This window comes from Sus scrofa, chromosome 2 (assembly GCF_054392235.1).
Source record: "Sus scrofa isolate SSC_HxYL_T2T_F1_AM1 chromosome 2, Sscrofa_HxYL_maternal_Yorkshire_Landrace_v2.0, whole genome shotgun sequence".
Lineage (NCBI taxonomy): Eukaryota > Metazoa > Chordata > Mammalia > Artiodactyla > Suidae > Sus > Sus scrofa.
In genome coordinates this window covers 67,081,935-67,154,023 of record NC_139384.1, presented here as the reverse complement: position 1 = coordinate 67,154,023, position 72,089 = coordinate 67,081,935, and positions in this window count along the sequence as shown.

Genomic DNA, 72,089 nt, shown 5'->3' with positions numbered 1-72,089 from the left:
TGGTTTACAGTATTCTGTCAATTTCTACTGTACAGCAAAGTGGCAGATATATATATATATATATATGTGTGTGTGTGTGTGTGTGTATACACATATTATCCTATTTTTCTCACATTATTCTTCATTATGTTCCATCACAAGTGACTAGATATAGTTCCCAGTGCTATACAGCAGGATCTCATTGCTTATCCATTTCAAAGGCAATAGTCTGCATCTATTAACCCCAGACTCTCAGACCATCCCACTCCCTCCCCCTCTGCCTTGGCAACCACAAGTCTGTTCTCCAAGTCCATGTGTTTCTTTTCTGTGGAGAAGTTTATTTGTGTTGTATATTAGATTGAAGATATAAGTGACAGCGTGTAGTATATGTCTTTCTCTTTATGACTTACTTCACTTAGTATGACAGTCTCTTGTTCCATCCATGTTGCTGCAAATGGCATTATTTTGTTCTTTTCTATGGTAGTTTTTCATTGCATATATATACATCACATCTTCTTAATCCATTCATTTGTTGATGGACATTTAGGTTGTCTCCATGTCTTGGCTATTGTGAATAGTGCTGCAATGAACATGCAGGTGCATGTGTTTTTTTTTAAGGAAAGTTTTGTCTGGATATATGCCTAAGAGTGGGATTCCTGGGTAACATAGTAGTTCTATGTGTAGTTTCCTAAGGTACCTCTGTACTGTTCTCCATAGTGGTTGTACCAGCTTACATTCCCAGCAACAGTGCAGGAGGGTTCCCTTTTCTCCACACCCTCTCCAACATTAGTTATTTGTGGACTTATTAATGATGGCTGTTCTGACGTGTGTGAGGTGGTATATCATTGTAGTTTTGATTTGCATTTCTCTAATAATCAGTGATGTTGAGCATTGTATCAAGTGCTTGTTGGCCATCTGTTTATCTTTCTTGTGGAAATGTCTATTCAGGTGTTTTGCCCATTTTTCAATTGTTTTTTTTTTTTTTTGCTGTTGAATTGTATAAGTTGTTTGTATATTTTAGAGATTAATCCCTGTCAGTTGCATTGTTTGAAACTATTTTCTCCCATTCCATAGGTTGTCTTTTTTTTAATGGTTTCCTTTGCTGTGCAAAAGCTTGTCAGTTGTAAATACTTACCTTAAGAAGAAAGATCTGAAATCACAACCTAACTCTACATGTTCAGGAAATATATAGATAACACCTAAACCCACATCCAGTCAAAAGCAGGAAATAATAAATATTGGAAGAGAAATAAATATAATAGAGAATAGAAAAAGAGTAGGATGACAATTAACAAAGGATTTGTTTTTTGAAATTCAAACTCTTAGCTAGATTAACAAATTAAAAAAAGAGGGGATACCCAAACAACTAAAATCAGAAATAGAAGAAGAGTGGAGAGTGATAAAATGGCAGAGGAGTGAGTAAGTGAAGCTCACTGTCCCCCATGAGCACATTAAACATACTTCTATAAATTCCAGTTAGTTTTCAGTGTAAAATTCTCACTGAAAACTAACTGGAAACTTACCCCCTGTAAAATGAAGGCTATAAGAAAGAGTCCCTTGTAATCAGGTAGAAAGATAAAAAACTGTAGTTCATGACCTATGTCTCTGTGAGGGGACTGAGAGGAAGAGGGAGATAACACAGGAAAAGGGAGATTGCACATGCACCAGGGATTGAATGCCTCTCTGAGAATGTCTGTCTACCACAGACAAAGCACCCAACTCATGAGGTTCTATGTGGGGGATACGTCTCAATAGTTCAGAGGATGCTACAAAATCCCCAGAGCACGGTTGTCTTCATGTCAATGAGATAATGTACTCTAGCAGACCAGACTTAATGGACACATCCATGGCTGAGCCAGTTAATGAACTGTTCACCAATGGAAACAGCTTCATTGTCCAAGATAGGTGAAGTCTTGGATATGTGGTGGTAACTCTAAAAAATGACTGATGATGCAAAATCCCTGCCTCCAGGGATCTTAGCTGAGATGGCAGAAATTACTGCTCTGACAAGGTCTCTACTACTCACTTAAGGGAGTGAGTAAATATATACACACTCTTGGTATGTATTCACCATAGTGGTTGCTCACATTTTAATTTGAAAAGAAAGGGACATCCTCCCTTCAAACAATAAAGATGTAAAGCATGATTCTGAAACCATATAATTTTAGGAGCAGTCCATAAGCCACGAGTGGCCATAATGCATTGTGCAGGCCACCAAAAGTGGAACTCATATAATAAATACAATCTGTGAGGCTAACCAAGCTGAAAAGAAGGCAGCAAAGGAGGGTGATTATCAAGTCGTGATAGGCTCACTTCTCCCACAGATTGACTTGTAAAAATACTATTCAGTATATTCAGAAATGGACAAAAATAGGGCCTCTTGATCATACCTTGCTAGTCTGGAAAAGTAGTACACAAAGAATTGTTTTGATTCCCGAGGAACTCTTGGACACTTTGCTGAAGTTCATTCATAATAGTACTTATTATAGGAGAGAAGACACCTTATAATGGATTCAAAAATATATAATGGGGCCTAACATTCAAAATACCATCCAAGGAGTCAATCAGAATTGCATGATTTCTGGTAAAAATATCACAAAGTTTGCTGTAAGATCTCCCCAGATAAGAACTCAATAGAGAGGAACCTGCACCACTGAGGACTGACAACGATACTCAATGAAATGTCTCAGGTGCAGGAAATTTCAGATACTTGTTAATGTTTGTGTTCCAATACTAGAGTCTCCATACTGTTGGGTAGGGCCAGGTGTTGGTTCTAATTACCCAAGTAAGATGTTTGCCTCCAGAAAGAGTTCAAGTAAATGAACACTCTGATATTTATGCCACCATCTTTCATGACTCCAGAGAGAGCCATAAGCTCCTGGCTTCCCTGGAGACCCTGCAAGATAAGAATATAGGTCTGGGCCAGGTTTCCATGGAGTCACTGTGTATTCCTGGATCCTGGTCTGCCCAGGATCTTGTGTGTGCCTTCCAAGATTGGTGTCTCTTTCCCTCAGTCCTGTGGAGATTCCCAATCAAGTCCCACTGGTCCTCAAAGTCAAATCTTTGGGAGCTCTTCCTCCTGATGCTCACAACTCACACTCCTGTGGGAGAATTCTACCATATTCTCCAACTTGTGGATCACTCATATGGGGGGGTATGGGATTTGATTATGTCACAGTGTACCTCACCTACCATTTTTTGTGATTTCTTCTTTGTTTTTGGACATAGAATTTTTTTGGTAGGTTCTAGACTTTTTTATGGATGGTTGTTCATCAGTTAGCTGTGATTATGGTGTTCTCATTAGAGGAGGTGAGCTTAAGCTCCTTCAATTCTGCCATCTTGTTTCTCTCTCTGTCTCTAGGTATTTTTTGATTTCCTCTGATTTCTTCAGTGATCCATTAGCTATTTGGTAGTGTATCGTTTACCTCCAAGTAAAAAATTTGTTTTTTTTTTTTTTGCAGTTTTTTTTCTTGTAGTTGATTTTTAGTCTCCTAGTACTGTGGTTGGGAAATATGGTTGATATGACTTCAATTTTCTAAAATTTACTGAGATGTTTCATGGCCTAGGATGTGATCTATCCATGTGAACTTGCAAAGAATGTCTATCTGTATCTATGGGATGGAATGATCTATGTTTATATCTTAATCCTATTTGATCTAATGTGTTGTTTAAGGCCAGTGTTTCCTCTATATGAATGACCTGTTCATGAATTAAGTGGGATGTTTAAGTGCCCCACTATTATAGTGTTACTCTCAATTTCTGCAATTATGTCTAAATATTTAGTTTATGTATTTAGCTGATCCCATTTTGTTTTGCATGTACATTTACAATTGTTATATCTTCTTGGGATTCATCCTTTGTTTCTCATATAATGCCTTAATGCCTTTCTTTGTGTCTTGTTAAAGCTCTTGTTTTAAAGTCTATGTTTGCTTGATCTGAGCATTGCCATATAGGTTTCTTTTAATTTCTATTTGCATGGAATATCTTTTTCCATTCCCTCTCTCTCAGTTTGTGTGTGTCTTTAGATATGAAGTGAGTCTCTTCTAGGCAGCACATATATGGATCTTGTTTTTGTATCCATTCAGCCACTCTATGTCTTTTTCTTGGAACACTTAGTCTATTTACATTTAAAGTAGTAATTGATAGGAATGTACTTATTGCCATTTTATTAATTGTTTGGGGATGTTTTTGTACTTCTTTTCTGTTCCTATTTCCTTTTGCTCTTTTCCTTTGTGATTTGATGACTGTGCTTTTTTTGGTCTTTTGTCCTTCTAGGGACACACCTGTGGCATATGAAGGTTCCCAGGCTAGGGGTCTAATTGGAGCTGTAGCTGCTGGGCTACAGCAGAGACACAGCAACGTGGGATCTGAGCCATGTCTGTGACCTACACCACAGCTCATGGCAATGCCAGATCCTCAACCCATGAGCAAGGCCAGAGATCAAACCCACAACCTCATGGGTCCTAGTCAGATTCTTTAAGCACTGAGCCACGATGGGAACTCCTGATGACTATCTTTAGTGTTATGTTTGAATGCCTTTTTCTTTTCATGTGTGTATATATTATAGAATTATATTTTGTGGTTACCATGAAGTTTATATATAATAACATATTTAAATAAATGATTATTTTAAATTATGGATATCTTAAGTTCAAATGAATTTTAATAACCCTGTATTTTTACTTCCTCTCCCCATGTTTATTTTTTGACATGATATTTTACATCTATTTGTTTCATGTATCCCTTAACTACTTATTCCAGATATAGATGATTTTACTAATTTTGCCTTTTAACATTCCTACTAGCTTTATAAGTGGTCAATTTACTACTTTTTTTTTGTCTTTTTTCTATTTCTTGGGCTGCTCCCATGGCATATGGAGGTTCCCAGGCTAGGGGTCAAATCGGAGCCTAGCCACCGGCCTACGCCAGAGCCACAGCAATGCGGGATCCAAGCCGTGTCTGCAACCTACACCACAGCTCATGGCAATGCCGGATTGTTAATCCACTGAGCAAGGGCAAGGACTGAACCCACAACCTCACGGTTCCTAGTTGGATTCGTTAACCACTGTGCCACGATGGGAACTCCCAATTTACTACCTTTAATGTTTGGCTTTGCCTATTAGGTTTTTCCTTTCATAAGTTTCATGTCCTGAGTTGTGGTCTTTTCTTTTTGACTTAGAGAAATTCATTTAACATATCTTATAAAGCTTGTTTGGTAGTGCTGAACTCTCAGTTTTTGCTTGCCTGTAAAACTTTTGATCTCACTGTCAAATCTGAATAAAAGCCTGCCAGGTACTCTTCTGCTACCTCATTTGTTTATTTTTTTACTTCTATTTCTATGCATTTTTAGGTTGGTTATATTCCCCACCCTTGAAGAAGTGGCCTTTTGGAAATGCCTTATGTATCTCAGCAGTGCACACCCCTCTAGCCGTCAAATCTATAAGCTCTAGGGATGCCTCCTATGGGTTATGTGGGACTATCTATTGTATGGATAGTCTTTTAGATGTGGTTGTCCCCCAGTTCAGTTGGTTGCCAGGCCCTAATTTGTGTGTAATCTCTTAGCCACTGGTTGATGGGTCCAGGTCACAAAGTGGCTGGATGCACAACACCAGAGATCCCCATGGCTAGTGCTAGACATTGATGGGCAGAGCTAGCTTCTGGGGTGAGTGATTACAAATCCAGTGGTCCTTGATCTAGAGTCAGCCTACTGATGGGCAGGGTTTGTCCCTGATATGGTCAGCTCTGGTGTTCATGGTGTCCCAAAGCTGTTGTGGTTCTTCTAGTGAGGGGGACTGTGTCCTAGAGCAACTGCCTGAGGGGTCCAATATGTATTGTTGCTGCCATTATCTTGCTCCAATGGTGAGTAGAGCTACTTCCCAACATGGATACCTACTGAGTTTGGGATTCCACAAAGACTGTTTAGTCAACTATATACCATGCTTTATTTACCCATCCATCTCTCCATGGACACTTCGGATGTATTCCAGAAGTGAAATTACTGGATCATGATATTGTGAGGGCATTATTGCTAGGAAGAAGTAGGCATAGAGAGAAAAACAAATACTATATGATCTCACATATAGGTGGAATCTTAAAAAAAACTCATAGAAAATGAGATCATATTTGTGATTAATAGAGGCAGGGGAAGGGTCATAGGAAAATTGAATGAACATGGTCTAAAGGTACAACTGTCCAGTTATAAGAAAAATAAATTCAGGAAAGGGGATTAAGATGGCAGAATAGAAGGACCAGAGCTCACTTTCTTTCATAAAAACAACAAAATTACAACCAAATGATGAACAACCTTCAACCAAATGGACTGTAAACTTCCAAAAAGATATCCTACCCCAGAAGACAAAGAGGAGGCCACATCAAGAGGACAGGAAGGGCGGTTACATGATATAAACAACATCATACCTGCTGGGTGGGCAGCCCACAGACGGGAAAGTAACTGTATCACAGAGATTCACCTACAGGAGTGAGAGTTCTGAGCCCCAAATCAGGTTCCCCATTCCTGGAGATCTGGCATTGGAGAAAGAGCCCCCAGAGAATCTAGCATTGAAGACCAGTGGGGCTTATGTGACAGAGCTCTATGGGAATGGGGAAGATTGGAGACCCCATTCTCGAAAGGCACACACAGGCTTTCATGTGCACTGGGTCCCAGAGCAAAGCAGAGACTCCATAGGAATCTGCATTGGACCTGACTGAAGTTCTTGGAGGATCTCCTGAGAAAACAGGAGGTGACCATGGCTCATTGTAGGGAGAGGACATCAGAGGCAAATGTCTTGGGAATATTCATCAGCATGTGCTCCTCTAGAGGGAGCCATTTTGGGAAAATCTGGCCCTACCCATCAGTACTGAGAAGCCCCAGGAGAAAAAATAATCCAGGTGGATCACAGCCCAAACCATCAGTAAACAGGCTGCCTAAAGACCCCCCAGGTACACAGCCACCTCTAATTTCACACAGAGACAAATCCCCACACACAAGAGGGATAGAAATCAGCCCCACCTACCAGTGGGCAGGCACTAGACCCTCCCATGAGGAAGCCAATAGCAAGTCCCCATACCAACTTCATCCACAAGGGGATCAGACGTCAGAAGTAAGAGGGGCTACAACTCTATTGTCTGCAAAAAGAGACCACACGAAAAAACCTATAAAAGTGAAAAGGCAGAGAACTATAACTTGGATAAAGGAGCAAGAAAAACCCCAGAAAAATAGCTAAGTAATCTGGAATTTATCAGCCTCCAGGAAAGACTTTAGACTGATCGTGCTGAAGACGATGCTGGACTTTGGAAAAAAAAAACTGGAGGCAAAGACTGATAAGTTAAAGGAAACACTGAGAAAACAAATACAAGATTTAAAACTTAAGCAAGCATAGATGCAAAATACAATAACTGAAGTAAAAAATTTATTAGAAGCAACCAACAGCAGAACACAGGAGGTGGAAGAATGAGTAAGCGAGGTGGAGGACAGACTAGTGCAAATCACTCATGAAGAAGAGAAAAGAGAAGAAAGATTAAAAAGAAATGAAGAATATCTCAGAGAACTCTGAGACAATGTTAAAATCACCAACATTTGTATTATAGGAGTGGAAAGAAAAAATATTTGAAGAGATAAGAGCCAAAAACTTCCCTAACATGGGAAAAGAGTCACCCACTCAAATCCAGGAAGCACAATGGGTACCATATAAAATAAACCCAAGCAGGAACACCCCAAGAAACATATTAATCAAATTGACCAAAATTAAAGACAAAGAGAACATATTGAAAGCAGCTAGGGAAAAGAAACAAATAACACACAAGGGAATCCTAATAAGTTTATTGGCAATTTTTTTCAGCAGAAACTCTGAAGGCCAATAGGGAGAGGCACGATATACCCAAAGTGATGAAAGGGAAAAAACTCCAACCATGATTACTCTACCCAGCAAGGCTTTCATTCAGATTTGAAGGAGAAATCAAAAGCTTTTCAGGCAAGCAAAATCTAAGAGAATTCAGCAACACTAAACCAGCTTTACAACAAATACTAAAGAAACTTCTCTATGCAGAAAATAAAAGGCCACAACTAGAAACAAAAATACTAAAAATGTCAAGGCTCATCAGTAAACACACATATATAGTAAAGATAGGAAATCATCCATGCACAACTGTTCTACCAAAACCAGATTGTTATAAGAGAAGTGTACAAATGCAGGACAATGGAGATTCACTTGCAATTAAAAGACCAACAATTTAAAGCAATCCTGTATATATATATAGACTCCTATTTCAAAACTTCAGGGCAATTGCAAACCAAAAATCTACAATAGATCCACATACAAATAAGAAAAAGCAACTCAAATCCAACACTAAAGATTTTCATCCAACCAAAAGAGGAGAGAACAAGAGAAGAAGGGGAGAAAAAAGACCAACAAAAACGAATCTAAAACAATTAATAAAATGGAAATAAGAATGTACACATCAATAATTAAACGTAAATGGACTAAATGCCACAACCAAAAGACATAGACTGGCTAAATGGATACAAAAACAAGATCCATATATATTCTATCTTCAAGATACCCGATTCACTTCTAGGGACACAAACAAACTGAACATGAGAGGATGGCAGAACATAGTACACTTAAACAGGAATCAAAAGGAAGCTGGAATAGCAATACTCATATCAGACAAAATGACCTTAAAATAAAGAATATTATAAGAGACAAAGGAGGACACTACATAATGATCAAAGGATCAATCCAAGAAGAAGATATAACAATTGTAAATATCTATGCACCCAACATAGTATCACCTCAATAAATAAGTAAATTGCTAACAACCTTAAAAGGAGAAATTGACAATAATGCAATAATAGCAAGGGACTTTAACATACAGCAATGGGTGGATCACCCAGACAGAAAATCAACAAGGAAACACAGGCTTTCAATGAAACATTAGACCAGATGGACTTAATAGATATTTATAGGGCATTCCATCCAAAAGCAGCAGAATATACATTCTTCTCAAGTACACACGGAACATTCTCCAGGATTGATCACATTCTGGGTCATAAATAAAGCCTTGGTAACTAAGAAAATTGAAATCATATCAAGCATCTTTTCTGACCATAACACTATATGACTGGAAATCAGCAAGAAAGAAACTTCAAAAAACACAAACACGTGGAGACTAAACAATACACCACTAAACAACCAATGGATCACTGAAGAAATCAAAGAGGAAATTAAAAAATACCTAGAAGCAAATGACAACAAAGATACAAAACCCCAAAACCTATGGGATGCAGCAAAAGCAGTTATAACAGGGAAATTTACAGCTATACAAGCCTAACTCAGGAAACAAGAAAAAGCTCAAATAAACAACCTAACCTTACATCTAGAGAAGCTAGAGAGAGAACAGACAAGACCTAAAGGTAGCAGAAGGAAAGAAATCATAAATATCAAAGCAGAAATCAATGAAATATAAATAAAGAAAACCATAGAAAAGATCAGTTAAACAAAAACTGGTTCTTTGAAAAGATCAACAATTTTTTTATTTTTTAAATTATTTTTATTTTTTCCATTATAGCTGGTTTACAGTATTCTGTCAATTTTCTACAATACAGCAAAGAGGCCCAGTAACACATAACATATATACATTCTTTTTCTCACATTATCCTCCATCATGCACCATTATAAGTGACTAGATGTAGTTCCCAGTGCTATACAGCAGGATCTCATTGCTTATCAACTCCAAAGGCAATGGTTTGCATCTATTAACTCATTGCTTATCAACTCCAAAGGCAATGGTTTGCATCTATTAACCCCAGTTTCCCAGTCCATCCCTATCCCTCCCCCTTGGCAACCATAAGTCACTTTTCCAAGTCCATTCGTTTCTTTTCTGTGGAAAGGTTCATTTGAGCCATATATTAGATTCCAGATCTGTGATATCATATGATATTTGAATTTTCTCTTTCTGACTTACTTCACTTAGTATGAGAGTTTCTAGATCCATCCAGGTTGCTGCAAATGGCATTAATTTGCTCTTTTTTTATGGCTGAGTGTATATATATACCATTCCATTGTGTATATATACCACATCTTCCTAATCCAGTCATCTGTCGATGGACATTTAGGTTTTTTCCATGTCTTGGCTATTGTGAATACTGCTGCAATGAACATAGGGGTGCATGTGTCTTTTGATAAACCCTTAGCTAGACTTATCAAGAAAAAAAGAGAGAGGACTCAAATCAAGAAAATTAGAAGTGAAAATGGAGAAGTAATAATGGACATCACAGAAATAAAAAGAATAATAAGAGACTACTCTGCATCTATATGCCAATAAATCGGAAAACCTAGAAGAAATGGATGAATTCTATTTTTTTGTCTTTTTGCTATTTCTTGGGCCGCTCCTGCAGCATATGGAGGTTCCCAGGTTAGGGGTCGAATTGGAGCTGTAGCCACCAGCCTACACCAGAGCCACAGCAACGTGGGATCCGAGCTATGTCTGCAACCCACACCACAGCTCACTGCAATGCCAGATCGTTAACCCACTGAGCAAGTGCAGGGACTGAACCTGCAACCTCATGGTTCCTAGCTGGATTCGTTAACCACTGCACCACAATGGGAACTCCTGGAAAAATTCTTAGAAAAGTATAATCTTTCAAGACTAAACCAAGATGGAATAGAAAAGTTGAATGGACCAAACACAAGTACTGAAATTGAGACTGTGATTTAAAAACTTCCAATAAAAAAGCCCAGGACCAGATGGCTTCACAAGTGAATTTATCAAACCCTTAGAGAAGAACAAAAACCTATCCTTCTGAAACTATTTCAAAAAATTGCAGAGGAAGGAACACTCCCAAACACGTTCTATGAGGCCACCATCACCCTGATACCAAAACCAGACAAACTATAGGCCAATTTCACTAATGAACATTGATGAAAAAATCCTCAACAAAATACTAGCAAGCTGAATCAACAATATATTAAATGGATTGTACATCATGATCAAGTGGGATTTATCCCAGGGATGCAAGTGTTCTTCAATATCCACAAATCAATCAGTGTGATATACCACATTAGCAAACTAATAAAAACCATAAGATTCTCTTGATAGATGCATAAAAAGCCTTTGACAAAATCCAACACCCATTTCTGATAAAAAACCTTCTGAAAGTTGGCATAGAGGGAACCTATTTCAACATAATAAAGGCCATATATAACGAACGCAAAACTAACATCATTCTCAATGATGAAAAGATGAAAGAATTCCCACTGAGATCAGGAACAAGACAAGGATGCCCACTCTCACTGCTACAATCCAACATAGTTTTGGAAGTCATAGCCACAGCAATCATAAATAAAAGAGATAAAAGGAATCCAAATTGGCAAGGAAGAAGTAAAACTATCTCTATTTGCAGATGACATGGTACTATACCTAGAAAATCCTAAAGATGCTACCAGAAAACTATTAGTGTTCATCAATGAATTTGGTAAAGTTGCAGGATGCAAAATTAATATACAGAAATTAACTGCATTTCTATATACTAAAGAATAAAATTTCAAAAAGAAAAATCAGTGAAATAATCCCATTTACCATCACATCCAAAGGAATAAAATACCTAGGAGTAAACCTATCTAAAGAAACAAAAGACTTGTACTCTAAAAACTATAAAACACTGATGAAAGAAATCAAAGATGACACAAACAGATGGAAAGACATACCCATAATCTTGTATTGAAAGGATCAGTATTATCAAAATGACTACACTATCCAAGGCAGTCTATAGATTCAAAGCAACCCCTATCAAATTACCAGGGACATTTTTCACAGAACTAGACTAATTATTTTAAAGTTTGTTTGGAGGCACAAAAGACCCAGAGTATCAAAAGCCATCCTGAGAAAGAAAAATGGAGCTGAAGGAATCAGGCTCCCTGACTTCAGACTATACTACAAAGCTACAGCCATCAAAACCATATTGTACTGGCACAAAGATAGAATATAGATCAGGGGAACAGGATAGAAAGCCCAGAATTAAACCCATGCACCTACAGCCAACTAATCTATGACAAAGGAGGCAAAACTATACCATGGAGAAAAGACAGCCCATTCATTAAGTGGTGCTGGGAAAACTAGACAGCCACATGTAAAAGAGTGAAATTTGAAGACTCCCTAACACCACACACAAAAATAAACTCAAAATGGATTAAAGACCTAGATATAGGACCATATACTATAAAACTCTTAGAGTAAAACATAGGCCAAAAACTCTTTGATGTAAGCCACAGTAATATCTTCTCAGATCCACCTCCTAGAGTAATGACAATAAAAACAAAAATAAACAAATGGGACCTAATCAAACTTCAAAGTTTCTGCACAGCAAAGGAAGCCCTAAACAAAACAAAAAGACAACCCACAGAATGGGGGAAAATCTTTGCAAATGAATCAACTGACAAGGGATTAATCTCCAAAATTTATAAACACCACCTGCAGCTCAATACCAAAAACAAACAAACGACCCCAACAAAAAAATTGGTAGAAAATCTAAACAGACAATTCTCCAAAGAAGACATACATATGGCCAAAAAACACATGAAAGGATGTTCAATATCACTCATTATTAGAGAAATGCAAATCAAAACCACTATGAGGTACCACCTTACACCAGCCAGAAAGCCCATCATCAAGAAGTCTACAAAGAGTAAATGCCAGAGAGGGTGTGGAGAAAAGGGAACTCTACTACACTGTTGGTAAGAATGTAAATTGGTGCAACCACTGTGGAAAGCAGTATGCAGGTACCTCAGAAAACTAAACATAGAACTACCATTTGATCCAGCAATCCCACTCCTGGGCATCTATCCAGAGAAAACCATGACTCAAAAAGACACAGGTACTCCAATGTTCATTGCAGCATTATATGCAATAGCCAAGAAATGGAAACAACCTAAGTGTCCATCAATAGAAGTGTGGATAAGAGGTGGTACATATGCACAGTGGAATATAATAAAATTCATTGAGTAATTTATAAAAATACATAAAATAAAATAAAATGGGAAAATTTTTTAAGGAGAGCTGGAGAGTAATGGAAAAAATAAGAAGAAAAGATAAATTCCGGGGATATGCAATATAACATGGTGACTATATTTAACACTTCTGTGTGGTATATTCTAAAGTTTCTAAGTAAAACCTAAAAGTTCTCATCACAAGGAAAATAATTCTTTTTCTTTATTATCTATATGATATAATGAATATTAACAATTATATGGTGGTAATTATTTTGCAATATATGTAAGTTATGTCATGCTCTACACCTTAAATTTATGCAGAGCTGTATGTCAATTATAGCTCAATGAAGCTGAAAAAAGTAAACATGAAAACTACCCCTCAACTAGACCCAGCACTCATGTTAAAGTATAAATAAGAAGAGGCAGTACGTTTGATTTAATAAAGAAAGAATCATAGCTCAGATCTTTCACATTAAACCAGAAGGATCCAGAAAAAAACCTCATAAAAACCTTAAAAAATCAGAGGAGTGTTTGACATGGGCAGAGACTCCATGCATGCAAATATATCTACACTCTCTTTACAATTCTTCTGACTCAGGTGATGCTTGATGAGACACAACTGGGCATCAAGATGCAAGGATAAGATTTATGAGAGAAGAATATCTATCTTGCACATACAAATGAATGGAGATTGAGTGAAGGCATATGTAACTAGTGCTGAACATTACCTAGAATGTTTTCCTTCTGTTTAGTCTCCTGGTGTCAAAAATAGGGTCTCTGAGGTATTACCCCCACCCATCACATGCATGTGTGCATACATGCTTATCTCTCCCTCAAACACACACACACACACACACACACTCACACACACTACCATCTCCATGAAAATATTAGTATTCTCTTTCGATGTTGTTTCTGATATGGGTGTATCTGATCCTCCTTTCTGCAGTTAAAGAAGCTTCCGGACCTGAACTATCTCTTAAGTAAGCACCCAACCCATTGAGGAATTTCCTATTAATTTTAATTGCAAGTGATACCAGTAAAACCAATGAAATATTAAAAATGACATATTATGAGTCCAGAAATTATTTTAAAATTTGCAGTAACATTTTTTCCTGGTATTACTGAAATATCTATAAATTCCTGTACTTTATCCTTTACTTATTAAATCATCCTTTAATTTTTCTCTTGAGAGACAATCCTACACGGTCGGTACTCTCCCAAGTCTTCCTCTTTTCAACAGACAAGCCCCATTTTGAGTATTTTATGCACCATTATTTCCATCTCAGCACCTCACTTAGGAGGTTTAGCAGACTAAGGACAAGTGACAACATTTCAAATGGCAGCCCTTTGGGCTCTAAAAGCTAAGGTGTTATTATTCTGTTCAACACAGGGAAGCCACATCTGACTTCTCTCAGATGGGTAATTGCGGGAGACTGATTACTCAGTGACTCTGGTATGACCACTGGGACCCTGTTCTCTGATGATGAATTAGCCACTCTCATGAGTGAGAAAGTCTAAGGAGACCTGAGTTTGTAGGTTCCCATGGAGATGGCATTTGCCTCCAGCATGACCTGACTTGCAAACACAATGAATGTATTGTCCAACTTTTCCAGTGGCCTCTTAAAATTACTTATATATGGTATATGCTCCCTTTAATACCATTAAGTTGCTATTTTTCTGCATACCAAATGAAAGAATAACACATTAACAGTGAATTAATTTTTATTAAATTCTGTCCTGCTACTGCAAATAATCCCTTTTTCTTTATAAGATTAATTCATATGCTTGAATAGTTAGAACCTTGATACACCAGGATTCTCATAGGCCCCACTTTTAAGAGAAAAACCATTTTTTCCATGCAGATTGTTGGTTAGTTCTTTGAACTACTAAATATAAAAATTATTGATTATTAGATAGTGACTAGGCAGGTAGAATTTGAAATAAGATTGCTCAGATTTATAACATGGCCCACTATTTAATACCAACAAACTGCGAAGTTACACAAAGTAGTATAAAATTTTAGTCTCTTGATTAATAAAATTAACAGGGGGGACTAATACCAGTATTTCATGTTGTAATAATTAAATATGAAATTGCATTTAGATATTTTATGTATATCATAGAGAATGATGCTTGAGTTATAATGAGTTCACTAAATGGGAACTATGATTATAGTATATATTAGTTCTTCATAGGAAAAAAAACTTTTTCTCTGATCAAAAAATGTGTAACTCAGAATTATCTAAAACCCTGATCATAATCAACTGAACCAAAACTGTGCAGTACAGTAAGCTCTGGTTTGATTCCCTCCCACAAACATTTTTTGCAATCTGGATCTTTCCCTATTAAAAATACACTCTCAAAAAGGAAAGTTGGCAGGCAGGGTGTAGTACATGGGGTGGATTTAGGATGATAGAAATCTGGACCTCAACCTCACTCCATATTTGCCATGTGAACTTGGAAAAGTTACTAAAACCCTTGGAACCTCATTTTCATCATAGAGAATATAACAAAACTCCTGAAATGTTGTTGCAAGGATTAATGGTAATTTATTAAAAATGTTTTAAAAATATTAAACAATTATTAGTTACTACAATTGAATAAAAGATGATTGACTCAATGTGAAAAATCATTGAGACTGCAAAAGTTTATCAACAAGGATATCTACCTTTTGGTATGAAGGCAACATTTGAGGATATAGACTGGAATGACAAGGCTGGAATGACAATGTCCAGCACCTGCTCCCCCTTCTCTAGAGTCTCCTGGTGTGCCCACCACTGCCTACCATAGATATCTCTTTATTTCATTTTTGTCACTCATTTTTATTCTTTCTTCTTTCCTATAGCACTTCCTCATTATATTTATACTCATTTCTTCTCTATTATTTTCTCACATGGAAAATATCCTGTACATGACCCAAATAAACATAACAAGATTCTTGTCACAGTTGATGAGATGATGATGTTTACCATCACTCAGTGCTGTCCTAATAGTTTTGCCTTTTCCTTCAAATAGGACAGTGAAATCCATGTTGAAAGTCTACATGCTCCATGAAGTACTTCTTTTGGTGATATCTTTATTTATTCCAAGTTTTGATAGAATGCTAAACATCAAAAGTGACCTTATAAATGGCCCATCCAGGGTCACAGTTAATTAAAAGAGCAGGGGTGAACCCATGTCTTCTACCTTTGGCCACAGCTCTATCTGCATTGCACCACATTGGGAACCATTGGCTTTGGAAAGGTTGTCATTCAAATCAAGTCTTCTCTCATTGTCAGACTTGCTAAGAATCCAGCCCCACTCTCCAAAAATGGCCACAATAGACTTTTTCCTAAATTCTTTCCTTTGGAACTTCTGAAAAAAAAAATCAACATTTACTCTTTTCTGCACAGTAATAGTAGACACATATGTGGAAAGACTCCTGAGAAATCTCCAATTCCAATGGCCAAACAAGGAAAGCATTAAAACCCTGGCCTACAGAAGACTATTTTCTAGTGACCAACTGCCCTCCAGGGATCAGGGTGGACTCCATGACCCGAGATCTATGACAGATGATTGAATTGACCCTCCTATCCACTGTGTATCTACTTCTCTATTGTACCTTCATCAGAGCGACCTTCACATCATTGTTCCTTAGGGTATAAATCAGAGGGCTGAGCATTGGGGGTAATTATAGTATAAAGAATGGCAGCAATCTATCACTCGTTCTCAGAATAACTGTGCATACTTTGGATATATGTATACATTGGAGCCATAAAAAAGGGAAATCACCAAGAGATGAGACCCACAAGTCTCAAAAGCCTCTCTTCTCCCAGCTTTACTTAACCTTAGTACTGCCTGCACGGTCCACTCAATATTTTGGATTTGATGTTTCTTTGTCTGAAAGTAGAGATGATCTATCACCTCCCTTGCAGTATTGAGGTTAAGACAAAATGAAGTGATGTGAAAACTGCTTTTGAAAATCTAAGATGTAAAAATATATATGAGTTGTTATTTTTGGTCATTTTCTTGATTAGGTAGTTTGCTTCTGTCATTTAGGATACAGAGATAACCAGGCTTAAATCATAAATTTGATCTTGGAGTACACACTTGCTTTCCTCTGCTTCACAGATATACTCGGCACATCAGTCCTAGAAGCACACCAGTTGTGCTCATGACCAGCTGCCATAGGTTAAGAAAAACAGAAAAATGTAGATCCATCCCTTTGGGAAAAAATTAATTAGAAATAAGTTATACTCCTAGAATATCTGCATGCTTTTTTTCCCAATCAATACATCCATCCCTCAGCTCTCCAGGAAGAGTTGCTCCCCACTCTTATAGTCCAATTCTCTCTATAGCATTTGTCATAATCACTGAAGTTCTTTTTACTCGTCTTCATCCCTCTCTGAGTTGTGAGATACTCAGTGAAAGAAAACTTGCTGAATATAAAAAATGAATGATAGTTTCTTCCTTTATGAGATACAAGAGGTGCTAAATGAATGTTACTTTCATTCATGGCATGTAGTAAATATTAAACAGATTTTGTTAAATAAAACATATGATCCTCCATTCAACCTCATGAAAATTTATTTCCTCTAAGAAACCTGCATATTACTATAGACTTTGATAACATTTAAAGGTGATATACATAGATATCATCACGTATATATACATACATACATATATATATATAAAATTTCCATTAGAGCTTAATTCTTGTGGTAAAAATCTAAGGAGGATTATTGAAAATATGTCAGAAGGCAAAAAAGAAACAGGCGATCAACAGTAACCAATCATATGCTCAATGTGAACAATTTTTGCCAAATTAACTCATTTTTTTCTTTGTTAAGTTTACCAAACAGAAATATCATCACCAATGGATCAATGATCAGTGATTCCAGCAGAGTACTTGGATACAATTTTGATATTGTGTAAAATACAGAGAAAAAGGGTACTAGTGATAACAAAGTGTAAATCAATGTAGCTTAACCAACACAATGAAATGAATTTTCTTTCCTTTTTAAATTTTATGTAATGTATTTAACCTCATATCTTTACATTTAGCAATTAAGATGAATAAAATTTTAATTGGTCAAGAAATGACAATGAGAGTGAATAAGGTACAGACTTCTTCCATCATCCTATTCACATTGATCATATTGCTTCTTGGAAACTCCTCCTCCACTGGCTTCTAATGATACACACACTCTTCACTTTCTTTTTTAAAATATTAAAACATTGTTGATTTACAATGTTATTTCCATTTCTTCTGTACAGCAAAGTGACCCAGCCACCCATAAACACCTTTTTTTTTCTTTTTACACCATATTCTTACCTGAGAGACAAGGAACATGTCCCTGTGCTGTACAGCAGGACCACATCACCCATCCATTCTAAATCTAACAGTTTGCATCTACCAACCCCGAACTCACCATCAGCCCCCTCTCCACCCACACCCCAGGCAAACATAAATGTGTCCTCAATGCACATGATCTGTTTTTGTTTTGTAGATAGGTCATTTGTGCCATATTTTAGACTACACATATAAATGGTATCATATGGTGTTTGTCCTTCACTTTCTGAAATAATTCACTTAGTAAGAGAGTCTCTAGTTCCAACCACATTGCTGAAAATGGCAGTACTTCATCCTCTTTATGGCTGAGGAGTATTCCATTATATATATGCCCCATTTCTTCTTAATCCATACAACTATTGATGGACATTTACTTTGTTTCCATGTCTTGGCTACTGTGAATAGTGTATAGGGTGCATATATCTTTTTCAATGAAATTTTCGTCTGTATATATGGCCAGGAGTGGGATTGCTGGATCATATCCTAATCTACATTTAGTTTTCTGAGGTACTTCCATACAATTTTCTGTAGTGGTTGAACAAATTTACATTCCCACCAACAGTGAATGAGTGTTCCCTTTTCTCTATACCCTCTCCAGCATTTGTTTTTTGTTGACTTGTTAATGATGGACACTCTAACTTCTGTGAGGTGGTACCTCATTGTACTTTTAATTTGCATTTCTCTAATAATTAGTGATGTGGAATATTCTTTCATTTGCCTGCTGGCCATCTGCATATATTCTTTGGATAAATGTATACTTAGGTTTTCTGCCATTTTTTCAATTGTTTTTGTTGTTTGTTGTTAAGTTGTATGTGTTGTTTGTATATTTTGGAGTTTAAAACTTTTTTCAATCATTTGCAAAGGGTTTCTCCCATTCTCTGGTTGTCTTTTATTTTTTAAAATAGTATCCTTTGCTTTGTAGAAGCTTTTGAATTTAATTAGGCCCTATTGGTTTATTTGTGTCTTTATTATCATTATTCTAGGAGGTGGATCAAACTAGATGTTACTGTGATTTATGTCAAACACAGGTTCTGCCTATGTTTTCCTCTGGGAGTTTTATAGTGTCTGGCCTTATGTTTAGGTCTTAAATCCATTTTGAGTTTACTTTTGTGTATTGTGTTAGCAAATGTTCTAATTTTATTCTTTTACATGTAGTTGTCCAGTGTTTTCCAGCATAATTTATTGAACAGACTATCATTCCTCCATTGGATTTTCTTGCCTCCTTCATCATATGTAAGTTGACCATAGGTCCTTGGGTTTATTTCTGGGCTTTCTATGCCATTCCATTTACCCATTTTTGTGCCAGTACCATACTGTTTTATAGTTGTAGTTTTTTAGTACATTCTAAAGTCAGGGATCCTGATTCTCCCAGTTCTTTTTTTTTTTCTTTTCAATATTGTTTGGCTATTCAAGGTCTTTTGTGTTTCCATACAAATTTTAAAATATTTTGTTTGTGTTCTGTAAAGAAAGTCATTGGTAATTTGATAGAGATTGCATCAAATCTGTAGATTGACTTAGGCGGTATTGTCATTTTGACTATATTAATTCTTCCAATCCAAACCCACTGTATATCTTTCCATCTGTTTTTGTCATCCTGATTTCTTTCATCAGTGTCTTATCATTTTCAGAGTATAGGCCTTTTGTCTCTTTAGGAAGGTTTATTTCTAGGTATTTTATTATTTTTGATGTGATGGTAAATGGATGGTTTCTCCATTTTCACTTTATGATCTTTCATTATTAGTATATAAAATGAAATCTGTTTCTATGTATTGATTTGTATCCTGAAATATTACCAAATTCATTGATGAGCTCAAATGGTTTTCTGGAAAAGTTTCAGAAAAATAGGTATTAATTCTTCTCTGAATATTTGATAGAACACAGCTGAAAAACCATCAGGTCCTGGACTTTTTCTTTTTGGAAGTTTTTAAATCACATTTTCAATTTTAGCACTTGTGATTGTTCTATTCATATTTTCTATTTCTCTCTGGTTCAGCCTTGGTAGGTTATACATTTGTAATAATCTGTCCACTTCTTCTAGGTTGTCCATTTTATTGGCATACTATTGTAATGTCTCATGATCCTCTGTATTTCCATGGTGTCTGTCATAACTTATCCTTTTTCATTTCTATTGATTTGAACCCTCTCCATTTTTTATGAGTCTGGCTAACAGTTTATCAATTTTTTTATCTTTCCAAAGAAGCAACTTTTAGTTTCATTGATCTTCTCAATTGTTTTCTTTGTTTCTGTTATTAATTTCTTCTCTAATCCTTATGATTTATTTCCTTCTACTAATTTTGGCCTTTGTCTGTTCTTCCTTCTCTAGGTGTTTAAGGTGAAATGCTAGGTTGTTAATTCGAGTTTTTTCTTCTTTCCTGAGATAAGATTGTATTGCAATAAACTTCCCTCTCAGAACTGCTTTTGCTGTGTTGCATAGGTTTTGGATTTTTGTATCTTCACATAGGTTTTGGATTTTTGTATCTTCATTGTCATTTGTCTCTATGTATCTTTTGATTTCCTCTTTGATTTCTTCATGATTCATTGGTTGTTTAGTAGCATATTGTTTAGATTTTCAGGAGTTTGTGTGTATTTTTGCTTTTTTTTCATTGTAGTTTATTTCCAGTTTCATAGCATTGTGGTTGGAGAAAATGTTTGAAATAATTTCTGTTTTTAAAAATTTACACACCATGCACAAAAATAAACTCAAAGTGGCTTAAAGACTTAAATATAAGACAAGACACCATCAAACTCCTTGAAGAGAACATAGGCAAAACATTCTCTGACATCAAACTTACAATTGTTTTCTCAGGTCAGTCTCCCAAAGCAACGGAAGTAAAAGCACAAAACAAAACAAAACAAAAAACATTGGGACCTAATCAAATTGACAAGTTTTGCACAGCAAAGGATACCAAAAAGAAAACAAAAAGACAACTTACCAAATGGGAGAAAATCATTTCAAGCGATGCAACTGACAAGGGCTTAATCTCTAAAATATGCAGACAATTTATACAACTCAACAGCAAAAAAGCCAACAACCCAATGGAAAAATGGGCAAATGACCTGAATAGACATTTCTCCAAAGATATACAGAAGGCCAACAAGCATGTGAAAAAAATGCTCAACATCCCTGATTATTAGAGAAATGCAAATCAAAACTACCACGAGATACCACCTCACACCAGAATGGCTATCATTAATAAGTCCACAAATAACAAATGCTGGAAAGGGTGTGGAGAAAAGGGAACCCTCTTGCACTGTTGGTGGGAATGTAAACTGATACAACCACTATGGAGAATAGTTTGGAGATACCTTAGAAATCTATACATAGAACTAGCATATGACCCAGAAATCCCACTCTTGGGCATATATCTGGACAAAACTTTCCTTGAAAAAGGCACATGATAGGCATTCCCTATCAAAGTACCAAGGACATTCTTCACAAAACTAGAACAAAATATTTTAAAATTTGTAATGAAACACAAAGACCCTAAATAGACAAAGCAATATTGAAAAAGAAAAATGGAAATGGAGGAATCAGGCTCCTTGACTTCAGACTACACTACAAAGCTACAATCATCAAAACGTTTATAATAAAACAGGATATAAAGTCTAGAAATAAACTCAATCTATGACAGAGAAAGCAAGAAAATAGAGCATAATAAAGATAGTCTCTTCAATAAGCTCAAAAAACTGGACAGCTACATGTAAAAGAATGAAATCAGAACTCTCTAACACCATAGACAAAAATAAACTCAAAATGTATTAAAGACATAAATAAAAGGCCAAATACTATAAAACTCCTAAAGGAAAACATAGGCAGAATGCTCTTTGACATAAATCACAGCAACATTTTGTTTGATCCAACTCCTAGAACAATGTCAATAAAAACAAAATAAATCAATGGGATTGAACTAAACTCAAAAAGTTCTGCAAAGCCAAGGAAAACATTAAAAAATCTGAGACAATCCACAGAATGGGAGAAAAATCTTTGCAAATGATGCCACAGACCATGCCTAATCTCCAAAATATATTTTCAATTGAACAAATGATATAGATCATATTAATTTATGTACCAGAAAACCATAATCCAAAGATATCTCATGGTGAAATGAAGAGCCCTAAACCAAGAAATAAAATAACTTGAGCTTACGTACAAAACTTCAGCTGGATAAGTATGAAATGGGCTATATTAAACTTGACCACCATTCACTTAAAAAGTAGAAAATAAAGATGACTTAGGTGTATACTGACCAAAAACAATGCAAGTCAATAGTGTCTACCTGATTGACTGCTGAATTTTACCAAATGCGAGCTCTGACTAGATGAAAATCTAGTCTAGACCTTGGCCTATCTAGCTTGGAAGGAAACCTAAAGGTCATTTCCACACACACTCATGTACCATTTGATGCATGACTCCCACAGGATCTCAGACCCAGAAATTTTTAATTTTTTTATTTTTTAAATTTTATAATGATTTTTATTTTTTCCATTATTTGCTGTACAATTTTCTACTGTACAGCAAGGTGACCCAGTCACACATACATGTATACATTATTTTTTTCTCACATTATCTTGCTCCATCATAAGTGACTAGAGTTCCCAGTGCTATACAGCAGGATCTCATTGCCCATCCATTCTGAAGACAATAATTTGCACTTGTAACCCCAAATTCCCAGTCCATCCCACTCCCTCTCCATCCCCCTTGGCAACCACAAGTCTATTCTCCAAGTCCAAAATTTTCTTCTCTGTGTAAAGTTTCATTTGCGCTGTATATTAGATTCCAGATATAAGTGATATGTCTTTCTCTTTCTGACTTACTTCACTTAATATAAGAGCCTCTAGTTCCATCCATGTTGCTGCAAGTGGCATTATTTTGTTCCTTTCAATGGCTGAGTAGTATTCCATTGTGTATATATACCACATCGCCCTTATCCAATCATCTGCCAGTGGGCATTTGGGTTGTTTCCATGTCTTGGCTATTGTGAATAGTGCTGCAATGAACATGCAGGTGAATGTGTCTTTTTCAAGGAAAGTTTTGTCCAGATATATGCCCAAGAGTGGGATTTCTGGGTCATATGCTAGTTCTACGTGTAATTTTCTAAGGTACTTCCATATTGTTTTCCATAGTGATTGTACCAGCTTACAATCATTCCCGCCAACAATGCAGGTGGGTTCCCTTTTCTCCACACCCCATACAGAATTTCTTATTTGTGGACTTATTAATGATGGCCATCCTTACTGGTGTGAGGTGGTACCTCATGGTAGTTTTGATTTGCATTTCTCTAATAATCAGGGATGTTGAGCATTTTTTTCACATGCTTGTTGGCCATCTGTATATCTTTTTTTTTTCACATGCTTGTTGGCCATCTGTATATCTTCTTTGGAGAAATATCTATTCAGGTCACTTGCCCATTTTCCATTGGGTTTTTGACTTTTTTGCTTTTGAGTTATACCAGAACTTTTTAAATGAGGTGTCTAAATCTTTTCCTCACTCATAGTCCTTTTTATTTTTAAAAATTTTTTATTATTCGAATTTATCACATCTGTAGTTGTATAATGATCATAACAATCTGATTTCACAGGATTTCCACCCCACAGCCCAGGCACATCCCCCCACCCCCCAAACTGTCTCCTCCAGAGACCATAAGTTTTTCAATGTCTGTGAGTCAGCATCTGTTCTGCAAAGAAGTTCATTATGTCCTTTTTTCAGATTCCACATGTCAGTGAAAGCATTTGATGTTGGTGTCTCATTGTAAGGCTGACTTCATTTAGCATGATAATTTCTAGGTCCATCCATGTTGCTAAAAATGCCGGTATTTCGTTCTTTTTAATGGCTGAGTAATATTCCATTGTGTATATATACCACATCTTCTTGATCCACTCCTCTGTCGATGGACATTTAGGTTGTTTCCATGACTTGGCTATTGTAAATAGTGCTGCAATGAACATTGGAGTACATGCGTCTTTGTGAGTCATGGTTTTCTCTGGATAGATGCCCAGGAGTGGGATTGCTGGATCAAATGGTAATTCTATGTTTAGTTTTCTGAGGTACCTGCATACTGCTTTCCACAGTGGTTGCACCAATTTACAATCCCACCAACAGTGTACTAGTGTTCCTTTTTCTCCACCCCCTCTCCAGCACTTATTGTTTGTAGACTTCTGGATGATGGCCATTCTGGCTGGTGTAAGGTGGTACCTCATAGTGGTTTTGATTTGCATTTCTCTAATAATGAGTGATGTTGAACATTTTTTCATGTGTTTCTTGGCCATCTGTATGTCTTCTTTGGAGAATTGTCTATTTAGATCTTCTGCCCATTTTTTGATAGGCTTGTTTGTTTTTTTGGTATGGAGCTGCAGAAGGTGTTTGTAAATTTTGGAGATTAATCCCTTGTCAGTCGATTCATTTTCAAAGATTTTCTCCCATTCTGTGGGTTGTCTTTTTGTTTTGTTTAGGGTTTCCTTTGCTGTGCAGAAACTTTTAAGTTTGATTAGGCCCCATTTGTTTATTTTTGTTTTTGTTACTCATAGTCCTTTGATCTTTTATTTACCCCCTATCTATTAGCTCCTTGCTTCCATCTTTACATACTTTGTATTATTGTTTACCATGTCAACTATTTTCTTACTAATATGCTTAATTTATTACCACTTTGTCCCATGCACCCAATTCTGGAAGGATGAAATTCTCTGTAATCTCCATGACTAAACTCAGATTAATAAATTCTGGTGGACTCATTCAAATGCCCAACTCAATGTTACTAAAAATTTCCGCCTTTCTATTGTATCTGCAACACCCCCCTCTTTCCTTATAGAAATGATATCTGAGCAAGCCTCTCCAATTTTAAAACTCTTGTTTCACTCCATGTTCACTTCTAGCTACTACTCTCTCTCCTGCTTCTTTATAGATTTTTTGGTTAAAGGAGTTGTCTGTGTTCAATGTTTCACTCATTCTTCAGTCCACTGCAATAGGGGATTTATCCTCACAGTTGTTTATGGAAAGGCCCAGAGATATTTTCAGTTCCTACCAGTGTCTTGGCATTACATGCATTGACTACTGCCTCTGTCTATGTGAAAATTCTACCCTTCCTTTCCTGGATATATTTCTACTTCTCTGCCTATCCCTTGATATCTTTTGTGTAATAATATAATTTTTCTGTGCATTTATTACATATTTGACTTCCTGCTCAGGAATTCACCCTATATCCTCCTCTTTTACCACTATGCAGACTCTTCCTGGAAAATGCCATCTATGCCAAGGCTTGAATTATATGCTGAAAACACCCAAATATACCATTCCACCACCAAACTCTCTTCTGAACTTTGGACTGTTTTAATCCATCTTCTTGTGGGTCATCTGCATTTGGATATCCTCTAAGCACTTGGAACTCAACATATCTAATACTGAACTCGACATAGTACACCTACAAAACTGATTCTTCTCCTGTGTGCCCCATTTCAGAGAAGGGTACTACCAAGCTACACAGTTTGCCAAACCAGATAATTAGTCATCAGCCTCTATACCCTCATGCTGGATTCAAATCACAGCTTAGATGTACCTTTCTCTAAGACAGCAATTCTCAACTGGGGCAATTTTAACACTCAGTGGACTTTTTTTGTTGATACAACTGGAATCTAGTGGGTTGAGACTAGAGACGCTGGTAAGCTTCCTAAAATTCACAGAACATCACAACACACACACACACACACACACACACACACACACCATTATCTTGTCCCAAAATGTCAATCATACCAAGGTTGAGAAACATTCCTCTAAAAGTTATTCTTCAACTCCTCCTGTCCTAGCTAAGCCATTGCTTTGTTACCTATAGTCCATTGTGCTTTCTATAAAAGAAAGTACACATCCGACTTCCAATTCTAATTTAATTATTCCTCTATTCCTCCACACTAGAGCTTACAGAGAGTAGACCTGTGTGAATCTTGTTCATAAATACAGTTTTAGTATTTGCAGCAATGATGGGCACTTAAGTGCTTGATAATTAAGTTCCTGATGCCTTCAGGCACTCATTTGCTCCAGATATTTAACAAATCCTTAGAAAATCCTGAAATCTCACTTCAGTTTCAGTCTTTTTAGCAAGGCAAGTGGGATGTGGCAATCAATCTATTTCCTTGGGATCTGTTGCATTTTATTTGAAGTCTGATGTGTCAACAGAAAAAACTAATATTTACATAGCCTCTAAATTAAAAATTTTAAATCTCTGCTTCATAGCATTGAACTTATTTTAATCAACCATGGTATTAACACCTGCCTGACCTCTTGTGACTAGTTCTTGTTTCCAAACCCTTGGAGCCCTTCTGAGAATGGACTGATTTCCTGGAAACACAACATCTGTGTCTCTCAAATGTCATAACAAATCTCACTAGGATGATTCTTATGACTCTTATATTCAGCAGAGCTCATCACACATTAGCTGCATATTTACCACTGAAGAACCAAAGTTGCAGTTATATATTCCCATCCCTCACAGAGCTTAACTTCTCAACTCTTCCTCTGGTTCCAGTCACTGGGGTCTGTTTCATGCCTATATCTGTTTGCTAATCATGGAGAAAAGACTCTTTTTACTTACAAATTCCCTTGGACCCCTATCAATATTTCACTATCAGTTACAAGTTACTCCTTACACTGACCTAATGTTGGGCCCCTGGTATATCCCACATACTATCTCACATACATCTTGTAACCCAGGTAGGTTTGACCATAAGGTAAGGCCTGTCCTGGTCAAACTGGCTCATGGATTAGGCAGCATATAGCTTTCCTGTGGAAAGTCCCAATATGTAAAACTGAAAAGATGGGAAATCTAATCAGGGTAGCACACAGAAAAAACACAAGTCTCCTTCCAATTGACAATTCTCAAAATATTGAGGAAAAAATCTTGATAACAAAGATTTGCTGGATTCTTGTTCCTCGATTGAAAGTTATGTCTTCAAAATTTCATTTGCTTTTACATTTCCCAAATTAATCATCCCAGTTAAAGAATAAAATGATGTTAGCCTGATTTGACTAGTTCTTGACAACTGGTGTTTTCATTCCACCCCTCTCTAGATGGTTTCAAATGACCCCTTTACCACTTCACATTAAATAAAAGTACAGTACATAATACTACACTGGCCAGATAGAATTTTGAATATTTTTCAAGTTCATAGCAGTAGACCTAGATTAAAACCTGACAAAATACATAGGACCCAAATGGCAGGAAAACCAATAAGACATCCAGAAACATCCTGCATGAGAAACAGATGTTTTTAATTGAGTTTTTAGACTAGAAAAGAATACACTTAAAGGCCATCATGATAACTTACATACATGTTCAAAGATCTGTCATATAGAAAAGGTATTGAACTTGCTTTGTATCCCTCCAAAAGCAAAACTAGGACCAATGGTGGAGCTTACAAGGGGACAGATCATGGCTCAATAAGAAGAAAACTTCAAAAAAAAGGAGCACTACAAAAATACACTGCCTGGAAATGTAATGATATTCTCATCACTTCAAAACTTCCTGCTAGTTCAGAGGCTGAAAGCTGACCTTTAAGGATATTGTAAAAATATTTTTGTGTTAGCTGGAACATTGGGTTAGATAGTTTTGAGCTGCTTATGATCTGTATTTTATAATATTAAGTATGTTTTCAAATTTAACATTTAGTCTTACTCTTAATCCCCTGGGCACACACAAAGCATTTTGATGTCTGTATGTTTGAGACTGTTGAATGTCTACATTTCAAAAATAAAAATTTGTGTTCATCTCTCCGTGTGTTTTTGTCTATGTGTTTATGGATGGATCTGTGTGTGTTCATTATTTCCATAAATAATAAAATTCTTGAAAACAGAAATCACATTTGAAGATTTTTTTTAATTGCATGTAGTACTCCACCCTTCATGCCAGTACATTAACTTCACTATGTTGATTCTAGTGAAGCCACATTCAAGCCAGAAGATTTAATCTACTACTCTGAGCAAAGAAAGAGATCCTCCTTCCTAATAAGCTTGAATGTTGGAATATCCACCCTTAAATGTGGTTCTAATTTCATTTCTTCCTATTACGCCTGTATATGTATCTCTCATTTATTTTTAGATTAAACTATTAGAACTTACTAGACACAAAAACATCTTTTTTTACCCATTCTCCATCCCACAGTCTTTTCCTTCACACACTCAACCCCTGACCCCATTACTCTCACACACAATATACCATCCCATTCAACCCAATAAGGGTCATCTTCAGGACTCTTATTAAATGCTCAATATGAAGCCACAAATGTTTTCTATTATAATATCAGAGAACTACAATTAAAGTCCAGTCTGACTAACTGACATTCAAAGTTCCAAGTAGAAAAATTTCTTGTTTTAATCTGTCTCCCCACACAGAACATTGTCTCCAAATAGGAGGTATTCCCTCCTGTTGTCTACTCCTCGAAGAAGTCTTCCTTAATTTATCTTCAACAGCTCTGAATGTGCCTCTATTCTTTGTCTCCTGGCTCTGATGTACACAATTTACTTTGCATACTGGAACTATTGATATTATAGATTATTTTAAGCCAACTCATTATATTATATGAGTTATTGATATTATAAGTTGATATTTATAAACTGTAAAGCTAGAGTATCTCAGTTAGTACTCACCCAGAGTTCTAGGAAAGCAAACCACTGCATTTATTTTCCTCATTTCTTTGGATTCCAAGGTAATGTGAGGCACACTTGAGACTGGTAGCATCTAGAGGTGTCTGAGGAAGAAACATTCCTTTTTTTACCCCAACTTCATCTGTAGGATGGAGGGCTCAGATCAGAACACTTATCCTGGAGAACTCATGATTGCATAGGGTTCCTTCCATAAGCAAGACACATAACAAGACACATAAGCACCCTCCCACTGCACTCCATTTCTCACCCTAATCATCTCAGGAGGGAGATGGTATACTATCAAACCATCTCCTGACCCCAAGGCTGAGTGCACCAGCTCTGCCCCATGGGCATTACCAAAGTCTTCTTAGAGCAATGAAGGGAGAACTATTATCAGATGAGGCCTTGGAGACCTCTGGGTCCCATGTGGTAATTATAGGCATCTGACTGATTCAGGATATGCCTTGCAGCCCACAACTATCTCTATCCCCGTCATTCTTCCCCAACGAAACTAATCTATTCACTGTCCTCAGGCTATATCTTCTCACTTAGCTCATGCTACTCTCCATCCTGGGATTCCTCATGTTTTCTCTACTTTGGCCTAAATGCTACCCACCCTTTGCCAATCAGACCAAGTCCCATGTCTCACTTGAAGCTTACCGTATTACCACAAACCCCAGATCTCTTCCTCCCCTGGACTCCTCAAACAATGCTCACATATTCTTATTTATGAATATCATCTATCAGTTTAAATATTAACTTATTTAATGACAAGATAATGTTTTATATTTTTCTCTCACACAATATTTAATTAGTATTTATATTCTAATATCCTTATACTGTTTTTACAATGTTTTACTTATTTTTTCTTTTTTTGATTTATATTTATTTTTATTTTTTAAAAATTGTTATTTCCCCAAAAGATTTTTTTTCTACTGTTAAGCATGGTGACCCAGTTACACATACACATACACATTCTATATTCACACATCTCATGCTCCATCATAAGTGACTAGACATAGTTCCCAGTGCTACACAGGAGAATCTCATTGCTAATACATTCCAAAGGCAATAGTTTGCATCTATTTACTCCAAGTTCCCAATCCATCCCACTCCCTCTCCATCCCCCTTGGCAACCACAAGTCTGTTCTCCAAGTCCATGATTTTCTTTTCTGTGGAAAGGTTCATCTGTGCCATATATTAGATTCCAGATATGAGTGATATCATATGGTATTTGTCTTTCTCTTTCTGACTTACTTCACTCAGGATGAGAGTCTCTAGTTCCATCCATGTTGCTGCAAATGGCATTATTTTGTTCCTTTTGATAGATGAATAGTATTCCATTATGTATATATACCACATATTCCTACTCTAATCATCTGTCGATGGACATTTGGGTTGTTTCCATGTCTTGGCTATTACGAATAGGGCTGCAATGGACATGTGGGTGCATGTGTGTTTTTCAAGAAAAGTTTTGTCTGGATATATGCCCAAGAGTGGGGTTGCTGGGTCATATGGTAGTTCTATGTATAGATTTCTAAGGTATCTCCAAACTGTTCTCCATAGTGGTTGTACCAGTTTACATTCCCACCAACAGTGCAGGAAAGTCCCTTTTCTTCCACATCCCATCCAGCATTTGTTATTTGTTGATTTGTTAATGATGGCCATTCTGACTGGTGTGAGGTGGTATCTCATGGTAGTTTTGATTTGCATTTCTCTAATAATCATGGATGTGGACCATTTTTTCATGTGCTTGTTGACCATCTGTATGTTTTCCTTGGAGAAATATCTATTCAGGTCTTTTGCCCATTTTTCCATTGGGTTATTGGCTTTTTTTGCTGTTGAGTTGTGTAAGTTGATTTTATATTTTAGAGATCAAGCCCTTGTCCATTGCATCGTTTGAAACTATTTTCTCCCATTCTGTAAGTTGTCTTTTTGTTTTCTTTTTGGTTTCCTTTGCTGTGCAAGAGCTTGTCAGTTTGATTAGGTCCCATTGGTTTATTTTTGCTTTGATTTCTGTTGCTTTGGGAGACTGAAGTGAGAAAATATTCATGAGATTGATGTCAGAGAATGGTTTGCCTATGTTCTCCAGGAGTTTGTTGGTGTCTTGTCTTATATTTGTCTTTCAACCATTTTGAGTTTATTTTTGTGCATGGTGTGAGGGTGTGTTCTAGTTTCATTGATTTGCATGCAGCTGTCCAGGTTTCCCAGCAATACTTGCTGAAAAGACTCCCCCCCCCCATTTTATGCTCTTGCCTCTTTTGTCAAAGATTAATTGACCATAGGCGTCTGGGTTTGTCTCTGTGTTCTCTATTCTGTTCCATTGGTCTGTCTGTCTGTTTTGGTACCAGTACCACACTGTCTTGATTGGTGTTGCTTTTTAATATTGCCTGAATCTGGAAGAGTTATGCCTCCTGCTTGGTGTTTGTTCCACGTAAACAAAACCTTTTGTAGTTCCATATACATTTTTGTGTTGTGTGTTCTAGTTCTGTGAAAAATGTCATGGGTAGTTTGCTAGGGATTGCATTGAATCTGTAGGTTGCTTTGGGTAGTATGACCATTTTTACAATATTAATTTTTGCAATCCAGGAGCATAGGATATCTTTCCATTTCTTTATGTCTTCTTTAATTTCCTTGATTAATTTTTTATAGTTCTTGGCATATAAGTCCTTTACCTCCTTGATCAGGTGTATTCCCAGGTATTTGATTTTTTGGGGTACAATTTTAAAAGGTATTGTATTTTTGTATTCCTTTTCTAATATTTCACTGTTAGTATACTGAAGTGTGACTGATTGCTGAAAGTTAATCTTGTATTCTGCTACTTTGCTGAATTTGTTGATCAGTTCAAGTAGTTTTTGGGTTGAGTCCTTAGGGTTTTCTATGTATTGTATCATGTCATCTGCATACTGTGACAACTTTATCTCTTCTCTTCCAATTTGGATGCATTTATTTCTTTTGTTTGTCTGATTGCTGTGGCTAGGACTTTCAGTACTATGTTGAATAAGAGTGGTGAGAGTGGACATCCTTGTCTGGTTCCAGATTTTAGTGGGAAGGCTTTCAGCTTTTCTCCATTGGGTAGTATATTTGCTGTAGGTTTGTCATAAATGGCTTTGATTATGTTCAGGAATGTCCCCTCTATACCCACTTTGGTGAGGGTCTTGATCATGAATGAATGTCTGACTTTTTCAAATCTGTTGAGATGATCATGTGGTTTTTGAGCTTTTGTTAACGTGGTGTATGACGTTGATATGCATATATGTTGAACCATCCTAGTGAGCCTGGGATGAATCCCACCTGGTCATGGTGTATATTTTTAATATGTTGTTGGATTCGGATGGCTAAAATTTTGTTGAGAATTTTTGCATCTATATTCATCACAGATATTGGCCTATAGTTTTCTTTTTTGGTGGTATGTTTGTCTGGTTTTGGAATTAGGGTGATGGTGGCATCATAGAATGTCTTTGGGAGTGTCCCTTCTTCTTCAACCTGTTGAAAAAGTTTAAGGAGGATGGGTATAAGTTCCGCTTTTTATGTTTGGTAGAATTCACCTGTGAAGCCATCTGGTCCTGGACTTTTGTTTGTCTGTAGTGTTTTTATGACATATTCAATTTCCTTTCTAGTGATCAGTCTGTTCAGTTGGTCTATTTCCTTTTAATTCAGTTTTTGCAGGCTGTAAGATTCTAAAAAGTTGTCCATTTCTTCCAGGTTATCAAATTTTTTGGCATAAAATTGATCATAGTATTCTCTCATGGTTTTTTTGTATTTCTGTAGTATCCACTGTGACTTCTTCTTTTTCATTTCTTATTTTGTTTATTTGGGTTTTTCTGTCCTCTTCTTAGTGAGTCTAGCCAGAAGTTTGTCAATTTTGTTTACCTTTTCAAAGAACCAGCTCTTGGTTTCATTGATTTTTTTCTATTGTTTTTTGAAACTCTATTTTATTGATTTCCTCTTTGATCTTTATGATTTCCTTCTTTCTGCTGATTTTAGGGTTTGTTTGTTCTTCTTTTTCTAATTCATTTAGGTGGTAGGTTAAGTTGTCAATTTGCAAGTTTTTTTTCTTTTTGAGGAAGGCCTGTATTGCTTTGAATTTCCCTCTGAGTACTGCTTTTCCTGCATCCTATAGATTTTGAGAGGGTGTGTCTTCATTATCATTTGTTTCCAGGTATTTTTAAATTTCCTTCTTCATTTCCTCATTGACCCATTGGTTTTTTTTAGTAGCATGTTGTTTAGTCTCCATATAGTAGGTTTTTTCTCATTTCTTTTCCTGTGGTTTATTTCTAGTTTCATGCCATTGTGGTCAGAGAAGATACTTGAAATAATTTCTATAATTTAAATTGATTGAGATTAGTTTTTTTCCCCAGTATGTGATCAATTCTTGAGAATGTTCCATGTGCACTTGAGAAGAATGTATATTCTGATTTTTTTTGGATGGAATGTCCTGAAGATGTCAATTAAGTCTAACTTTTCTATTGTGCTATTTAGGATCTCTGTTGGCTTATTTATTTTTTGTCTATATGATCTTCCCATTGCTGTGAGTGGGGTGTTAAAGTCTCCTACTATGATTGTATTCCCATCAATTTCTCCCTTTATGTCTGTTAGTATTTGTTGGTGGTATCTGGATGCTTCTGTATTAGGGACATGTATATTGATGACTGTAATTTCCTCTTCTTGAATGGATCCTTTAACCATTAAATAGCATCCTTCTTTGTCTTTCTTAATGGCCTTATTTTAAAGCCTATTTTGTCTGATATGAGTATTGCAACTCCTGCTTTCCTGTCTTGTCCATTGGCCTGAAATATCTTTTCCCATTCCCTCACTTTCAATCTATATGTCTTTTTCCCTATGGTGAGTCTCTTGTAGACAGCAGATTGAAGGTTTTTGTTTTATGATCCAATCAGCCACTCTGTGTCTTTTGATTGGAGCTTTCACTCCATTGAGATTTAAGGTGATTATTAATAGATATGCATTTATTGCCATTTTAAACCTTGTTTTCCAGTTCATTCTATATTTCTCTTTTCTTCTTTTTTGGGTTGGATGTTTTCCATTTATTTCATACTTTAATACTTTTCTTTTTATTTTTTGTGAATGTAATGTTCAGTTTTCATTTGTGGTTTCCCTGTTTTTTAAGCACATTAAGCCCTTCCTATATCTGCTTGCTTTTGCATGATAGTCATATAGGCTCAAACACACCATTAATTCAAAAAAAGAATCTATATTTTCTCACTTTCCTTCCACACATTGTATGATTTTAATGTTTTTTTTAAACATCTTCATTTTAGATCTGTGTGCTGGTTTATTTAAGTGACTGCTTTCCTGTTGTGGTTTCTTCCATCCTAATTCTTCTTTTTCTCTTTTCTCTCTCTCTTTTTATTTTTTTTTAATTTAGAGAAGCCCTTTCAGCATTTCTTTTAGAAATGGGTTTCATATTGCTGTACTCATTTAGCTTTTGTTTGTTGGAGAAATTATTCATTTCCCCTTCTATTTTAAATGATATTCTTGCTGGATAGAGTGGTCTGTGTTGCAATTTTTTTCCTTTCAGAGCTTTAAATATATCTTTGCACTCCCTCCTGGCCTGTAGTGTTTCTGTAGAGAAATCAGCTGATAGCCTTATTGGAGTTCCCTTGTAATTAACACTTTTATTTTATCTTGCTGCCTTCAGAATCCTTTCTTTATCATTAACTTTTGCCATTTTTATTATAATATGTCTTGTTGTGGGCCTGTTTGGGTTCAACTTGTTTGGGGCCCTCTGTGTTTCCTGTATCTTGATATCAGTATCCTTTAGATTTGGAAAGTTTTCAGACATAATTTCTTCAAATATATTTTCAATCCCCTTTTATTTTTCTTCTCCTTATGGAATTCCTATTATGCATAGATTGGCCCATTTCCTGTTATCCCATAGGTCTCTGATATTGTTTTCATGGTTTTTCATTTGGTTTTCTGTCTGCTGTCCTTATTGGGTCTTTTCCATTATTTTATCTTCCACATCTCTCATTCCTCTGCATTTTAATTCTGCTGTTTATTGCCTTAAGCTTAGTTTATATCTCTGCAGATGAATTTTCTAGTTTTTCTTGGCTCCTCCTTATATTTTCTAGTTCCTTTCTAAAGAAATCTGCATTACTGTTCATATCTTCTCTTAATTCCTTCACCATATTCAATACCTCCCTTTTGAACTCAAGGTCTGTCAGACTGCAGAGGTCTGTTTCATTGTTGACTGCTTTAGGTGAATTCTCCTGTTGCTTTAACTGGGAATGGTTTCTGAGCTTCTTCATCTTGCTTGTGTTTTTCTTTTTCTGTAAGATTGGGGAAGCCAAACTGCAGTGTTGTAAGGCTACTTCTATGCAAGAATACCCCTTTGTATTTTTTGAGGGGTTACTATTTATTTTTGGTGTGGGAATTTGAATATTTGCTGTCTCTTTCTTTGAAGTGAGCAGGCTGTTATTCCCAGGATGCTCAGTGTGTTTTCAGGGAGAAGGAGGCAATGGATAGGGCCAGCAGTTAGTGCCTGGTCATTGGGCTTTCTACAGCAGCAGTACCTGCAGGAAGGTGGCACAGGCTACTCCTAGTTGCAGGGCCCTCGGAAGTGGTAATGAGCTTTGGGCAGATCTATAAGGTGACCAGAGCATTTGGCAGTAGCAACACCAGGATGGATGAGTTCCCAGGGGAATGAGAGGAGCAACAACCTGTGTTCTATTGCAGTGCCCTCCTCTGAGGTGATTGGAACCGTAGGTGGTTTCTGTTCAGGGACCCCTATTGGGAGCAAGCTATGACCATCTCTAGAGTCAGTGATAACTCTGGTGGTTTGCCCTCACCACCTGTAGACCATGCATGACCAGTCTCACTTAGCCCACATATGAGGTGTTGTAAAGTGTGCTCCTAGTTGCAGGATCCTGGGAAGTGACAGAGACCAGGCATGTGGGTGCTTCCTGGAATGTTTGGCAGCGGCAGCAGCAGGGTGGGTGTGTTTCCAGGGGTGTGAGAGCACCAACAGCTGGTGTTCTGTCACAATGCCCTCCTCTGTGGTGCCCTGTAGGTGAAAGGGATTGCAAGTGATTTTTGTTCAGGTATCACCAATGGCAGTGGGCCATGCTTACGTCTGGAATCAGGGATAACTGTGGTGGTTTGCCCCACCGTCTGCAGACCATGCAAGAAGCACCCTGTCCCACTTAGCCCACGCAGAAGGTGCTGCATCAGTTGCTCCCAGTTGTAGGGTCTTGGGAAGGGACAGTGACCAAGTGTCTGGGCATCACCCAGAGTGTTTGGCAGTGGCAGCTGCAGGGTGGGTGTGTTCTCAGGGCATTGAGAGCAACAGTGTATGGTGCTTGTTTGCAGTGCCCGCTTTTTCCTTTTTTGCCAACCCCCGAGGTGACTGGGATCACCAGTGGAGCCCACTCTCAGGACCCCCAGTGGTGAGCCATGCCTCCCTCTGGCCTCTGAGACCACAGCCATAGTCTGTCCCTGACACCTGTAGATTGTGCAAGAGGCACCACAGCGCACTTATCCCCCTTATGCCCTTAACCCACACAATAGGTTCCTGGCCACTGGTTGCCTGCATAAGAGGCATCTAATTGCCCCTAAATGAGCAAGAGGCTTCTTGCTGCCTATAGCCTCCCCAGAGTTGCCCTGCCCTCTAAGTCTGCTGGCATGCTCATGCTCCAGAGCAGGGAGTTTCCTATGGCGGCCCACCTCTCCACCTCTCCCCTCCCAACAGTGGAGCCTTGCCTCTCCTGAGAGTCCAGACCTTCTCCTGGGCTCCCTCTGCCTTGGTGTTCCCCTCCTTAGCCCATGGTGAACTGATCCTTAGCCCCTCATGCCATCCACAGTCCTCTCCCTGGGACTGACCTCCAGAGCCTGAGTCTCAGCACCCAGCCCCTGCCCGAGTGTCTCAGGCTGTGGTGTCCTGGTCGGTGGTTCAGATGGTCTGTGTGGCTCTCACTCTGCCTTGCTGTTCTCAGGCCAGCTGCTTTGTTTTTCTTGGGGACTTTGAAGTCCTGCCAACTCAGCTGATCTTTCGTTAGTTAGGTGGCTTCCCCGGAGATGGATTCCTTTTCTCCTTTGCAGATCCCTCTTGGGAATGCTATTCCCATCCTGATTCCTTTTCTCTGTCTTTTTTTCTTTTGTCCTAGCCAGTTATGTCAAGAGTTTCTTGCCCTTCTTGGAGGTTTAAGTTCTTCTGCCAGCATTCAGTTGATGTTCTGTGTGAGTAGTTGTACATGTAGTTGTTTTTTTTTTTTTTTTTTGATGTGTTTGTGGGAGAAGGTGTGTATGACCTCTTACTCCTCCACCATCTTACTCTGCCTCCCTATACAATGTTTTAATATATCGAATTTTTTTTTCCTTTTCTAGGGCTGCTCCCTTGGCATGTGGATATTCCCAGGCTAGGGGTCTAATCAGAACTGTAGCTGCTGGCCTATGCCAGAGCCACAGCAATGTGGGATCCAAGCTGTGTCTACAACCTACACCACAGCTCACAGCAGTGCCAGATCCTTAACCCACTGAGCAAGGCCAGGGATCGAACCTGCAACCTCATGATTCCTAGTCAGATTTGTTAACCACTGAGCCATGATGGGAACTCCTAATATATCAAATTTAAAAAGAAGTTGCATTCATTTATTAATTCATTCCAGAAAATTTGAGAAATTATCTCTGTCCTAAATATTGTGGGAAATAAGAAATTTAACAATAAAAATAATTTGTATCTAGTTAAACATCATAACATAATTTTGAGAACATTGCTCTGGTATGACTAGTTTTGGGGTCCTGAAAAATCTTTGTTACTGAGAGTAGAATGGTTGTTGCCAGGTAGAATGGGTGGAAATGGGTGAATGTGGTCAAAGAGTACAAACTTCTAGTTGTACTATGAGTAAGTTCTGGGAATCTAATGTATAGTATGGTGAATATAGTTAAAAATATTAAATTATGTACTTGAAAGTTGCTAAGAGAGTGACATTAAAAGTTCTTGCTACACACAAAAATGGTAACAGCGTAAGGTGATAGGTATATTAATTAACATCACTGTGGTAATCATTTCACAATATGTATGTATATAAAATTATCACACTGTACATTTTAAACTTACACAATGTTATATGCCAAATATAGCTTGATAAAGCTTGGGGAAATAAAGGTTTTCTTGACATTTAAGCCTCAGTTACACCATCAGTAAGTTGTTGATATGACTTATCATGCAGCATTATTTGTGGATTAAAGATACAATGTATGTTAAGTGTCTGGACTAAGGTAGACATTAGGCATTAATTCAATAGTGGTTATATTGTTACACAAATGCTTTTTCTCTGCCTTATCTTCTCCTGAAACAAATGCAAAAATCACAGTCTAACACAATCCAGACATCACTTAGAATAATTGCAATCTGAGAGATAGGTGCAATAGTCTCTCACCTCATTCAGAGATCTTAAAACCATTAAGGGGAGCATTAAAAATATTTAAATGTGCTGAGTCTTACTTGACCATTTATTAATTTTTATTAATGCCAAAAATATTATGTATAATATGAGAAATATTACTTTCAAAGAAAATGGGAAAAATCTTCTTAGATGAAATTCTTAGATGTCTTTGTCTTAGAAGAAAAAAATATGGCTAAACCTTATACAACATTTACTATGTGGCAAACACTATTCTAAGCACTCCACTCAGATTTACTTTCACAATAACTTTGTGTGGTAGTTACCACTATCATTACTATTCTATAGAAGGGAGCACTATGGCACAGAGGGTTTAAGTTGCAAAGCTATCCAGTGGCAGTGCCACACACAAAACCTAAGTCTAAATGAGCAAAGCAGGTGTGCAGTGATGTATATATTGTTATCCTATGTCTGCTAGAAGAGCTAGAGAGAGAATCTACATAGGTCCCTATGTGTGGTTATGCAAACATACAGAAAGCTGTGGAAAGATTCACCCTCAAACTGATCATGATTATACTGCTTATTAGAGGAGTGTTGCATATGGGAAATGTGGTCAGGGAAATGTGATGGATTTTCCTTTATAAGACAAGAGAGTTTTATTTGGTTGAATTATCATCTATTACTTTTAACATCTTTATTGAGATAAAATGCACATTTAAAGTATATAATTCAATGCCTTTTGGTACCTTCATGAGTGTGTATCCATCATATTTAGAGCACCTTCATTATTCCAAAAAGAAAATTCATGACCACTTGTAATCAATTCTTTTTTCTCACCTTCTGACTCAAACAATTACTAATATACCTTCTTTATATGTGGATTTGCCTCTTTTGAACATTTCATGTAGATGGACATTTTTTTGGCCCTGCTCACTGAACCACTTCCCACTGCTTAGTGGAAGTTACCATAATCAAACCACACCACAGCAGTGACCTGAGCCACTGCAGAGAAAATGCTGGGCCCTTAATCTGCTGTGCCACAGGGAACTCCTTTGACTCAAAATATATGATCTCTTTTGTATCTAGCATCTTTTCCTTACTGAAATTCTTTAAAGGTTCATCCACATAGTAGCATGTATCAACACTCCTTTTCTTTTTATGTATTTATGTATATGTATACAACATATAATATTGTATACATGTACTGCATATTGTCTACCCATTCATCTGTTGATGGGCAGTTGGATTGTTTCCACCTTTTTGTTATTATGAAAGATAATGTGGGAGTTTTCCATGAACATTTTGCTCTTTGTAATTATTAATGAAAATCAAATAAAAATTTTTAATGAAAGATGGTAACCATAAACTTCAAAAATCTGGAAATACGTTATCATTTGGTCACTGTATGGTTACATTTTCTACAGTTTATGTCAGTTCTGTGTAGAAGTAAAACCAAAAGAGAGGTCTGACTGCATACAGAGATAACAAGCTGGCAGCCACCTGAAAGGTATTTAGCCAAGGTAGCCGTCAGATTTTTACTGGAATTATTTCCAGCATGTAAAAATCAGTGGAATACATATGAAACCTGGATTATCATAAATTTATGAAGGTCCAAAATATCTGAAAATGAGGTGTCCAAATACCCTCATATAGTTAGTGGGAGCTGAGAAAAGCATTAAAGAAAATGTATTTTCTCTATCCCTCTACTCAATTGAAATAATCATTTCCCTTGGAGTTCCCTTTGTAGCTCAGTGATTATTGAGCCCAAGTAGTATCCATGAGGTTGCAGGTTCAATCGCTGGCCTTGCTCAGTGGGTTTAGGATCCAGCGTTGCCATGAGCTGTGGTGTAGTCACAGGCACAGCTCATATCTTGCATTGCTGTGGCTGTGGCATAGGCCAGCAGCTACAGCTCCAATTTGACCCCTAGCCTGGGAACATCCATATGTGGCAGATGTGGCCCTAAAAATTAAAAAAAAGAAATAATCCTTTCCCTTGTTCAAGATGAATCTTGAGCAAATGTCACAAAATATTTTCATCACTTGTAGAAAACAGAAGGTCCTGCTTAAGGCCACAACTTGGAATAATTTAATGAAGTTTCAGAGGCCAAAAATCATATCAGGAACCATAATTAAAATAAAATTTATTTTATTCTGACTTCTAGAAATTTCCCCACATGGTCTACTATAAATACATAGGAATGAAGATAAATATAAAATATAAATAGTGAGCATGAGGGAACTTGCTTTCACTGGTCTCTGGAGATAATTCTCCAATGAGGGTAAAGGTTTGAGGAGTTTGTTCATTTTAATTGCTACAGAGCATTTCAGGGTATAAATATACCATTGTTTAATCACTATTCTTGAAGAATGAGCTACTATATTGTTTCAAATATTTTGTTACCTCAAAAAGTGAGGCAGAAAACATATGCATACATAGCTCTTGTGCCTGCCTGTAGGAGTTTCTCTAGATAGTTTATCAGAGAATAAAATTCCTATACTATAGAGAGATGATGATCATCAACATTAAAAGATATTGCCTGAAGTCTGTGAGAGTTATGCCTCCTGAGGAACAAAAACCAAGCAGGAGGCATAACTATTCCAGATTCAGGCAATATTAAAAAGCAACACCAATCAAGACAGTGTGGTACTGGTACCAAAACAGACAGACAGACCAATGGAACAGAATAGAGAACACAGAGACAAACCCAGACGCCTATGGTCAATTAATCTTTGACAAAAGAGGCAAGAGCATAAAATGGGAAAAAGACAGTCTATTCAGCAACAATTGCTGGGAAACCTGGACAGCTGCATGCAAATCAATGAAACTAGAACACACCCTCACACCATGCACAAAAATAAACTCCAAATGGCTGAAAGACTTAAATATACGACAGGACACCATCAAACTCCTAGAAGAAAACATAGGCAAAACACTCTCTGACATCAACCTCATGAATATTTTCTCAGGGCAGTCTCCCAAAGCAATAGAAATTAGAGCAAAAATAAACCCATGGGACCTAATCAAACTGAAAAGCTTTTGCACAGCAAAGGAAACCAAAAAGAAAACAAAAAGACAACTTACAGAATGGGAGAAAATAGTTTCAAACGATGCAATGGACAAGGGCTTGATCTCTAAAATATAAAATCAACTTACACAACTCAACAGTAAAACAGCCAATAACCCAATGGAAAAATGGGCAAAAGACCTGAATAGATATTTCTCCAAGGAAAACATACAGATGGTCAACAAGCACATGAAAAAATGGTCCACATCCATGATTATTAGAGAAATGCAAATCAAAACTACCATGAGATACCACCTCACACCAGTCAAAATGGCTATCATTAATAAGTCCACAGATAAATGCTGGAGGGGTGTGGAGAAAAGGAAACCCTCCTGCACTGTTGGTGGGAATGTAAACTGGTACAACCGCTATGGAGAACAGTATGGAGATACCTTAGAAATCTATACATAGAACTACCATATGACCCAGCAACCCCACTCTTGGGCATATATCCAGACAAAACTTTTCTTGAAAAACACACATGCACCCACATGTCCACTGCAGCCCTATTCACAAGAGCCAAGACATGGAAACAACCCAAATGTCCATCGACAGATGATTAGAGTAGGAATATGTGGTATATATACATAATGGAATACTATTCATCTATCAAAAGGAACAAAATAATGCCATTTGCAGCAACATGGATGGAACTAGAGACTCTCATCCTGAGTGAAGTAAGTCAGAAAGAGAAAGACAAATACCATATGATATCACTCATATCTGGAATCTAATATATGGCACAGATGAACCTTTCCACAGAAAAGAAACTCATGGACTTGGTTGTGGTTTCCCAGGGGGAGGAGTTGTGGTTGCCCAGGGGGAGGAGAAGGGAGCTGGAGGTATTGGGAGGTTGGGGTTAACAGGTGCAAACTATTGCTCTTGGAATGGACTGACAATGAGATCCTGTTGTGTAGCACTGAGAACTATGTCTAGATATTTACTTTGCAGCATGACAATGGGAGAAAAAATTATGTGTACATGTATGTGTAACTTGGTCCCTATGCTGTATAGTGGAAGAAAAAACAGTAAAAGAAATAAAAGTAAGAATGAAAGTAAGAATGAAATATTTTCCATTTCCTAAAAATCAAAATTATTTATTACTAAATATTCATTTCACAGGTAAACTTTGGCCTGATTTCTTCATTGCTGGTCTTCTGGGGAACACTCAGATTTTTTCACATATCCAGTGACTTTTTGCAAGAGGTGTAGGGATTCACTGCTTGTGTTGACTTGGAATTGAAACAGTTTCTGTCAGAGATTGCATGAGTCACATTGGGACACCTTTTTTGGACCCAATTAAGAAGAGTAGCAAATTCTTAGACACTAATTTCCCAAAAGGTAAAACTTCATATTTGCCAGAATAAGAGCAGAATCTGCAGCTAAAGATAATACACAGTAACAATCTTCACTGCTTTGCTAAAAGGTTATATTGTTTCACTTTTGTTGCTACCTAAATTTAGCCAGATACTGCCCCATTATTAATTGCTGTGACAATTCTGGTTAGAAAATAGATACATATTTGCTCTAACTGCAAGCACTATTGCACCATTGTACTGCCATGATGACAAAGATAGGGTAGAGGCTTTCTTCTTCTCAACTCACTTTTCCCCCTGGTCCACATGGCTGTATGTTTGAGTATATGTGGGGTATACATATCCACCCATTTACGTCAAGGCATATGATGACTTATGGGTTAATAAACACTCTTTTCATGGTGGGAAAATTCTACAATGTTGGCACATTAATGGCACCTTTCCTTGCTTTCCAGTGCTGGCATGTAAATCCCTATTTTTATGCTATTGTGTTCACCTCCAAGAGAAAATGAAATAGGAAAATGTTAAATATATATGCTATAGTTTAAAATTGGAAATATATTATTTAAAATAGTGATAACAAAATCTTAGCCAACCGAATCCAACAACATACCAAAAAAATTATACACCATGACCAGGTTGGGTTCATCCCAGGTTCACAAGGATGGTTCAACATATGCAAATCAATCAGCATCATACACCACATCAACAAAAAAAAAGTCAAAAATCATATGATCATCTCAATAGATGCAGAAAAAGCATTTGACAAAGTTCAACATCCATTCATGATCAAGACCCTCGCCAAAGTGGGTATAGAGGGAACATTCCTGAATATAATCAAAGCCATTTATGATAAACCCACAGCAAATATAATCCTCAATGGGGAAAAACTGAAAGCCTTCTCACTCAAATCTGGAACAAGACAGGGATGCCCACTCTCACCACTGCTCTTCAACATAGTTTTGGAAGTCCTAGCCACAGCAATTAGACAAACAAAAGAAATAAAAGGCATCCATATAGGAAGAGAAGAGATCAAACTGTCACTGTATGCAGATGACATGATTCTATACCTAGAAAACCCTAAGGACTCAACCCCAAAACTCCTTGAACTGATTAATAAATTCAGCAAAGTGGCAGGATATAAGATTAACATTCAGAAGTCAGTTGCATTTCTGTATACCAGCAATGAAACATTAGAAAAGGAATACAAAAATACAATACCTTTTAAAGTTGTACCTCACAAAATCAAATACCTCGGAATACACCTGACCAAGGAGGTAAAGGACCTATATGCCGAGAACTATAAAACCTTAATCAAAGAAATCAAAGAAGATGTCAAGAAATGGAAAGATATTCCATGTTCCTGGATTGGGAAAATCAATATTGTGAAAATGGCCATCCTACCCAAAGCAATCTACAGATTCAATGCAATCCCTATCAAATTACCCATGACATTTTTCACAGAACTAGAACAAACAATCCAAACATTTATATGGAACCACAAAAGACCCAGAAATGCCAAAGCAATCCTGAGAAACAAAAACCAAGCAGGAGGCATAACTCTCCCAGACTTCAAGAAATACTACAAAGCCACAGTCATCAAAACAGTGTGGTACTGGTACCAAAATAGACAGACAGACCAATGGAACAGAATAGAGAATCTGGAAATAAACCCTGACACCTATAGTCAATTAATCTTTGACAAGGGAGGCAAGAACATAAAATGGGAAAAGGAAAGTCTATTCAGCAACCATTGCTGGGAAACCTGGACAGCTGCAGGCAAAGCAATGAAACTAGAACACACCCTCACACCATGCACAAAAATAAACTCAAAATGGCTGAAAGACTTCAATATACGACAGGACACCATCAAACTCCTAGAAGAAAACATAGGCAAAACATTCTCTGACATCAACATCATGAATATTTTCTCAGGTCAGTCTCCCAAAGCAATAGAAATTAGAGCAGAAATAAACCCATGGGACCTCATCAAACTGAAAAGCTCTTGCACAGCAAAGGAAACCCAAAAGAAAACAAAAAGACAACTTACAGAATGGGAGAAAATAGTTTCAAATGATGCAACTGACAAGGGCTTAATCTCTAGACTATATAAGCAACTTATACAACTCAACAGCAAAAAAACCAATCAATCAATGGAAAAATGGGCAAAAGACCTGAATAGACATTTCTCCAAAGAAGATAGACAGATGGCCAACAAACACATAAAAAAATGCTCAACATCGCTGATTATAAGAGAAATGCAAATCAAAACTACCATGAGATACCACCTCACACCAGTCAGAATGGCCATCATTCATAAATCCACAAATAACAAGTGCTGGAGGGGGTGTGGAGAAAAGGGAACCCTCCTGCACTGCTGGTGGGAATGTAAACTGGTACAGCCACTATGGAGAACAGTTTGGAGATACCTTAGAAATCTATACATAGAACTTCCATATGACCCAGCAATCCCACTCTTGGGCATCTATCCGGACAAAGCTCTACTTAAAAGAGTCACATGCACCCGCATGTTCATTGCAGCACTATTCACAATAGCCAGGACGTGGAAACAATCCAAATGTCCATCGACAGATGATTGGATTCGGAAGAAGTGGTATATATACACAATGGAATACTACTCAGCCATAAAAAAGAATGACATAATGCCATTTACAGCAACATGGATGGAACTAGAGAATCTCATCCTGAGTGAAATGAGCCAGAAAGACAAAGACAAAATACCATATGATATCACTTATAACTGGAATCTAATATCCAGCACAAATGAACATCTCCTCAGAAAAGAAAATCATGGACTTGGAGAAGAGACTTGTGGTTGCCTGATGGGAGGGGGAGGGAGTGGGAGGGATCGGGAGCTTGGGCTTATCAGACACAACCTAGAATAGATTTATAAGGAGATCCTGCTGAATAGCATTGAGAACTATGTCTAGATACTCATGTTGCAACAGAACAAAGGGTGGGGGAAAAATTGTAATTGCAATGTATACATGTAAGGATAACCTGACCCCCTTGCTCTACAGTGGGAAAAATAAAATAAAATAAAATAAAATGCTTTAAAGGAAAAAAAAATAGTGATAAGTCATGAAATTTCCCACAGAGATCCATTCTGATCCAACTCCCTCAATACAAACTTAAGGGAACTCAAAAGAGAAAGAAAAGAAAAGAAAAGAAAAGAAAAAAGAAAAGAAAGAAAGAAAGAAAATTTAAGCAGCACTGTGCCCTCAGGGGCAGGAGGCAGTAGACAGCAGAGAAATAAGATACAAGTGTGAGCAGTCTCCATATCCCTCCACACTGTGTGACCCTGGATAAACAGTGATGCTATATCAATCTCAGGTTCTCACCCATAGAGTGGAAATAGTAATAAAAGGGCCAATATGAGAGTTAAATGAGATACCAAATATACTAGAACATCTTCTAATACTTTAAAGTTGTATGAATATTCATTATTATCATTTCATTGAGCTACTAAGAGGCAGAAAGTCTGAAGATCCAAACACATTGTACATTGCTTGAAGTCTAATTGGCATCATCTCAAATAATGGTTGATGAAAGGTTGAGCATTATAAGCACCCATTATTGATTCAGCATAGTCCCAAGCACATTCATGAGAAGCCTTGTTGATTTTATGTCTGGATGGTCTATCCATTGATGTAAGGGGGATGTTAAAGTCTCCCACTATTATAATGTTATTGTCTCCTTCTATAGCTGTTAAATTTTGCCATGCATACTTGGATCTATTTGTAATGGAAGCTATCCAACCCTCATCATTACAAAAAGTTAAAGTACAAGGAAGAATGATAATGACAACTAGAAATCAATAAGAAAAAGACAAGTGATTCATCAGAAACAACAAGCAGAAAATATGATCATGTATTTCACAGAAAAGGAACTAATTTTCATAATCATATTAAATAATACCCAATTCATTAGCAATCATCAAATATAAATTAAAGTAGTACAGTAAGACTATTTCATTTCAACAATATTGGCCAAAATTTTGAAAGATAACTATTACAGGTGTAGCCAGAAAACACCCCATAAATTTCCATATATTTTGAGGTAGAGGCAGGAGTTGGTGGGCTAATACATCCACTCCGGAAACCTACCATAACAGAGAAATATGTATCTGTATTTCCATGGTGGCCATTGTAACATCTACTTTTTCATTTCTAATTTTATTGTTTTGAGCCCTCTCTCTGTTTTTGATGACCTTGGCTAAAGATTTATCAATTTTATCTTTTCAAATACCTAGATTTTAGTTTAATTGATATTTTTCTATTATTTCATTTGTCTCTATATCATTTATTTCTGCTCTGATCCTTATGACTTCTTTCCTTCCACTAACTTTGAATTTTGTTTGTTCTTTCTCCAGTTACTTTGGGTGTTTTTTACTTGAAATGTTACTGTTCCCTGAGGTGAGATTGTATTGCTATAAACTTCCCTTAAGGACTATTTTGCAGTGTCACATGGGTATTGGATCATCATAACTTCTGTATCATTTGCCTCTAGGTATTTTTAAAATTTTCTCTTTAATTTCTTCAGTGATCCATTTGTGTAGCAGCATATTGTTAAGCCTCCATCTTTTTGTGTTTTTCAAGTTTTTTTCTTGTAGTGGATTTCTAACCTAACAGCATTGTGGTCAGAAAAGGTGTTTGATATTTCAATTTTCTTAAATTTACTTCAGCTTGATTTGCAAACCAGCATATCCTGAAGAATGTTTCATATGCACTTGAGAAGAATGTGTATTCTGCTGCTTTCTGACAGAATAGTCTATAAATATCAATTAACTTCCATCTGTTCTGATGTGTCATTTAAGGCTCATGTTTCCTTGTTGATTTTGTCTTGATGTCTGCTCATTGCTATAAGTATGGTGTTAACTCCACCACTATTATTGTGTTACTGTTGATTTCTCCTTTTATGGCTGTTAACATTTGCTTATATATTGGGCTTGTTCTATGTTGGGTGCATATATATTTACAATTGTTACATCTTCTTGGATTGATCCTTTGATCATTAGGTCTTGTAATTCTTTGTCTTTTAAAATAATTCTTTGTCTTTTGTAACAGTCTTTACCTTAAAGTCCATTTTATCTGATATTAGTATCGCTACTCCAACTTTTTTTTTAAATTTCTGTTTGCATGGGATACATTTTCCATCCCATTACCTTCAGTCTGTATGTGTCTCTAGATCTGAAGTGGGTCTCTTGTAGACATAATATGTATTGGTCTTATTTTTTTTCTATCTGTTCAGCCAGTGTATGTTTTTTAGCTGGAACATTTACTCTGTTTGCATTTAAGGTAATTATCATGTGTATGTTCTTATTGCCATTTTGTTCATTGTTTTGATTTATTTTTGTAGGTCTTTGTTTTCCCTTCCATCTTTTGTTCTTTTCTCTTGTGATTTGATGAGTATATTTAGTGCTGTTTGGATTCCTTTTTCTTTTTTTGTATAACTTTTTTTTTTGGTTTGTAGTTATTATGAAGTTTTCATATAGCAGTCTCTCTCTCTCTATGTGTATATATATATATATATATACACACACACATACATAAATATATGTAGACATATGTGTATACATATACACATATATGATTATTTTAAGGTGCTGATCTTTTAATTTCAAATGCATATCAAATATCCTTCATTTGTCATATCCTCTTCTCTTGATTACTGGTTTTGATATATACGTGTGTGGGTGATTTCCTAATTTTAATGTTTTTTTTTTTCCTTTACCAGTGACTTTTCCCATTTGGTAATTTTCTTATTTCTAGTTGTGGTCCTTCTTTAACATCTAGAGAATTTACTTTAGTACATGTCGTAAAACTGGTTTGGTGGTTCTGATATATTTTAGCTTTTCTTTCTCTGCAAATCTTTGATTTCTCAGTCAAATCTGAATGACAGCCTTGCTGATAGAGTATTTATGTTGTAGGGCTTTTGTTTTCATTGCTTTCAATATATCTTGCTATTCCTTTCTGGCCTGCAGACTTTTTTTTTTTTTCATTACTCAAATGAATTTATCACATCTGTAGTTGTATAATGATCATAACAATCTGATTTCACAGGATTTCCATCCCACAGCCCAAGCACATCCCCTCACCCCCCAAACTATATCCTCTGGAGACCATAAGTTTTTCAAGGTCTGTGAGTCAGTATCTGTTCTGCAAAGAAGTTCAGTCTGTCCTTTTTTCAGATTCCACATGTCAGTGAAAGCATTTGATGTTGGTGTCTCATTGTAAGGCTGACTTCACTTAGCATGATAATTTCTAGGTCCATCCATGTTGCTAAAAATGCCGGTATTTCATTCTTTTTAATGGCTGAGTAATATTCCATTGTGTATATGTACCACATCTTCTTGATCCACTCCTCTGTCGATGGACATTTAGGTTGTTTCCATGTCTTGGCTATTGTAAATAGTGCTGCAATGAACATCGGAGTACATGCGTCTTTGTGAGTCATGGTTTTCTCTGGATAGATGCCCAGGAGTGGGATTGCTGGATCAAATGGTAATTCTATGTTTAGTTTTCTGAGGTACCTGCATACTGCTTTCCACAGTGGTTGCACCAATTTACAATCCCACCAACAGTGTACTAGTGTTCCTTTTTCTCCACCCCCTCTCCAGCACTTATTGTTTGTAGACTTCTGGATGATGGCCATTCTGGCTGGTGTAAGGTGGTACCTTATAGTGGTTTTGATTTGCATTTGATGTTGACCATATTTTCATGTGTTTCTTGGCCATCTGTATGTCTTCTTTGGAGAATTGTCTATTTAGATCTTCTGCCCATTTTTTGATAGGCTTGTTTGTTTTTTTGGTATGGAGCTACAGAAGGTATTTATAAATTTTGGAGATTAATCCCTTGTCAGTCGATTCATTTTCAAAGATTTTCTCCCATTCTGTGGGTTGTCTTTTTGTTTTGTTTAGGGTTTCCTTTTCTGTGCAGAAACTTTTAAGTTTGATTAGGTCCCATTTGTTTATTTTTGTTTTTGTTGTCAATAGTTTAAGAGGTGGATCTGAGAAGATGTTGCTGTTGTTTATGTCAGAGAGTGTTTTGGCCTGCAGACTTTCTGCTGAAAAATCAATTGATTACTTAAGGGGATACCCTTGTATATTTGTTGTTTTCCCCTGTTGATTTTAATGTTTTCTCTTTATGTTTAATTTTTGTCAGTTTGATTACCCTGTGTCTTGGAGTGTTCCTCCTTATGTTAATCCAGTATGGGACTCTGCACTTCCTGGACTTGGGTGCCTGTTTCCTTTTGCATGTTAGTGAACTTTTTACACATATTTCTTCAAATATTTTCTCTGGCCCATTCTCTCCTCTTCTTCTGGCACCCTTATAATGCAAATGCTGGTGTGTTTGAAGTTGCCCCAGAGGTCTCTTACACTGTTCTCATTTTCTTTCATTATTTTTCTATTATTCTATAATGGCAGTGATTTCCACCACTCTGTCTTCCAGATCACTTATCCATTCTTCTGCCTCATTTATTCTGCTATTGATTCACTCTAATGTATTTTTCATTTCAGTTACTGTATTCTTCAACTTTGATTATTCTTTACAGTTTCTGACTCTTCATTAAAAAAGTCTTGTAACCTCTTGCTCTGTGCATCCATTCTTTTCCCTAGTCTTTTGTTTGTTTGGTTTTGATTTTTTTGTTTGTTTGTTTGCTTTTGCTTTTTAGGGCCACACCTGCCACATATAGAAATTCCCAGGCTAGGGGCCAAATCGGAGCTGCAACTGCCAGCCTACACCACAGCCACAGCAATGCAAGATCCAAGCTGTGTCTGTGACCTACACCACAGCTCATGGAAATGCCAAATGCTTAACCCACTGAGTGAGGCCAGGGGTCAAACCTACCTCCTCATGGATACTAGTTGGTTTTGTTACTGCTGAGCCACAATGGGAACTCCCTTTTTCCTGAGCTTTTAAATCATCCTTAGCATCCTTATTCTGAACTCTTTCATGGAGTCATGGATAGGAAGATTGCTTATCTTCCACATTACTCATTACTTCATTTTTCTTCTGGGTTTTTATCTTGTTTCTTCATCTGGAATATATTCCTCTGCTGCCTCATTTTGTCTAATTTCTATTTGTATTTTTAATATATGTGGAAGGTTAGTTATGTTTCTAAATCTTGGAGAAGTGACCCTCTGTAGGGAATGTAATATGTACCTGTCAGTTTTGCTAAGGGATGAACACACAAGGCCCAGTTGGTAAAGAAAGAGATTCATTAAGGCATCAGATGGGGATGGGCAGAGCTCAAGATGGTAGCACCCCTGACTGTGAGGAGGTGCTAAACTTATAAGGATCTCTAGTGGGAGTCTGTGGCTGGAGTTCATTGTGGGAACTTGTGACAGGAACAATGAAGAAGGAGGAGGGGAAGGTCAAGGGAGGGGTAGGGGGTTGAGTCCCATGACAGGGCATGTAATCCTTGTAGGTGGTTTATCTATGCAGGCAGCTTTTCCCCCAGGCCATTGTTTTTTCCTGCCCAACTTGAACATCCACATTCTGCTTAAGGGTGTCCACAGCAGGTCTCCAAGATGAAAAGTCACATCTGGGGGGTGGGGGGTCTGACTCCTGGGAACCTATCATTCTAATAGCTACTTTCTGCTGGCTCGGGGCTATGAGTCCTGGATGGCTGGACATGGTAAGTTTATACTCTAGAGGATGGGAAGAAAAGAAAAATAAGATTTAAACAGAGGTTGGTATATAGGTTGATACTGGTACTATCAAAGGAGGTGTGTGGTTTTACCTAAGTAGGTTTTAATGTTTGATGTGGTATTAACAGATAATTAACATAATCAACAGGTCATTATACATGTTGTTTCCTTTCTGTTGTTATAAGAGGAGATCTTGAAAATTTAAGGTAGCAGTTGACAACTAATGCTGCTTTGAGAATGGTCGGTATCAACAAGTCTGACATGGCACATAAACCTTAAGTTCTTAGCAATACGAGGTCTTGTCTAAAATTACTTCCATATTACCTAGTCTTTCCTTCAATGTCTGATCCACAGATCCTTCATTTGCCTTTCTGTCTACTGGCCAATGCAGATGGCACTATTAATGATTTTAGTGTTTTTCTAGATATGAGAAAATGCAAGAATTTGGGCCCATAAAAATTCTTACCTGAAATCTAACTATCTGAAAGCCTATTCTATCAGTTTTTCCAAAGTGTAGAGTGACATATTTCTGATTTCCACTTATAACTCTTTTCAGGGAGTTTTGAGGTTCAGCAGTTCCAGCAGCTAAAGATTTAATCCTTACAGAGGCAGATGGCAAGTGCCAACATCCAGTTCACAGGGCTTCCCTGGTCACAAATTTGACCTAAGTTTTTGGGAGGCATTTCATGACAATTTAGTCCCATGGTGCTAGGAATGAACATTCCTAGGTCTGGTAAAAGATTTTGTTCATAGGTCACTCAATGTGCTATTACTGGACTGTCTTATTAACGTTAGCCTAAAGTCTCTGGACCACTTGTCTTCCTAGTCTCTTATGGTCCAGAAGAATATTCCTCCTTGTTGCATTTTCCCATATCTAGAGATAAATTACCTCATGGAACCACCTATCATTGTATCAGAGACTCAGTAACACATTTGGCAATGCAAGAAATAGAAATTTTGTAAAAACAAGAGTTCACATTACGGCTCAGCAGTAACAAACCCAACTTGTATCCATGAGGATGCGAGTTCAATCCCTGGCCTCACTCAGTGGGTTAAGCATCTGGTATTGCCATGGGCTGTGGTGTAGGACACAGACACAGCTTGGATCTTGCATTGTTGTGGCTGTAGTGTAGGCTCGCTGCTACAGCTCAGATTTTACCCTTAGCCTGTGAACCTAAATGGGTGAGGCTGCAGGTGAGGCCCTAAGAAGACAAAAAGAAAAAAAAGAATTAGTTAAGAGTTTTCACCAAGTACAGCCTAGTGTATGCCTGTTCAGCTGGCTTAATCTTTTCCTTATCTTTAAAGGAAACTGTATACTGGTTTTGTCCATTCAGCCTAATTTCATAGTGCTAAGGCTGATTATCTATAGATGTTTTAATGTTTCCAACATAAAGTAGGCTTTAAATTAATATAGCTTGGGAAATTTACATCACTTGGCTGAAGTATTTCTTGCTACCGATTGAGCTTGAGTAGCTTTAGAAGAAAACATATTTATGTCCCCAGTCAGAGTAAGTATTAATTGGCCAGGGGAGGGGATCCTATTTAGTATCAATAATAAGAGCCTAAGAGGGTAGAAACCCACAAAGGTAAATCAGAAGTAAAACAAATAACTGTATAAGTCAGGTGTAGCAATCTTGGGATAGTGGTCTCTCTCTGATATTGTCTTTTTTCCCAGGCATTGGTGTTTTTCTTTCTTATCAGAACCTTGTTTTAGGTTGACTTTGAAGTCAATAGTTCTCTGTATAGGCCAGTCCAGTGTAGAAGCCCTTCTTAAGTGAGAAATATGAATTTAAGAGTAAATTTCCTTAACTTTCAGTGAGCATACGGCACTTAGGAATTCCTAATAAGAAACCTTTTATCTAGGCTGGAGACAGCCCTTTAAATTATATTTTTTCCACAATATATAGTCCCTTGGTTATTAGGGGACATTTGCCCAGAGACAGAGTACAGTGATCAACTTAAGAAACAAGCTTAGAATATTTTCTTAATAATTCAGTTAAACTTTACAATAATGTAACATAGCAGCAAAGAACTATTTGGGAGGTGAGTTTTAGCCAGTAAACACTAACCTCAATATACAAAACTAGGATATGAATAAAAAAAAACACTCTCATTTTTATTTTTGGCTATACCAAATATAGCCAAATTATGATTGTAGAAAGTATACTCCAAATGAAAAACACATTTTCTAACCATTTCTTTTTCATTATTGGGTTTGCCAGGGAGTTGGGAAGAACCAAGCAGCCATCTTGGATTTTCCATGGCCCTGTCTGTTTAATGCAGAGCTATTGTTTACCTACACTAAATTCTCTGATTTAGGAGCAGACTGTTATCATGCTACAAGGGCATCTATGTTATCATGCTACAAGGGCAGATGTATGACAATGGGGAGTTAATTCTTTGTGCCATAATCTTTACAGATTTTGTTTTTACTTTTCATTTGACAATGTTTCCCTGTAATTTAATCTACCAAATAATCCTAGTTCAGTACTTTTTCTGAGATGCCTTAGGGCCCTCTGAAGCATCCTGAAATTAGCTGGAGGTCAGAAGAACTTTAATTAGAATTTGACACTCAGGAACTTTGCCAAAAAAAATAAGAAAAGCTTAAAAATACCTGGTCAAATAGAATCATAAATTATTGTTTAACATTACTTATTCATTCAAGCAAAGTAACAAAGGATTTCAAAAGCAAATACAAAGTAAAGGCAATCAATTCACATACTCTGTTATCCAAATCAGCATTTTAAGAAAACATTTTTTAACAGGCAGACAGAATCCAAATTCAAGTTTTGCATCTGCTTACTTTTAAAATTAGTTTACTCAATTAAATTTAATTCTAAACTTAGTAAGTCTTGACCACACACAAAATTTGTTTCTCAGTGTCCACTTCCCACAAAACTTCCATCACTTTCTATATCCATATTATTCTGTCCCCCATTTTCTATTCAAAGTAACAAGTTATGACAAAATGTCTTTTCCCTTAATAAAATGCAATTCTATTCCTCTTTTCTTCTTTACTGAAAACACACATCCCACTTTTCTAAAGCAACCACGGACTATCTTTTATAATTTTTAAATACATTGTACTTTCTTTTAGAGACCATCTCAGGGTGGCACCGAACATATTGATTAATAGTCTTAAATGACTTCAGTTTCTCTGTTTAGCAACTGAAGTCTCAATATTTCATTTGACTTCTAATACACCTATGTATAATAAGTATTATATTTAATCTTGATGACTCTAAAGACATGTCTATATTAGTTAAATCAACAAACTTTAATTTTATATGTTAATTAATTAATTTTTTTTTTGTCTTTTCTAAGGCTGAACCCATGGCATATGGAGGTTCACAGACCAGTGGTCTAATCAGAGCTGTAGCTGCTGGCCTACACCAAAGCCACAGCAATGCAGGATCCGAGCCATGTCTGTGACCTACACCACAGTTCACGGCAATGCCAGATCCTTTAACCCACTGAGCAAGGCCAGGGATCGAACCTGCGTCCTCACGGATGCTAGTCAGATTCATTTCTGCTGTGCTATGATGGGAACTCCAGATGTTAATTTAATATTGAATATTTTACAGTTCACATGAACCTAAAATTAATTTACCTTGTGTATTTTGAGAATTTATATAAGCACTTAATTTCCTTTAAGCCAATTAAGTCGAGTTCTTTTATGAATTAATTTTGGCAATGCCATACATGCACAACACACGCAAAGATACATACAAACAAGGAAAAAAAGAGATCTCATATTTCAGTCATGAATAAGGTACAACTGTGTCAAACCAGTCCATTACAAGAGAGACTGGATTCAAATTGTGTTTCTGGCAGATGGAACAAATCAAAGTCACCTGTCCAAATGGCTAAACCCCTTTTTACTAACGTTTATGAAAAAGACATAGGATTTCTATTTGTCCCTGAGAATTCAACTTCCAACTTGTACCGTTTTTCCTGAAATTTGTATTTCAAAAAAGATGGTGGTGATAAGGATTCCAAAAGACCAGGTAGAACATCTGCATCTCAAATGCACAAACAAATTCCTCCTGGGATGTCTTTGTTCCTTTAAGAAAACAATTTCCCTCAATACCTAAAAAGACTCTTCCCTGAGACCTTAAAGGCCTTGTCAAGTAAGGACAGGAATAGGTTTGTGGGCCCCATTCTAATTTTTGTAGTTTTGGTCTGTAAGGTGAAACCTGACTTATAAAATGGACTGCAAGAATGCTTTGCACTTTGTTAGTCTCAGGGTCTGGATAAGTGTATAGATTAAACATGAGAAGGGCAGAAGGACTCTGATTGTGCCTAAGACTCCATTAGCAACTTCCCACAGGGGGTGCATATTGGGGTTGACAGGGGTATGTAGACAAGTCTATTAACTTAATTTGAATGGGAGTGTGGTATTGAGTTATGAAAGGGGTGGAGGTATCCCCTATCCTGAGTGAAACTATGGAGGCTGGAAGAGGTAGCTTATCAGGTTCTGAATGAGCAAAAAGGAGGAGGAGGGAGGGGTCAGTGACAGAGATAGGAGTGAGAAGGTAAGGGAGACTCTGAATTTAGATAAGATGTCTCTGCTGAGAATTGAGATTGGGCACCTGGGTAGTATCAGGAATAAGTGGCTGAAGGGTATTCCTGATAAGATACAGTTTAGAGGGGGTGTTGTTAAGGGTTTGGAATTAGGCTGTCAACCCCCACCATAGAGACTTGAGAGGTGTGTTTGGCCTGCAAATTCAGGCAATCCCAAGTAAGTGGTCCCCTTGTCCATGAGAAAAGAGTTCGGCTTACCTGCAACGAGCAGTATTACCCAGGGCTCCAATGGAGTGATAGGCTTTGAGGTTAGAGGGCCCAGGCACCCTCAGTCTTCTGTGGCCAGGCCAAGGAGTGTCAGCAGGTTGAGGTCCAATGATTTTAGTCTCTCTTCAGGGAGGGATATATCCCTCCCCTGTGGGGGCTGGTTACAGTTTCTCTTACAGTGGCCTTTCTTGCCTCACTGTGGACAAGACCTGGAGGAAAGTAAGGGTCAGAGCAGGCCTTTGCTCAGAGACCTTCCTTGCTGTACCAGTAACATGGGCCTGCTGAGGCCTTAGAGCCATTGTCCTTGTGAGGGATTCTATATCTTTGGGAGCTGTGAATGACTGTTGCCAGTTTTTGATATTTAGCCTGATTTCTTTTTAATTTTCGGCTTTTGCCTCTTCATCCTGATTATTAAAGACATTGAGGACAAGGCTTAAGAGATCCCATTGTGGGGTTTGAGGGCCATCCTCCAATTTTTGAACTTTATGTCTGCTGCAGATTGAGAGATGAAGTCAGTGTTTAAGAAAAGACTTCCTTCTACTGAGGAATGGTCTAAATTTGTATGTTTTTGGAGAGCTTCTGTTAAGCAAGAAAGAAATAGAGCAGGGTTTTCATCTGGGCTTTGGCTAATTTCTTTTAGTTTTTCATAGTAAACAGCTCTGTATGCCACCTTCTGGAGTCTTTCTATGAGACAAGTTACCATGTGACCCTGGTGTCTGTGGCAGGGAGAATCTACCTGATAGTCCTTGTTTGGATCCTGTCTGAGGACTGCTGCTGCCCAGACTGGCTGGTAATTTTCAGTGTGGAGGTCATCAGTGTGGGCCTGAATGGCTAACCAGACCCTCTCCAGGGGATAGGGTGGAGGATAAGATGATATATATGTCATCCAGGTAAATTCATAGGACTGAGTGAGATATCCAAACTCCTTAATGTAGGTGGAAGTGTCAGAAGAGAAGGAGCTAAATCTTTTGTCAATTTGAGAGAGGTCAGACATAGAAAAGGGGACATGGATCTGGACAATCCCTTTAGTTCCTGCAACTTCCCCTAAAGGGACTAAAGGAGATGTTTGGGATTGTCATTGGGGGGAAGGAGGTAAGATCCAGGATGGCCTAGAAGGAGGGAAGAAAGGGGAATCTGGATCTGGACTAGGACTGGGAGAAACAGAGGAAGCCAAGGGTGGAGGAGAGGATGATTATAAGGTTCTGGGAGAGCTGGTAGCATGGAGAGGGTTATCTGGGGGAGGAGGACGATCTGCTGGATAAAAGGAGGAGACATCAGAAACAGAGGGAGGTGTTCGTGAATCTTTTGAATGAAGGAGAAGAATTTTAAAGGTGGAGCAAGAAGAGCAGAGGGAGGGTCAGGAGCAGAGGTTAAAGAAACCCTCAATATAGGGAATTTTGGACAAATTGCCATTATGGCGACAAAAGTTATCAATGTCATGCAAGATTTTAAAATTGAAAGTGCCAATTTGAGCCATTGAGACCTGTTGTCCACTGTATATTGTGTCCAGGCAGTGTTACAAAAGAATTTAGATGCTTGGACCTAATGTCTCCTCTTAGTCCAAGAGTATCTAAATTTTGTAAGAGGCAGCCAAGAGACATGTTCCTGGAGGAGTGGAGGAAGTGTTCCCCATTATGAGAAGGAAAGAGAGGACTAAGAGGGTTTGGAGGGTAAGTAAGGGACCACCTTTGGGAGTGCCACTACTAAGGCTTGGCATCTCCAAAATCTGGGTAGTGGACCAGAGAGAGGTTGTGCTCTGATGTGGGCATTCCCAAATCAGAGGAACTGGGGCCCAGTGGCCATGTGTCAGAGGACCCAGAAATATTGCAGTTACTCACCAGAGAATTAGGAGGCCAGTATTGGATGCAGAGTGGGTAATGGAAAGGTGAAGTTCCAGGTTCAGCATTCCTCCATGGCTGGGTTCCAGAGGGTTAGCGGGGAGGTGCCTAGATCAGGGACCCAAACCTGGGGAGGATCTGGAGGTTGTCCTAGGATGTACTGCTGCCTGCAGCTCTCTAGGTTGCAAACCCAGGAGTTTTGGACACCACTGACCAGCTTCCTATTTCCTCACCATTCCCTCCCAGGATTTGACACCAAATATTATGTTTGATGGGGGAGGAATGCACAAGGCCAAGTTGGTAAAGCAAGAGAGATTCATTAAAGCATCAGAGGGGGATGGGCTGAGTTCAAGATGATGCCAGCCCTGACTGTGAGGAAGTTCTAGGCTTACAAAGGATCTGTGGTGGGAGTCTGTGGCTGGAGATCATAGGGGGAACTTGTGGCAGGAACAATGAATAAGGAGAAGGGGAATGTCAAGGGAACGGTAGGCAGTGAGTCCCATGACAGAGGGCAGTTAATCCTTGTAGGTAGTTAATCTATGCAGGCAGTTTTTTTCTGTAAGCCATTGCTTCTTGCTGCCCAACTTGAGCATCCACATTCCAGGAAAGGGTGTCCACAGTAGGTCTCCAAGATGAAAAGCCACATTTGAGGGGTGGGAGGTCTATCTCTGTCCTCCTGGGAACCTATCAGTGTCCCAACAGTATACTTCCCTGTTATCACCCAAGGCCAGGGATCAGCTGGTCCCAGGGTAGGGTCTGAGTTGCATCTGCTGATTCAGTTCTGCAGACTTTAGTACTGTACATTTCTCAGACAGGAAAAGACAAATACTCTATACTCTCATTTGTATGTAGAATCTTAAAAAAACACATTGAAAATGAGATCAGATTTGCATTTACTAGAGGCAGGGGAAGGGACATAGGTGAGTTGAATGAACATGGTCTAAAGCTACAAGTCTCCAGTAATAAGAAAATTTCTGGGCATGTGATGTACAACATGATGACTATAGTTAACTCTGCTGTATAGTATATTTTAAAGTTGCTGAGTAAATCCAAAAAGTTCTCATTATAAGAAAAATAACTTTTTCTCTTTTCCTTTATCAATGCAAGATGATGGATGCTAACATATTGTAATTATTTTGCAATATATGTAAATTAATTCATGCTGAACACTGAAGTTTGTGCAGGGGTGTATGTCAGTTATATCTCAATGAAAATGAAAGAAAAAGAGAGAGCTAACTGCCTGTCAACTAGAACAAGTTATCATGTGAAAATATAAATAAGAAAAACCACTGGGTTCGATTATAATAAAGGAAGTATCATAGCTCATATCTTTCACACTAACTCAGAAATAGCTAGAAAAAAACATTAAGATCTTCAAAAACCAAAGGAGTGTTTGACATGTGGGAGGGCTCAATGCATACTCAAATAGACTTCCTCTATTATTTGCTATTTTTCTGACACAAGAGGTAGTTAATGAGGCACATCTGGACAATGATATATGAAAATAAGGTTTATAAAAGAGTATATCTATCTTGCACATACAAAATGATGGAGATTGAGTGAAGATGTCTGTAACTGGTGCTCAATATTACCTAGAGTGTTTTCCTGCTGCTCAGCTTCATGGTGTCATATCGGGTCTCTGAGAGATATGTATGTGCACATACATGTATGTGCACGTGCTTATCTCTCACCTGAACACACACACACACACTACTAACTCTATGATAATATTAGTCTTCTCTTTGATCTTGGTTCTGAGATGGGTATATCTGACACTTCCTCTCTGTGGTTAAAGAAATTTCTCAACATAAATTATCTCTTAAGTAAGCACCCAACCCACTGAGGAAATTCTTTTTTTTTTTCTTTTTTAAGGCCACACCCATAGCACATGAAGTTCCCAGGCTAGGGTTTAAATTGGAGCTACAGCTGCCTGGCCTACACAACAGCCAGAGCAACATGGGATCTAGGCCACAACGGAGACCTACACCAAAGATCATGGAAACAAACTCTAACACACTGAGAAAGGCCAGGGATTGCATTCACATCCTCATGGACACTAGTCATAATTGTTTCCGCTGTACCACAACAGGAACACCCAGGAAATTCCTATTAATGTCAACTACAGTGATATCAGTAAAACAAATGAGATTTTAAAACATAGCATGTTACAAAGTCCAGAAATGTTTTTAAAATCTGCAGTATCAACTTTTCCTAGTGTTGATTGAAAAATATCTAAGTTCTTGTATTTTCTCCTTTATTTATTAAATCATTTTTCTCTTGAAAGCCAATCATGATATCTCTTCTCTCTATCTTATCTTTCAACAGAAAAGCCCCTATTATAAGTATTTCATGCACAATTATTTCCATCTCAGAACCCCTTAGCAGATTTAGCAGGCTAAAGACAAATAGAAAAATTTCAAATGCAGCCCTCTGTCTCAAAGGAGATAGTGCCAAGGTATTAATATTCTGCTTGACACAGGGAAGTCACATCTGAATCCTATCTCACATGGTAATTGAGAGAGACTTTGAGGGAGACATGGCTACAGAGACCTATGTTCTGTGATGATAAATTAGCCACTGTCATGAATGAAAAAAATCCAAGGAGGCCCAACGGTGTAGGTTCTCATGGAGATGGCATTTACCTCCAGCATGACCAGACTTGCAAACACAATGACTGTATGTGACCATATCAATTCCTAGACATGTTACCACAGAATATTGAGTGGACTTCCCTCTGCTATGCAGCAGGTCCCCATTGACTATCTGTTCCATATATTATTGTGTGCATATGCCATCCCAAGCTCCCAATACTTCCCTCCCCCACCCACTTTCTCTTTAGTATCATAGTCCTGTTTTCAAAGTCTCTGAGTTGTTTTGTGTTTTGTAAATAAGATATATTTTATCATTATTTTAGATGCCACTTAAAAGTGATATATGATATTTTTTTTTCTCTGTATGAATAATTTCACTTAGTATGATAATCTCCATGTTCATCCATGTTACTGCAAATATCATTTAATTCTTTTTTATGACTTATCATTTTATATATGATTTTTATGAATGATCATTGTATGTATGCCTGATCATCATTTATATGTACCACCTATTCTTTATCCATTCCTCCATCTATGGACATTTAGGTTGCTTCTAAATCTTGGCTATTGTGAATAGTGCTGCAATAAACATTGAGGTGCATATATCTTTTCAAATTATATTTTTATCTGGATACATGCCCAGGAGTATGATTACTGGGTCATATTTTAATTCTATTATTAGTTTCAGAGGGAACCTCCATGTTGTTTTCCATAGTGGTTGTACCAATTTACATTCCCATTAGTAATATAGGACAGTTACATTCCCAACAACAGTGGCAATTTTGGTGGTAATTTATATTCCCACCAAGAGTGTAGGAAGGTTCACTTTTCTCCACACCCTTTCAAGCATTTAGTTTGCAGACTTTTTTTCTTTTGCTTTTTTAGGGCTGCACCTGTGACATATGGAAGTTCCCATGATAGGAGTAGAATCAGAGCTGTAGCTGCCAGCCTATGCCATGTCACAGCAACACAGGAGCTGAGCCACATCTGTGACTTACACTAGCTCACAGCAATGCTGGATCCTTAACCCAATGAGCAGGGCCAAGGATCAAACCCACATCCTCAAGGATACTAGTCAGCTTCACTTCTGCTAAACCACAATGGGAACTCCCTAGTTTATAGGTTTTTTGATGATGGCCATTCTGACTGTTGTGAAGCGATAGCTCACTTAGTTTAGATTTTCTTTTCTCTAATAATTAGTGATGATGAGCTTATTTTCATATTTTTTTGGCCATCTCTCTGTATTCTTTGGAGAAATGTTTATTTAAATCTTATACCTACCTTTTCATTGGATTTTTTGGATGTTGGGCTATATGTGTTTTTTGTGTATTTTGGAGATGGATACCTTGTTAGCCACTACATTTGGAAAGAATTTCTCCAATTCTGTGAGTTACATTTGTTTTTATGATTTCTTATTTTTTTTTTTTTACTGTTTAGGGTTGCATGTGTGGCATATGGAATTTTTCAGGCTAGGGGTCAAATCAGGGCTGCAGCTGCTTCCCTACCCCACAGCCACAACAATGGGGGATCCAAGCTGTGTCTGTGACCTACACCACAGCTCAAGGCAAAGGCAGATACTTAACCCACTGAGCAAAGCCAGGGATCAAACCCACATCCTCATGGATACTAGTTGGATTCATAACCCACTGAGCCACAATGGTTTCTTTTATAGTGTAAGAGCTTTTAAATTTAATTAGGTCCCATTTATTTTGTCTTTTATTTCATTAGTCTAAGAAGTGGGTCAAAGAGATACTGCTGTGGTTTATGTCAAAGAGTCCTCTGCCTATGTTTTCTTCTAAGAATTTTGTAGTATCTGATCTTCGATTAGGACTTTAATTCATTTTGAGTCTATTATTTTTTAAGGTGGTAGAGAATGTTCTAATTTCATTCTTTTACATGCAGCTGTCCAGTTTTCCCAGAACCACATATTGAAGAGACTGTCTTTTTTTCCATTGCATTTCTTGCCTCTATTGTGAAATATTGATTGACCATAAGTGTGTGGGTTTATACTGTTCTATTGAGGTATATGTATGATTGTGGCCAGTACCATATTGTTATTGGTGTTATTGCTATTGTTGGTGTTTTGATTGCAGGTAGTTTATTTGGAAGCTTTATTTTGGAAACATCATTAAAGTGGTTAGAGAGTGAGACACAGAAGTGAAGAATGTAGATAAATGTAACTGTGGTGTAAATTTGCTATATCCCTCTAAGGGACTCTATAAATTCTGTGATTTGGAAATGTCCCAATTGAGTGAAGAGAAGAAGGAATATTTTTTTTCATTTTCAGACAGTACATTAACTCCTTGGAATGCCTAACCTTTCCCATACAGGATATTGTATATATGAGGAAGCTATAGACAAGCTGTCAAGTAAAATTTAGGTGCTGTCTTATATGAGGATTAAGTTCTTTAAATATAACTTGGCATTTATAATTTCCAAAGAGATTGTTCTCCAGTTTCATATTATTTTGTTGACTGTAGCTTTGTAATATAGTCTGAAGTCAGGGAGCATGATTCTTCTAGCTCCATTTTTCCTGCTCAAGATTGCTTTGGCTATTTGGGATATTTTGTATCTCCATACAAATTAAAAAAAACTTTTGTGGAGTTCCCTTCATGGCGCAGTGGTTAACGAATCCAACTAGGAACCATGAGGTTGCGGGTTCGGTCCCTGCCCTTGCTCAGTGGGTTAACGATCCGGCGTTGCCGTGAGCTGTGGTGTAGGTTGCAGACGCGGCTCGGATCCCGCATTGCTGTGGCTCTGGCATAGGCCGGTGACTACAGCTCCGATTGGACCCCTAGCCTGGGAACCTCCATATGCCGTGGGAGGGGCCCAAAGAAATAGCAAAAAGACCAAAAAAAAAAATAAATAAATAAAAAAAATAAAAAAACTTTTGTTCTAGTTTGGTGAAAGATGTCATTGCTAATTTCCTAACAATTGCATTGAATCTGTAGATTGTCTTGGGTAGAAGAGCCATTTTGACAATATTGATTTTTCCAATCCAAGAATATATTATATCTTTCCATCTATATATGTCAACTTTGATTTATTTCATTGGTAACTTGTAATTTTCAGAGTAAAGGCCTCTTGCCTCTTTAGGTGGGTTTATTCCTAGATATTTTATTCTTTTTGAGGTGATGGCAAATGGGATTGTTTAATGTCTCTTTATGATGTTTTATTGTTAATGTATAGGAATTCAAGTGTTTTCTGTGTATTAATTTTGTATCTGGAAATTTTACCCAATTCATCGATGATATCTAACAGTGTTATGGTAGCATGCTTAGGATTTTTTTAGGTATAGCATCATATCATATGCAAACAGTGACAGTTTTACTTCTTTTCCAATTTGGATTCCTTTTATTTTCTTCTCTTATTGCTCTCACTCGGACTTCCAAAGCCATGTTGAGGAAAAATGGTGAGAGGGGATATCCTTGTCCTCTTCCTGATCCTAGTAAAAGTACTTTCAAATTTTCACTGTTGAGAATGATGTTTGTTGTGGGTTTATCATATATGGCTTTTATTATTTTGAGGTAGGTTCTTCCTTTGCCAATTTCTTGAAAATTTTTTATTAAAAGTAGGTGTTGAATTTTGTCAAAATCTTTTTTCAGTATATCTTGAGATGACCATATTTTTTTTATTCTTCAGTTTGTTGATATGGTTTATAACATTGATTGATTTGTTTATACTGAAAAATACTTTCATCCCTGGTGTAAATCCCACTTGATCATAGTGTATGATCCTTTTAATATATTGTTGGCTTCAGTTTGTTAATATTTTGTTGAGTATTTTTGTGCCTATGTTCATCAATATTTTGGGTCTGTAGTATTCTTTTTTGGTGGTATCTTTACCTGGTTTTGTTATTAGAGTGAGGGTGGTATCATAGAATGAGTTTGGGAGTGTTCCTTCTAATGTAATTTTTTGAAATAGTTTCAGAAATAGAGGTGTTTTCTCTAAATTTGTCTATGAGAAGAGTGAGACTATGATGGTGGAATAATAGGATGTCAGGCTCACCTACTTTCGCAAATACATTGTAAATCCTTCTATATGTGGAACTGTTTGCACATCAAGTTTGCTGAATGCTGGAGTTCCCGTCGTGGCTCAGTGGTTAATGAATCCGACTAGGAAACATGAGGTTGTGGGTTCGATCCCTGGCCTTGCTCAGTGGGTTGGGGATCTGGCATTGCCATGAGCTGTGGTGTAGGTTGCATGCACGGCTCATATCCTGTGTTGCTGTGGCTCTGACATAGGCCAGCAGCTACAGCTCCAATTCGACCCCTTGCCTGGGAACCTCCTTATGCCGTGGGAGTGGCACTAAAAAAGGCAAAAAGACAAAAAAAATTGCTGAATGCAGACAAAAGACCCAAGGATTTTGACAGAGTAAGAAAAACTTCATGAAACTTGGTAAGACAAAAGAAAGAAGAAAATGGGAGAGAAAAGGAGAAAGGAAACAGGACTGGATCTGCACCCCTAAGAGGGAGCTGTAAATAGGAAAACTTCCTGCACCCTGGGAAGTCCCCCTATCAGCAAGGAGATAAGCTGGGACAGAGGAGGAACTTCAGAGTACTTGAGGAAAACACAGAAATCAGTGTGAAGCAGTTAAAATGGAAACAGTCCTCTATAAATAGTCAGTGTCACTTCCCTGCACTTCCCAAGCACAGGCTGGTGCAGGCAAGAGTTGGGAACTGAAATTCCAGCTTTGGAGATCAGACTCATAGAGGGAGCTGGGGCTGGATATATGGGGAACAGAGACATTCTGGAGGTTCTGGAGTCTAGAGTGACCACATTTTAGGCTGTAAACTGAGGAAACCCTGTCATTCCTGGAAGGTAGGCACCATCGTTACGGGGTTCAGGAGAGAAGGGGTGGGATCCACCACAAGAGCTTTCTCCCCTGTGAGTAATTTCAGGCTCCAAAACAACAACTGCTCCAGCTCTAAGATCCAACCTGGAGCAGCTGCTGCTTTCCAATAGTTGGGGATCAGCCCTCTGCCCTCAGGTCTACAGAAAATGTGGAATAGGTGCAGGGAACATGAGAATAGCACAGGCCCTGCAACCACTGCCAGTTGCCAGGCAGGGGAATGCTGAAGTGCACAGGCAAAGTAACTGCTGAAACATGCAGAAAGCTCAGGAGTCAGAGACAGCCCCATGGGCAAGTGGAGAGCCATGATCAGCATAGTGGGCAAACAAATGAATTTGGAAATAGAGCCAGGAGTTGAAAAAGGGCTGGTGGGCAGGCGGTGAGCCATGAAAGGCCCAGTGGGCAGGCAAAGTTTTTTCAGAAACAGTGCAAACAATCCCAGGAGTTGTGAATGGGTGGAGAACAGCAAAAGGCCTGGTAGGTGAGCAAAGTGGATTCAGAAAGAGCACAAACTGCCAGGTCATTGCAAACAGCCCAGTGGGTCAGTTGAGTGATCCTGGGAATAGCACAAGTTCTGTGATCCCTGCCAATAGCCAGGCAGGGGATTGTGGAAGGAGTGTACATTGCAAGGTTGGCCAAAGGAGCCGAGAGGGGCCCACTAACACTTGTTTGCTTTATAGTAGCAACAGGGAGCACTCTTCCATCTGCCCAGTAGGGGGAGAGACCACAGGAAGAGTGCAGAGGGAGACTTTTAGTGAGGAGCTGCACTTTGAGGCTACAGAGAATGATCCCTAGAGTGGTAAAACAAAGGGAGTGAGTACAGAGGGAGAGGTGCCTCCCCATGCAGATATAGAGAGCAGATACAAGAGAATCCCTAGCAAAGGGAGGGACTGCAGGTGCAGCTGCTGATTTTGTCAGCTACAGAAAATGTTTCTGAGAGCTACCTGATAGCACAAGGTGTCACAGGAGCCAGTGCTGCCCAACTGCCACAAAGGTAAACCCATGAACTGTGAACCACTACCACCTCTCTCATGGACCCAGCTCCAGGGGAGATAGTGTAATAGTGCTCTTCCCATCGTGTGCTCTGGGTACAGGTGAGCCATTACCACCCCTGAGAACTCCAGGAGGGGCACCAGACCTAAATATAAGGGTAGATACTATAAATCTCCTAGAGGAAAGCAAACAGAAACCTCTTTGACATAAATCACAGCAAGCTCTTATTTGATCCACCTCCAGGAATAAGGTCAATAAAAACAAAAATAAACCAATGGGACTTAATTAAACTTAAAAGCTTTTGCACAGCAAAGGAAACCATTAAAAAAAAGAAAAGAAAACCAAAAGAATGGGAGAAAATCTTTGTAAATGATGCAACAGGTCAGGGCCCAATCTCCAAAATATACAAATAGCACATGCAGGTTAACAAGAAGAAAACAAAAAGCCAATCAAAAAATTGGCAGAAGATCCTAGTGGACATTTCTCCAAAGAATACATATAGTTAGACAGTAGGCACATGAAAAAATTCTCAACATCACTAATTATGAGAGAAATGCAAATCTAAATGACAATGAGGTATGACCTCACACCTCTTAGAATGGCCATCATTAACAACTCAACAAATAACAAATGCTGGAGAGGGTTTGGAGAAAGGGTACCCTCCTACACAACTGATAGGAGTGTAAATTGGTACAACGACTATGGAAGACAGTATGGAGGTACCTTGGAAAACTAAATATAGAACTACCATATGATCCAGCAATCCCACTCCTAGGCATATATCTGGACAAAACATTCATTCAAAAATATACATGCAGCCCCTATGTTCATCACAGCAGTATTTACAATAGCCAAGCCATAGAAACAACTTAAATGTCCATGATGAATGGATTAAGAAGATATTGTACATATATATATAATGGAATGATACTCATCCATAAAAAGACAAAAGAATGTTGTTTGCAGCAACCTGGATGCAACTAGAGATTGTCATACTAAGTGAAGTCAGAAGCAGAAAGACAAATACCACATATCACATATATGTGGAATCTAAAACATGGAAAGAATGATCCTATCTACAAAACAGAAACAAACCTGGGACATGTGTGTAGACTTGTGTTTGCCAGAGGGAAGGGGGAGGGAGTGGGATGGATGGGAGGGTTGGAGTTGGTAGATGCAAACTGTTACTTTTGGAATAGATAAGCAGTGGAGTCCTGCTATACAGCACAGGGAACTCTGTCCAATCTCTTGGTATAGAACATAATGGAAGATAGTATGAAAAAAAGAATGTTCTTATATGTATGACTGGGTCACTTTGTTGTACAACATAAATTGAAGGAACATTATAAACAAACTACACTTTAATAAAAAGTTTTGAAAATATAGAAAATACAAATAAATTTTCCTGTGAAGTAATCTGGTGCTGGACTTTTTTGGAGAATTTTTTAAATCACAGCTTCAATTGCAGTACTGTGATAGATGGTCTGTTATTTTCTATCTCTTCCGTGGTCAGTCGTGGAAGATTGTGCTTTTCTAAAAATGTGTCCATTTTTTCTGTATTGTCCATTTTATTAGTACTTAGTTGATTATAGCAGTTGCTTATGATACATTTTATCTCCATAATGTCAATTGTAACTTCTTTTTCATTTCTAATTTTATTGTTTTGAGCTCTCTCTTTTTTTCTTGATGAATCTGGCTAAAGGTTTATCAATTTTGTTGATCTTTTCAAACTAAAGTTTTGTTGACACTTTCTATTGTTTTCTTTGTCTCTATCTCATTTATTTCTGTGCTGATCTTTATGATATTTTACCTTCCACTAATTTTGGGTTTTGTTTGTTCTTCTTTCCCTAGTTGCTTTAGGTGTAAGATTAGGTCATTTGCTTGATTTTTCATGTTTCTTGAGGTAATCTTGTATCACTATAAACTTCCACCTTAAAACTTCTTTTGCTACATCCCATAGGTTTTTGGTCATCATATTCTGCTTTACATTTTTTGTTAGCTATTTTTTTAAAATTTCCTATTTGACTTCAGTGATCCATTTGTTGTTTAGTAGAATATCCTGTAGCCTCACTTGTTGTGAGTTTTTTTTCACTTCGTTTTCTTGCAGTTGATTTCTAGTCATCACGTTGTGGTTGGAAAGAATCCTGGATAAAATTTAAATTTCTTTAAACTTACCGTGGCTTTATTTTTGGCCCAGTATGTGATCTAATCTGGAGAATGTTCCATGTGCTCTTGAGAGGAACATGTTTTCTGCTGCTTTTGGATGGAATGTTCTATAAATATCAAATAAGTCCATCTGTTTCAAGTGTATTTCAGGCCTGTGTTTCCTTGTTGATTATCTGTCTGGATGATCTGTCCATTTCTGTAATTGAGGTCTTAAAATCTAAAACTTTTATTGTATTTTTGTCAATTTCTCCATTTTTGGATGTTAGCAGTTTCCTTATATATTGAGATGTCCCTATGTTGGGTGTATATATATTTACAATTGTTATATCTTCTTGTTTTGATCCCTTGATCATTATGAAGTGTCCTTTGTCTCTTGCAGTTGTTTTTATTTTAAAGTCTAGCCTGATATGAGCATTGCTCCTCTAGCTTTACATGGAATACCTTTTTCCAACCCTCACTTTCAGTCTGCAGGTGTCCCTAGTTCTGAGGAGGGTCTCTTGTAGACAACACATAAATATATGAAATTGTTTTGTATCCATTCAGCCAGTCTATGCCTTTTGTTAAGAGAATTTAAGCCATTTACCTTTAAAGTAGTTGTCAATATGTATATTCTCATTGTCATCTTGTTTACTGTTTTGGATTTCTTTTTGTAGGTCTTTTTCCTTCTCTGCCTCTTTTGTTCATTTTCTTGTGGTCTGATGACTAGATTTAGTGTTGTCTTTGGATTTCTTTTTCTTATTTGTGTGTATCTATTTTAGATTTTTGGTTTGCAGTTCTCATGAGTTTTTCATATGAGTCTATTTATATACAAAATTGTTTTAAGTTTCTGACCTCTTATTTAAAATACCTCTCAAATATCCTGCATTCATACTCCTATTGTCACTATTGCTGGATTTGATATCATATTTTTAGTGGATGATTTTCTACATTTACATTTTTAAATGATTTTTATTTTCTCCATTATAGTTGGTTTACAGTATTCTGTCAATTTTCTACTGTAGAGAAAAGTAACCCAGTCTCTCTCTCTCTCACACACACACACACACACATACACACACATTCTCACATTATCCTCCATCATGTTCCATCACAAGTGACTAGATAGAGTTCCCTGCACCATAAATCAGGATTTCATTGCTTATCCATTACAAATGCAACAGCTTGAAATCTATTAGCCCCAGACTACCAGTCAAGGATCCCACTCCTTCCCCCTCCCCCTTGGCAACCACAAGTCTATTCTTCAAGTCCATGAGTTTCTTTTCTGTGGAAAGGTGGATTTATGCCATATATTAGATTCCAGATATAAGTGATATCATATGGCATTTGTCTTTCACTTTCTGACTTACTTCACTTAGTATGAGGGTCTCTAGTTGCATCCATGTTGCTGCAAATGGCATTTATTTCATGGCTGAGTAGTATTCCTTTGTGTATATATACTACATCTTCTTAATCTATTCATCTGTCTTTGGACATTTATTTTGTTTCCATGTCTTGGCTATTGTGAATAGTGCTGCAATGAACATATGGATGCATGTGCCCTTTTCAAGGAAAGTTTTGTCCTGATATATGCCCAAGAGTGGGATTGCTGGGTCATAGGGTAGTTCTATATTTAGTTTTATGAGGTATATCCATACTGTTTTCCAAAGTGGTTGTACAAGTTTACATTCTCACCAAAAGTTTAGGAAGGTTCCCCTTTCTCAAAACCCTCTCCAGCATTTATTTGTTAACTTGTTAATGATGGCCATTTTAGCAGGTGATGTTGTGCCTCATAGTAATTTTGATTTATGTTTCTCTAATAATTAGTGATATTGGGAATTCTTTCATGGGCCTGTTGGTCATCTGTATATCTTTTTTGCAGAAATGTATATTCAGATCTTTTGCCCATATTTCAATTGGGATGTGGGTTTTTTTTTTTTTTTGCGGTTCAGTTATATAATTTATCTATATATTTTACAGATTAAGCCCTTTTCAATTACATCATTTGAAATTATTTTCTCCCTTTCCATAAGTTGTCTTTTTTTATGTATTCCTTTGCCATGCAAAAGATTGTCAGTTTGATTAGATCCCATTAATTTATTTTTGCTTTTATTTCTGTTGCACTGGGAGCCTGACCTAAGAAAACATTAGTATGGTTGATGTCAGAGAATGTTTTGCCTATGTTCTCTTCTAGGACTTTGATGTTGTTGGATTTTGTTGGCTAAAATTTTGTTGAGAATTTTTGCAGCTATACTCATCAAAGATATTGGCTTATAATTTTGTTTTTTGGTAGTATCTTTGTCTGCTTTTGGTATTAGGGTGATGATGGCATCATAGAAAGTCTTTCTTCTTCAGCCTTTTGGAAAAGTTTAAGGAGATGGGTATAGGTTCTTCTTTGTATGTTTGCTAGAATTCTCCTGTGAAGCCACCTGGCCCTGGACTTTTGTTTGTCGGGAGTGTTCTTATTACATATTCAATTTCATTTCTAGTGATTGGTCTGCTCAATTGATCTATTTCTTTTTGATTCTGTTTTGGCAGACTGTTAAGTCTCTAGAAAGTTGTCCCTTTCTTCTAGGCTGTCAAATTTGTTGGCATATAATTGTTCATAGTATTCCCTTATGCTTTTTATATTTCCGCTTTTTTTTTTTTAACATTTCCATTGAGATTTCTCCCTTTTCGGAGTTCCTGTCGTGGCGCAGTGGTTAACGAATCCGACTAGGAACCATGAGGTTGCGGGTTTTGTCCCTGGCCTTGCTCAGTGGGTTAAGGATGCGGCGTTGCCGTGAGCTGTGGTGTAGGTTGCAGACGCGGCTCGGATCCCGCGTTGCTGTGGCTCTGGCGTAGGCCGGTGGCTACAGCTTCGATTGGACCCCTAGCCTGGGAACCTCCATATGCCGCGGGAGCGGCCCAAGAAATAGCAACAACAACAACAACAACAACAACAACAACAAAAGAGATTTCTCCTTTTTCATTTCTTATTTTGTTTATTTGGGTTTTTTCCTGTCCTCTTCTTGGTGAGTCTGGACAGAGTTTTGTCAATTTTGTTTATCTTTTCGAGGAACCTGCTCTTGGTTTTATTGATTTTTTTCTATTCTTCTTTGAATCTCTATTTGATATTTGATTTTCTCTCTGATATTTAAGATTACCTTCCTTCTGCTGACTTAGGGTTTGTTTGTTCTTCTTTTTCTAATTCATTTAGGTGGTAGGTTAAGCTGTAGATTTGAGATTTTTCTTCTTTTTTGAGGAAGGTCTGTTTGGCTATGAACTTCCCTCTAAGAACAGCTTTTGTGGCATCCCATAGATTTTGAATGGTTGTGTTTTCATTATCATTTGTCTTGAGGTATTTTTAATTTCCCTTTTGATTTACTCATTGTCCCACTCTTTTTTTTTAGTAGCATGTTGTTTAGTCTCCGTGTAGTCAGTTCTCAACTCTTTTTCTTGTGATTGATTTCTAGTTTCATGCCATTGTGGTCAGAGAAGATACTTGAAATCATTTCTATACTCTTAAATTTGAGTTTAGCTTTGTGCCCCA